Source organism: Oncorhynchus masou, chromosome 20 (genome assembly GCF_036934945.1).
Source record: "Oncorhynchus masou masou isolate Uvic2021 chromosome 20, UVic_Omas_1.1, whole genome shotgun sequence".
Classification (NCBI taxonomy): Eukaryota; Metazoa; Chordata; class Actinopteri; order Salmoniformes; family Salmonidae; genus Oncorhynchus; species Oncorhynchus masou.
Genome location: NC_088231.1, coordinates 2057763 through 2129851, shown reverse-complemented (window position 1 = coordinate 2129851; position 72089 = coordinate 2057763). Strand labels below are relative to the sequence as shown.

At 42.7% G+C, this 72089-nt stretch overlaps 1 protein-coding gene across 1 annotated transcript; it reads right to left on the bottom strand.

Moving 5' to 3' along the window:
* Window positions 1–29044: 29044 nt before the first annotated feature.
* Window positions 29045–67866, bottom strand: LOC135506688 (neuromedin-K receptor-like). Its single transcript, XM_064926012.1, has 5 exons — window positions 67167–67866; window positions 60600–60788; window positions 57841–57991; window positions 35135–35331; window positions 29045–33540 (listed from the first exon to the last, which is right to left on the bottom strand). Exons 1-5 carry the CDS (start codon window positions 67538–67540, stop codon window positions 33234–33236), a joined length of 1218 nt encoding a protein of 405 aa, XP_064782084.1. The 5' UTR covers window positions 67541–67866; the 3' UTR covers window positions 29045–33233.
* Window positions 67867–72089: the final 4223 nt, after the last annotated feature.

The following is a 72089-nucleotide window of genomic DNA, read 5'->3' as shown; positions in this document are numbered from 1 at the left end:
CGAATGTCCACCGAGTGACTATATCTTTGCGCATGAAAAATATGATGAAAACACTTGGATATCCCTGTATGTCCCCCGACACCACCGCAATGTTTGAAAGAGGTTGGTGTTGTAGACATGTAGTTTTTATAGTGAACAATAACGTTAGGAACTTTAGGAACATCCAGTGTGCAAAACCAGTGCAATTACCACATTTGGACACTTTGGAGTGGTTGTAAAGACACGTGAATGTACCCTGGATACCCCATAACACCACCACTATGTTTGAGTGAGGTTGAAATGGTGTTTTTATACTGAACAAATAGCATTTAGGGATTGCAAATATGTAATAGCACTAGAATGATCTAATTTCAACCTCACTGGAGAGGTTTAAGGACACTTGGAAATGTCTTGTAACCACACCTGACACCACTTACTAAAACAGCTGCCCATTTCTAGTTGTTAGGTCTATCAATCCCATTTTGTTTTCTGATATTGTCACATGTTGTGGAAGCCGTATGATGTGTTTATAGCTCTGGGCATCAATGATTCACGTATAGCTTGTCAATGAAAGATGACTTTCTAAATAAATAAATACATGTGTTTTGTGTGTGCTTGATCTTGTGTGTTCTGAACCTAGTAACTCCTATCTATCTTCTGATCATTTCCTCATAATCTCTCAGATGTCTTTTTTTTTCTCCAAATATACCAAGTTTTAGCATGTCAGAATCATGTAATTACACATGAATAGCAGTTACTTTCGGGTATGTCTACTTAGGCGGAAGTCTACGTTGATGATGAAAACACATGACTAAAGGATTCAGCAGGTGTCAATACATGGGTTATGACAGTGTTATGATCATGTTATGACAAGTTATGAACATTTCATAATGTGTTATGACACTAGGTGTCAAGAAAAGTGTTACTCATGTTTGTACTTTTTTGTAATGTTCCCCCATGGGAATATGAACCCACAACCCTGGCATTGCAAGCGCCATGCTCTACCAACTGAGCCACATGGGACAAAGAACGAAGAGCAAAGAGCTTGTGCTTTTTTCATTTCCTTTGAATGATATCATTATTTTATTCAACCTTTATTTTGACAGGAAAGTCATATTGAGACTAACCCTAGTCTCAATATGACTTTCCTGTCAAAATAAAGGCTCTTTTTTTCAGATGAGCCCTGCAGAAATACATCAAACACATACAATATACAAAATGACAAAACATATGAAGAAAAACAGACACGTTCAACATAGAGGTCTCTGATCATTTCTCTGAACTAACCAAGGGGGACCAGAACATCTCATGTCAGAGATCTCTGTGAGTTGTTCCACGTAAAGGATGCAAAAATAAACTAAAAGCAGCTTAACCAAACTCTGTGGAGACCGACGGGGCCTCCAGTGTTATCCAAGCGTGTGAGCGGGTTTGGTAATTTGTACGTCTAAATTGAATTAATGATGATAGATACATAGGACGTTTCTGCATGAGTGCTTTGTAAATAAACACAAGAGAATGCTGCTCTCTCCTTACATACAGAGAGGCCCATCCTGCTTTTTGGTAGAAAACACAATGGTGAGTTCTATAACCATCACCAGTAATAAACCTAAGGGCACAATGGAAAACAGCATCTAGTGGTTTAAGTGTAGATGATGCTGCATGCATGTAGATAAAAGCACAATAATCTAAAATAGACATTAAAGTGGCCTGGTCAATTTACCTCCTATTAACAAAAGTCAGACATTCTTTGTTTCTTGAAAAGAAACCAACCTTCAAGTTCAATTTCTTCACCAACTCAGCGACAAGTTTTATAAATGGCAGTTTGTCATCATGCCAGATACCAAGATATTTGTAGGAAGGAACTCACCGTTCAAACTAGTCATTACAAATTCATTTAAATTTGGGTTATGGGAGCTATAAAAAAGCATTACTTTTGTTTTGTTTTCATTTAGCATTAACTTTACATCCAATAGTGACCTCTGCCATATTTGAAAAGGCTTGGCTAACCGATGGAGCAATGGAATACGACACTGCATGCATTTGCATACAAATGAATAAAAAACATTTTTACAGCGTTACCACTATTATTTATATAGATTGTTAACAGTAGTGGGCTGAGTATCAAATCTTGGGGTTTCTCTTTATGTAGTTCAAGGAACTCAGATTTGACCACATCTGCCTTGATGGCCCGAGTTCTGTCATTAACATAATTATGAAACCATCGGCAAGCATCACTACCCAACCCTATCGAGGGCCGCTTATTCAACAAAATAACATGGTCTACAGTATCAGAAGCTTTTGACAAGTTTACACACAATTCTTTCTATTATCTAAGGGTTATCTAAGGGTTTGCAATATCATGTACAACAAGCATGGTAGCCGTAGTGGTACTATGTTTAGGTCTGAATCCGGATTGATTAACATTAAGAACACCGTGTACAGATAGAAAAGAACATAGCTGTTTGTTGACCAATGATTCTAGGATTTCCGCAAGACAAGGGAGCCTGGAAAGGTGTCCATAATTATCGAGATCACTTACTATCCCCGCCTTTATGAAGTGGCAGCACAAAACTGCTTTCCACACTTTTGGAATATTTTCTGACAATGAAGTTTAATTTAAAAAAAATGTGTATCACTGAGCCAGTAACGAGAGGCGCTGCATACTTAAGCAAAGATGGGTCCCAATTGTCTTCTTGGTGTCAGTAGCTAATAAGGCTAATAAGAACTTCTGTTTCTGTGAGTTGCCGAAAAGGAAAACCCTGACTACCGTTTCCTGAGTCAGGTGAGATTGACCGATCATCCATCGAGGCAACTGGAGGCTGTAAGTGGGAAGAACAGTCAACTGACTGGCCCAGACCAGTATGACCACCATTTCTTTCAAGTAGGAAACCAGCTGAGATAAAACGCTGATTAAAAGCATCACAAATCTGAACTTTTTTCAGTAATGATGCAGGAGTCTAAAACTACTTGCTTAGGCAGGGAAGTAGAGGGATTAACCCGCTTCAGTGAATTAACGGTTTTCCAGAATTTAGACGGGTCCCTAACAGAGTTTTCAGCTCAGCCCAGTCCATGCTCTTCTCTGTCCTGACACTCCAATGGTGGAACCAGCTTCCCCATGAAGCTAGGACAGCAGAGTCCCTGCCCATCTTCCCCATGTCAATCTTGGTGGGGCAAACAACCAAGTTTTTTTAGATGCATGCCAGTGAAGCCACTGAACAATACATTACATTCACTATAACGGTGACAAACGGTGCCCACAAACTGTTAGGGTCTACATAAAGCTGTCCCAACTGGGGATTTATGGCTGACTTGATTCAATAAATATGGTTTCTATTGACTCCTTGTGGATTTGTGTAATGTCGATATGAGTTTTGACTTTTGAACCATACACAAACATTATTACATGTATGTTCAGTAAATTCACATGTTTGTTGTACTACAAGTATAAGCAAGATCAAGCAAACGAGCTTGTGGTAGGCCTATTCGTTCAGCAATTTTGAAATGGACAGCGACAGAAATTCCGAAAGACATTAGTTCATGTAAATTCAGCAAGATGTTGAGCCCTTAACTTTACTCTTCTTTAAGTCACCACAAAGTCACCCAGACTCAGCGGTGAGCCTACCAACTGAAGTAGTAGCTGGTCTAAAAAGGAAGGACAATACAATCACGAGGATCCACTTTTGTGGACAATATACAGACGCGCTGACAGAGCATTGAACAAACAAAACAGCCCTCGTAATATGAACTGGAATTACGTGGGTCTATTACTGAACTTTTTGTTTAACAAAAATACTTGAATGGGAAGAGACTGTCGCTGACCAACATGGTTACGAGGAGGGGATACTATACTATCATGTTGTTGGATGTGTAAGTTATAGGCATAGTGTCCCCATGAGTGACAGAATACTGAGCCAATCATGGCGCAACTAGAGAACATTACCAACCCTTACGGTCTGTATTTTCCACTGGCTGCCCGACCCCCACAGAAAGCCCTGAGCTAGCCTGAAACACCTGCATTTTGGAGCGTCATTTCCCCTTCCCCACTTTAAATTCATGTTTAAATTGATGTTGTTTTCAACTATAGTAGGTAGTCCATTAGTTGGCTGCACCGTATGAGTTATCACCCATTTATCCATTTTCGATTGTCATGATGTACTTTATAGAGGCACTCTTGTAGTCATACAAAATTAAACATTCTACACACAAACACATAGAATATTTGTCTAATGGTAGTCACACATACAAAAATAACCATTAATCAGTCATGAACAGTGCAATTGGCCCTGCAATCATACAAAGCACTTATCATTGGCCTTCTACAGGCACGGAGTTGCGCTCTGTCAAACTGCGATAAGGACCTATAGAACTTTCCGGCTCCTTCACTGGGATGAAATGGGCATTCCCGCTGGCTGCAGTGATCCACGGACATTCCACTTGATTCAAAGCGGTGCATTGGAGAAATAACCGGCACAACTCAACTGAGCCTTAGACACAGCACACGGTTGCTGCTAAACTGCATTCCAATTTTCCAGACTAAGCTCAGGAGTTTTTTCTCAGCTTCCTCTTGGGAGTTTTTAAAAGCAATGAACAATAGATTTAAAAAACAATTGTATTAATTTGAGAAGATTTCCTCTGCATTCAATATCTAAACTATTGCTCCAGGGGCAATAACCAAGCGCCTCAGAATCAATTCAAGTACTATCTTATCGTCTCGTTGTTGCCTATGTCTTATTTTGCTCCGGTCTTTTGAGATGAGCCGGTCCTTGAAAACAATGCTCAAAGCAATGCTGCTCCTACTCAAGGTCCTGATGGACCCCCAGGCCCCAAATTAAAGAGTGAGGCCTGCCAGGCACTCACAAAGCAATCACACCCCTATCTGTGCTGCCCCTCTGGCTCAGCAAGGCTAGATTGCTCAGAGAAAGAACATTGGGTCGGGGGAGGGGGATTTAACTTCTCTATGCTATCTTGGAGTGGAGTGGCTCTTTAACAGAACAGCACATGGGGCGAATGCAGCAGTGCACAATTTCGACCCATGAGGGCCATCGTCAACGTCTGCTTGTTTTCGTTCTCTTCTGTTGATCATCAGCTACTGAGTTTCGACCAGGCCAAAAAAAATAGGTGTTTGATCTCCACGGGTGATCATGGAATGTTTTTTAAAAAGCAAGGAACGAAAACCAGCAGGAGTGTGGAGCTTCGAAGATTGCTGTGGTGCATCCTTGGCTCTATGTGATGTAGGGTGATGCGGTGCTGTCGTCCCCACCTCATGAGTCAGAGGATACCTGACGTAATACATCATACATCCTCTTGTCCCCTTTGATTCCATCTCTGATATCAGCAGCCATCCATGCTTTTGTGGGTTTTATTTTTTTTTTCAAAACCTCAGTGTCAATAATCAGATTCGCTTTCCCAATTCATGTTAAATTTGATGTTGTTTTCAGAGGACACTGAGGAAGAGATCACTTTTTGAAGATGTCGGTGTTAGTTATCAGTCTTGGGCTGGTGTGCCCAGTCAGTGAGGAAGCAAACCATGTTGATTTCTGAAGAAGAACAATACTTCATGACATATCAATATGTCTATCCTCATTGATTGATCTTATTTGCACTGTTGGTTAGAGCCTGTAAGTAAGCATTTCACTGTAAGGTCTACTACACCTGTTGTATTCAGCGCACGTGACAAATAAACTTTGATTTGATTTGATATCCTGACTAACCATCCCCAAAAGTATTTGGCTAGTGTTGTTTTTACAAATGATATCAGTGACCACTGTCCTATTGCTTGCATTAGAGATATCAAATTGAAAAACTCTGACCCTCGTATTATTGTGAGGAGAAATGTTAAGAAATTCTCACCACAGGTGTTCCTTTATGATCTATATTTTTCAGATCTTTTTTTCTACTAGCAGCATACCAAACCCTGTTTTGGCACTTATGCTTCTCTCATCCATTTGTACCTCTCTGGATAATAAACATGCCCCTTTCAAACAACTCAGAGTCAAAAACTGAACTAATCCATGGTACCCTCCTGCACTCTCAGACCTCCTCTTTATAAGAAATCAAGTCTTTTTTATTTATTTATTTATTTTATTTCACCTTTATTTAACCAGGTAGGCTAGTTGAGAACAAGTTCTCATTTGCAACTGCGACCTGGCCAAGATAAAGCATAGCAGTGTGAACAGACAACACAGAGTTACACATGGAGTAAACAATTAACAAGTCAATAACACAGTAGAAAAAAAGGGGAGTCTATATACATTGTGTGCAAAAGGCATGAGGAGGTAGGTGTATAATTACAATTTTGCAGATTAGCACTGGAGTGATAAATGATCAGATGGTCATGTACAGGTAGAGATACTGGTGTGCAAAAGAGCAGAAAAGTAAATAAATAAAAACAGTGTGGGGATGAGGTAGGTGAAAATGGGTGGGCTATTTACCAATAGGCTATGTACAGCTGCAGCGATCGGTTAGCTGCTCAGATAGCACATGTTTGAAGTTGGTGAGGAGATAAAAGTCTCCAACTTCAGGGATTTTTGCAATTTGTTCCAGTCACAGGCAGCAGAGTACTGGAAGGAAAGGCGGCCAAATGAGGTGTTGGCTTTAGGGATGATCAGTGAGATACACCTGCTGGAGCGCATGCTACGGATGGGTGTTGCCATCATGACCAGTGAACTGAGATAAGGCGGAGCTTTACCTAGCATGGACTTGTAGATGACCTGGAGCCAGTGGGTCTGGCGACGAATATGTAGCGAGGGCCAGCCGACTAGAGCATACAAGTCGCAGTGGTGGGTGGTATAAGGTGCTTTAGTGACAAAACGGATGGCACTGTGATAAACTGCATCCAGTTTGCTGAGTAGAGTGTTGGAAGCAATTTTGTAGATGACATCGCCGAAGTCGAGGATCGGTAGGATAGTCAGTTTTACTAGGGTAAGTTTGGCGGCGTGAGTGAAGGAGGCTTTGTTGCGGAATAGAAAGCCGACTCTTGATTTGATTTTCGATTGGAGATGTTTGATATGAGTCTGGAAGGAGAGTTTACAGTCTAGCCAGACACATAGGTACTTATAGGTGTCCACATATTCAAGGTCGGAACCATCCAGGGTGGTGATGCTCGTCGGGCAGGCAGCGATCGGTTGAAAAGCATGCATTTGGTTTTACTAGCGTTTAAGAGCAGTTGGAGGCCACGGAAGGAGTGTTGTATGGCATTGAAGCTCGTTTGGAGGTTAGATAGCACAGTGTCCAAGGACGGGCCGGAAGTATATAGAATGGTGTCGTCTGCGTAGAGCAAGAGCAACATCATTGATATATACAGAGAAAAGAGTCGGCCCTAGAATTGAACCCTGTGGCACCCCCATAATGACTGCCAGAGGACCGGACAGCATGCCCTCCGATTTGACACACTGAACTCTGTCTGCAAAGTAATTGGTGAACCAAGTCTGGGCCAAGGCTTGTCAGACTGTTAGCTAATTGGCAGCTATTTAGGAGATTGAGAGATAGGTGCACTGCCTCGGTTAAACAGGCCAATCAAACTACTTTCTTAGCATTATGGCACTCTCTGTTAATGAGCAATCTAAATTCTGGAAAACTGTTAATTGTACAATATGTTGGCCTTTGTGCGTATCTAACTCGTCCGGAAATAGTTGACTCGAGTTGAACTTTTGTCGGACAAAAACGGACAATGATGAATGTGTATCCGTGAATGTGTATCCTGTTAGGCCACAGCCTAACAAAGGCTCGATATTCTTGGCAACAGACAGCACTAAATGTAGCTAATCTCTTTCTAAAGGTTATCATACAGTGTGTAGACTGTATCATAGTAAGGTGCTGTTTGTGATATCGACAGGATGTTGTCCAGGGTGACGCCAAGGTTCTTTGTACTCCGGGAGGGCAACACTGTGATGGAGAGGTCTTTGTTCATTGCTTTGAAAGATTCCCAAGAGGAAGCTGAGAAAAAAAACTCCTGAGATCAGTCTGGAAAAATCTCTCAATGTGATTGACCATTGTTTTGGGAGGCAGCAACCATTTTCACTGTCTAAGGCTCAGTCAGGCGGCACAGGTTATTGCTCCAATGCTCCGCTTCGACTTGAGTGGAACGTCCGTCGGTCACTAAAGCCAGCGGGAAAACCTATTTCATCCCAGTGAAGGAGCCAGAACGTTCTATAGGTCCTAATCACAGTTTGACAGAGCACCACTCTGTGTCTGTGGCAGGCCAATGAGAAGTGCTTGTATGATTGCAAAGCCCGCTGCACTGTTCATGACTGAGTAATCTGCTTGTGGAGAACATGATAGTCTGTCTCACTGACATCTTCCTGAGGAGGAGAGTGTGTGTGTGTGTTCTTGCATGCGTGTTTGTGTACTGTGTGTTCACGCTTGTGTGTAAGCCACTGCCATTCAGGGATAAATTGCGCTTTGAGGTGAGGTTGATGTAAGCAAAAGAAAAGAAGAGTTCATTAAAACACAACAACAACCCAATGGGAATAGTGTTCTGTGTGACTATGTCGGTAGAGCATGGCACTTGCAACGTCATGGGTTCGATTCTCACTGGGGCCACCCACACGGAAAATGTATGCACGCATGAATGTATGGAGCTTTAGATAAATTACATTGGATATATTGTAAGGCTGCAGGAATACAGAAATGTTGTCTCTGAAAATGACGTATTGAGCCTAAATCAACGATGTAATCTCCGTGCTTAAAGATTTAAAAAAATGCCATTAGAGCCAATATTGATGTTGCTTTGTGATGACTTGGACAGTGCAGTTGGCAGGAACCACAGCTGCTAAGAAAAATTATTGCACAAAGGTGAATTCCACTTCAATAGTTACCATTGCAACAATGGTTGCTCACATTTAAGGAAATGTGTTGCTCCACAGGGCCAAAGTGTCCACTCTGGACATATAACAAAAAGCCAACAGTGGACATTTATGAACTCTTAACCAATGGGCATTTACATCCATTAATGTACACTACTGTTCAAAAGTTTGGGGTCAGATGTTTTAGGGAATATCTACATAGGCCTACAGAGACCCATTATCAGCAACCATCACTCCTGTGTTCCAATGGTACGTTGTGTTAGCTAATCCAAGTTTATAATTTTAAAAGGCTAATTGATCATTAGAAAACCTTTTTTAGACTGGTTGAGTATCTGGAGCATCAGCATTTGTGGGTTCAATTACAGGCTCAAAATGGCCAGAAACAAATAACTTTCTTCTGAAACTCGTCAGTCTATTCTTGTTCTGGGAAATGAAGGCTATTCCATGCGAGAAATTGCCAAGAAACTGAAGATCTCGTACAACACCGTGTACTACTCCTTTCACAGAACAGCGCTAACTGGCTATAAACAAGAATAGATCGAGGAGTGGGAGGCCCCGGTGCACAACTGAGCAAGAGGACAATTACATTAGAGTGTCTCGTTTGAGAAACAGACGCCTCACAGGTCCTCAACTGGCAGCTTCAATAAATAGTACCCGCAAAACACCAGTCTCAACCTCAATAGTGAAGAAGCGACTCTGGGATGCTGGTCTTCTAGGCAGAGTTGCAAAGAAAAAGCTATATCTCAGACTGGGCAATAAAAATAAAATAGATGGGCAAAAGAACACAGACACTGGACAGAGGAACTCTGCCTAAAAGGCCAGCATCCCAGAGTCGCCTCTTCACTGTTGAAGTTGAGATTGGTGTTTTGCGGGTACTATTTAATGATGCTGCCAGTTGAGGACTTGTGAGGCGTCTGTTTCTGAAACTACAGTAGACACTCTAATGTACTTGTCCTCTTGCACAGTTGTGCACCGGGGCCTCCCACTCCTCTTTCTATTCTGGTTAGAGGCAGGTTGCGCTGTTCTGTGAAGGGAGTAGTACACAGCGTTGTACAATATCTTCAGTTTATTGGCAATTTCTAGCATGGAATAGCCTTCATTTCTCAGAACATGAATAGACTGACGAGTTTCAGAAGGAAGTCTTTTTTCCTAGCCATATTGAACATGTAATCGAACCCACAAATGCTGATGCTCCAGATACTCAACTAGTCTAAAAGTAGGCCAGTTTTATTGCTTCTTCAATCAGAACAACAGTTTTCAGCTGTACTAACATAATTTTAAAAGATTTTTCAATTAGCCTTTTAAAATGATAAACTTGGATTAGCTAACCCAACGTACTATTGGAACACATGAGTGGGTGATGGTTGCTGATAATGGGCTTCTGTACACCTATGTAGATATTCCATTAAAAATCAGCCGTTTCCAGCTACAATAGTCATTTACAACATTAACAATGTCTACACTGTATTTCTGATCAATTTTATGTTCTTTCAATGGACAATTAAAAAATATATATTTCAAAAACAAGGACATTTCTAAGTGACTCAAACTTTTGAAGGGTAGTGTATTTAAATCATTTGTAACTATTTTGAATGCTATATGATGTATTGTTCGGTAGATTTACTATGCAATATTAGTTAATTGTTTTATCCTATGATTGATTTTATATACTATCTGATTGCCAGCGGGGTGGGGGGAGCCTTTAAAAATATATGTATGTATTGTATGAATCCTGTGAATTGAAATAATAAACATTTATGTAAAAAAAAAAGTGTTTTCAATGGGAGTCATCCGTTGATGGATGATCACAACGGAGATGATTGTCTGTTAAAAATCACAATAAGTTGGCCCTCCAGCTCATCCAAAAATAGTTGACTTGGGTTGAACTTTTGATGGACAAAAACTAACAATGATGAAAATGTATATGTCTGCCCACAGCCTAACAAAGGCAATATTCTTGGCAACAGACAGCACTAAAATGTAACTTATCTTTGTCTAAAGGTTATCCTACCATATGTAGACTGTATGATAGTAAGGTGCTGTTTGTGGTACCTCTCTGCACTGCTTAACAGAGGTACTGGAGATGATCTATGTTGTATGGATTGTGCGTTCTGTTTGATCAGGCCCCAAAGCCTAGCCTCAGGTTATTCTCCAAATGGCAGCCATGATTCATGTAAGAATGCCAGCTCTCTTTAGGGGCTGGCAACACGCACGGTTTTAAATGGCTGGTGCTGGCAACGGATGTATTTATACTGGTGGCATATCTGACTGACTGTAGACATATGATATGTGTTTGTGCATTGCATGGAATGTTTTATTTTGTATGTGTGACTAGCATTATAATCAAGAGTGGATATGTTCCGTTCCACTTCCCAAGGACCTTAGAGACGCTTTCAATTTGCCACTCAGAAATCTCAAAATGTTGGTCTGAAAGGAAGATGGAAAGTGGTGAAAATAACGGACAGCAATGCAGGAAAAGCTTCCGATTGTTCATTCAACACAGAACCACACTTAACTACCAGCTCTCACAGCTTTATGCTCACCCTTTTAAGTCCAGGAAGCTGCCGGTTCTTGTCTTCCCTGGTGACTCATTTATAAGGTGTGAGTGTGTGTGTAAATAGTTTTCTTGATAAGCTTGACTCTCTTTTGTTTGTGTGTGTTCCTCTCCCCTATGGGAATGTACTATGTGAGTCTAGATACATTAACTGAGTGTCTATAGTTGATTTTTCAACTTGATTGTGAGGTAAAATCTGCTGCAGAAAAATGGGATTCATTTAAGCCTTTAAATGGATTTATCGTGATATCGGGCACTTTGCCAAGTGACACCCCCGTTTTCTGGTGAAAAGTAATTAGTCAATGTAAATGAGGCATTTTGATTTCAAAAGGTAACAACAGAAGGTAACAGATTACTTGATCGTTTTGAACAATTATCTCATAATTACATGTTGAGTTAATACAATACAATACCATAACACCTTGGGAAAGTCTCTGTCGATCACTTCTTTGCCCAAATGCCAGCCAAACCCCTACACTTCACATTCTTACGCCTGACTGGTCATTTCAAAATACATCTGGCTTGTCCTACCAAAACACAAATCCCTTTTTCCAATTTCATTGACCTTTCAAAAAAAATATTGTTGGCCAATAGGCATTTGTTCACGGATAATTAAAACAGAAAAGTTCAACAGGCATTATGCGACATGCATATTCACATCATTGCATATTCATAGATACAGGCTCTTATCAAGCTTACCAAAAAGTGATAGAGGGCGAGGGTGAACCCACTGGGTACACACTGGTTGAATCAACGTTGTTTCCACTTCATTTCAATGAAATAACATTGAACCAACATCCGTGCACACTGGGGAATGGAGAGATGGAATAAACCAATGTCTCCCTTCAACTTCTACATTGTGATCGACCTCATTGCTATCATTTATCAAACTAGAAAAAATACATTTCCTGAAGAAAATGTGTGTGCTTGCTTCAACTTTTAGTTGTCTTAGATGTATAGTCTAGTTGGAAGTGTAGTTAATCTAATTGGTTTAGATTGACAAGTCTAGTTGGTCTACATTGTCTCCATTAAAAGTAGTTACAAGCACTATACCAAACTGGCTGACATGGTCTGAGAGATCTTGTATATCCGTTGACACGTAACCCTGCATCTAATCCTACCAGCACCACCATACCCGTATCGCTATGCCTCTCAAACATGCTCTCCCAAGGGCTCCTTTCAAGAGATCCTCCACCTACGTCAGGAAGTCCAACTGTGGGAGTAGTGGAGCACAAAGCACAGTGGGGAAGCTGCTATCTGTCCCCAAACAGCACACACACACACACACACACACACACACACACTGACACACACACACACACACTCACACTGACACACACACACTGACACACACACACACACACACACTGACACACACACACACACACACACTCACACTGACACACACACACTGACACACACACACACACACACATGCACACGCACACAAACACAAATGCAGGAAGTGCAGCTTAAGGGCATCTTCTACTAGGGACACTCCTGTTGGGGCTAGAGGCACTCGTACTCATGTAGGAACATGCTGTGAACACATGGTGAGGCTTGTGGGGGAATGTGAATGTCCCCAAGCATTTCATGCAGTAGACCAACATAAAGAGCATCACTCTCCCACCACTTCACGCCAAGACTATATGGATTCAGTACTTAATACTTTAGGATTTAGTCGTTGTTTTCACTTTGTTTTATATCATGTGGTACAACAGCTGATGAAACAAAAACATAAAAATGTGAAGAAACTGGATCCGTGTTATTTCCTGATAGTTGCTGATTGAAAATACAATCGACACAGGACCCTCTAATCAGTAGGTTTTCATGGGGTCCTGGGAGTTTCGGCATTCTATGGTGACATCACCATGCGGTAAATTGGTTAATAGACCAAAAACAAAGAGAGTTCCAATAACAGCTAGTTTTCAGTTTTCCTCTCCCACTCAGACCACTCCCAGACAGTTCTAGCCAAATTATTGCTTGAGAAATATTATTTTGTTAAAAAGCCATTTTTGCCTATTTTAATGGAAATCTGTTACAGTAAGGTTAGCCAGAAGTGATTTGATACTGACATAAAAACTACTGCATTAAAGTAATACTCCCACCTGTGTATCAGCTATTCAGTGGTAAACAGACATGGGCTTCATTCTCTGTAATTTTGGGATAAGCACTGCTGTTCCAAAACAGCACCAAAGAAAAAGACACAAAATCTACGCAAATCACAACAGCCAATCAGACTCCAAAGAGAGAGTGATACGATTGAGCTACATTGCCAGAACTCAAATTTATGAAAATGAAGGCATAAATGCATATATAAACGTACATAAATCGCTGGGTAACCTTTCGATCAAAAAAAAAGGAGAAATGACAGCCTAAATAATATATCTTTATCAAAGCCCATCAATACATCCTGTGACACAGACACACACCAGTGTAGGTTGAAATATATGCAAATTAGAATAGATAGTTGGATAGCAGGCGAGGAAGATGAATGCAAATGATAGAAGTGCTGTTGTTGTATTGATGATCAAGGATACGTTCTCAACGAAAAAAATACATCTAAGAAATCTGTGTGTGTGTGTGTTGCGTGTGTATGTGTGGGGCGATCATTTCCATGGGCCCGTGAAAGTAAATGGTGGGAATTCTGTGTTATAGACTCCTCAATAATTCATAGGAAATATCATCATAAAGTCATCAAGCACTTTCACCATTTATTTTTATTTGAAAAAGAGAGTTTGTCACTTTATTGAGGTATTGAGTCTCTGCCTTGATAAAAGTCAACAGAATGCATCTTACATAATCAAAATCCTTAGAGAAGAGGCTTGGCTCAATATCAATGTACACAAACTAGATATTGTGTCTCACACTCTATATTTCACGAGGTACATACTTTCAGGGGCCCAGAATGTTTAATCCACATCTTAAGGATTGTGGGTTGTGTTGAATTCTATTCCTCCCTTCAGATGTGGTCCCTCATTGCTTTCGGATGAAATTGGGGGGGGGGGGAAGGAACAAAATCATCATTAAACCGCATATACTGTGTTTATTCCCTTTGTTTCTTTTAAGAATGAACACAGGGGATTGGAATTAAGACAAAACAGGATCTTCTTCCAGATAAACATTCTGAAAAACGGCCCCCTGAATATAGGATAAACAGGATAGTTGAGAGACTCAGGGAACTGCCTTTGAAAAGACAGGAAAGTGTTCATTCTGGGGGAAGATTCTAAAGAGTGAGGAGACTCCAGTGGTGAATGAAAGTGGATATATCCAATACATCTCTGCCAGCACAACCCTTTCAAAGCGAAGAATCTCGCCTGAGAAGAAGAAAAACACATTTTCTTACTTAAAGGGACTTTAATTTCCACACCAGTGCTCCCCTCTGATTCTTGTTGCATGTCTCACGAAAATGGGTCTAATTTCAAAAAGGAAATTAGTTCCCTTTTGAATTTAAAATGAAAAAATAAATAAATGTCCAAGAAAGGCTGTTCATTATGAGTCAAACACGTGTACAGGCATTATTATCAAGCTATGCTGCCTTGCTAGCTGCCATGGAACTGAATTGACAGGTATGTGAAATTTTCCACAACTGCCTATGGCAGTAAGGCCTGTCTCTATACCTTAATACTTAACCTGACAAGAGCACAGACACAGAGCAGCCACAAGCTGCCACGCGCACATGCACATGCTGCTCTGCCATGTAGTGCGTAGGTGGTAGGATATATTGCTAGGCTGTTACAGTAACAGTACCCTCCAAAGAGCCTATGCATGCCAATTGCCTTATTTAGTGGTGTGATTCCAACCATGACTTGTGTGAGTTTGAAAGAACACTTCCATGGAATCACAGTAGCTGCTATCCAAGATGACATCAGAGCCCGTATCCACAAAGCTGCTCAGTGTAGGCATGCTGATCTAGGATCAGTTCTGCCTTTTAGATCAAAATGAATCATTTTATAAAGATCCTATATGGATAATCAAATCAAAGTTTATTTGTCACGTGAGCCAAATATAACCTTACAGTGAAATGCTTACTTACAGGCTCTAACCAACAGTGCAAAAAAGGTATTAGGTGAACAATAGGTAAGTAAAGAAATAAAAATAACTGTAAAAAAAAGTGAAAAATAACAGTAGCAAGGCTATATACAGTAGTGAGGCTATGTACAGTAGTGAGGCTATATACAGGCACCGGTTCATCGGGCTGATTGAGGTAGTATGTACATGTAGATATGGTTAAAGTGACTATGCATATATGATGAACAGAGAGTAGCAGTAGCGTAAAAGAGGGGTTGGCGGGTGGCGGGACACAATGCAGATAGCCCTGTGAGCCAACTTGCGGGAGCACTGGTTGTGTCATTAAAGTGACTATGCATATATGATTAACAGAGAGTAGCAGCAGCGTAAAAGAGGGTTTGGGGGAGCCACACAATGGAAATAGTCCAGGTAGCCATTTGATTACCTGTTCAGGAGTCTTATGGCTTGGAGGTAAAATCTGTTGAAGCCATTTTGTCCTATACTTGGCACTCCAGTACCGCTTGCCATGCGGTAGTAGAGAGAACAGTCTATGACTGGGGTGGCTGGGGTCTTTGACCATTTTTAGGGCCTTCATCTGACACCGCCTGGTGGATGGCAGGCAGCTTAGCCCCAGTGATGTACTGGGCCGTACGCACTACCCTCTGTAGTGTCATGCGGTCGGAGGCCGAGCATTTGCTGTACCAGGCAGTGATGCAACCAGTCAGGATGCTCTCAATGTTGCAGCTGTAGAACCTTTTGAGTATCTGAGGACCCATGCCAAATCTTTTTAGTTTCCCGAGGGGGAAGGCTTTGTCGTGCCCTCTTCACGACTGTTGTGTGTTTGAACCATTCTAGTTTGTTGGTGATGTGGACACCAAGGAACTTGAAGCTCTCAACCTGCTCCACTCTGGGATACGATCCCAGATCTCTGAATTATGCATTCAATCAGTGGTGGAAAAGTACCCAAACCTCATACTTGAGTAAAGGTACCTTAATAGAAAATGACTCAAGTAAAAGTGAGTCACCCAGTAAAATACTACTTGAGTAAAAGTCTAAAGGTATTTGGATTTAAATATTCTTAATTATCAAAAGTATATGTAATTGCTAAAATATACTTAAGTATCAAAAGTAAAAGTATAAATAATCTCAAATTTCTTATATAAAGCAAACCAGATGGCATCATTTTATTGTTTTTTAAATTTACAGATAGCCAACACTCATACATAATTTACAAACAAAGCATGTGTTTAGTGATATCTCAAAAAACTACTTATGTAGTACTTTCAAGTATTTTATTTCAGTACACCACTGCATTCAATTTAGAAGAAAATGTGTTTCTTATTTTTTCTTTTTATCTCGCTAACCAAGAAGACATCTAACCTTTGAAATATACAAAACATTTTCATTTTTTTGTCTCTTTTTTTTTAAAGAGTCTGTCTAATATAATATTATGGAGTAAGTTTAGTGGCAAAAAAATACTTAGCAAATTCCACGTTGTAAAACAAGAAAATGGGGAAAAGTCCAGGGGGGGGGGGGCAATAATTCCTGGAGACACTGTTATGCAAAGGGCTCAAATGAAACATTCATATGACCAAAAACATATTCAAGCTAGAGCAAATGCTGGGGGGTGAAGTGTGGGAAGATGAGAGCGAACAGAAGGACATAGAAATAGCTTTATTGTGCTTCATTACTTCTGCAATAACAACAACAGCTTCAATGACAGCAAGAGATAAACATGATGGCCATAGTACAATAAGTCTCTTCGCTACATTAGTAACCGTGTCACTTTAGACTGTGGTGATGATGAACCATGTCACTTTAGACTAATGTAATGAGTAACGCCATCAACCCTGCATCATCCCGTGGCCTCCTTCTACCCTCTTCAGGGAATCACCACACAGAGAAATATTGAAATGACAATTATACTGTCAATGCTAAGCATATAGAACTGAGAGAAAAGGAGAGGCAAAGGAACACTAAAACATCTGACCGCAACCAAATCTTTTTCAAAATGTAATAATGTTGAGGGAAATTGTATGTAAGTCGGAAAAGTAAGTAGAACAACCATAGAGTATATCTTGTTCCAACCTTTTTCTGTGTAGTTATCTTTCTTTCAAAAAAGATTTCAACACCAACGTTTCCACCTCAGCTCATGGGGCGGCAGGGTAGCCTAGTGGTTAGAGCGTTGGAATCCCCGAGCTGACAAGGTATAAATCTGTCGTTCTGCCGCTGAACAGGCAGTTAACCCACTGTTCCTAGGCCGTCATTGAAAATAAGAATTTGTTCTTAACTGACTTGCCTAGTTAAATAAAGGTTAAAAAAAAAATTCAATAAAATAAAAAAAATGGTCATGAACAGTGAACACCCAGTTGATACCAAGTGAGGCATGCCTAAAAATTCAGTCTGTCAATTTACCTACTACGATGTACTAAAAGGAAAGGATGTAATAGCTTTACAGGGAGGTAATAGTACATGTCGATGCAAATATGTGGACAATTAGCTTAAAGTCATGTCCGTCGGTTGAAGATCTTGAAAGTAGCTCTATAAGTAAAGACAATTGAATAAGGAAGCTCATATGAGGAAGAGGCTGAGTCTGAAATGGCATCCTATTCCCTATATAATGCATTACCTTTGACCAGAGCCCTATGGGTCCTGGTCATGAGTAGGGCACTTAATAGGTAATAGGGTGCCATTTGAGATACAAGACAGGGTTTGAAGTGAGTGGCGATTACGACTGAGTTAGTTTTGGTTTCATTTGGAGTGCAGTCAAGTGGAATTATCCGATTGTCGTGTGAGGGTTTCGAGGCAAGGCAAGTCATGGTGTTGGCTCTGCTTCTTGAATATCAGTACACATTCACAAGTCTCTGAACTAAGGGGTAGACAGTAACAGCACAACAGTTGTCACGCCCTGGTCGTATTATATTGTGTTTGTCTTCATTTATTTGGTCAGGCCAGGGTGTGACATGAGTTTATTGTGGTGTGTTTTGTCTTGGGGTTTTGTGGGGTGTTGGGTGTGTGGCTTAGTGGGGTTATCTAGCAAAGTCTATGGCTGTCTGGAGTGGTTCTCAATCAGAGGCAGGTGTTTATCGTTGTCTCTGATTGGGAACCATATTTAGGCAGCCATATTCTTTGAGTATTTCGTGGGTGATTGTTCCTGTCTCTGTGTTTGTTGTCACTAGATAGGCTGTATAGGTTTTCACGTTCCGTTTGTTGTTTTTGTATTGTTCGTGTTTTTTCATCGTCATTAAACATGTCTCAAAAATTCCCACGCTGCATTTTGGTCCGCTTCTCCTTCACCAGACGAGAACCGTTACAGAATCACCCACCACAACGGGACCAAGCGGCGTGGTAACAGGCAACAGCAATAGCAGGAGCAACAAAGAGAGGAATGGACATGGGAGGACGAATTGTTCGGAGAAGGACTCTGGGATCAGCCTGGAGAATATCGCCGCCCCAAAGAAGAACTGGAGGCGGTGAAAGCTGAGAGGTGCTGGTATGAGGAGGCAGCACGGCGACGCGGATGGAAGCCTGAGAGTCAGCCCCAAACATTTCTTGGGGGGAGGCTCACAGGGAGTATGGCGACGCCAGGTAGGAGACCTACGCCAACTTCCTGTGGTTACCGGGGGCTAGAGAGACCGGGCAGGCACTGTGTTATGCTGTGGTGCGCACGGTGTCTCCAGTGCGGGTGCATAGCCCGGTGCGGTATATTCCAGCTCCGCGTATCGGCCGGGCTAGATTGAGCGTCGAGCCAAATGCCATGAAGCCGGCTCTACGCATCTGGTACCCAGTGCATCTCCTTGGGCCGGCTTACATGGCACCAGCCTTGCGCACGGTGTCCCCGGTTCGCCTACATAGCCCAGTGCGGGCTATTCCACCTCGCCGCACTGGCAGAGCGAAGTGCTCCTGCACGGTCCGGTCTACCCAGTACCACCTCCACACACCAGCCCTCCGGTGGCAGCTTCCCGCACCAGGCTTCCTGTGTGTCTCCTCGGCCCAGTACCACCAGTGCCAGCACCACGCATCAGGCCTACAGTGCGCCTCGCCTCTCCAGCGCTGCCGGAGCCTTCCTCCTCTCCTGCGCTGCCGGAGTCTCCCGCCTGTTCAGCGCTGCCCGAGCCTTCCCCCTCTCCTGCGCTGCTGGAGTCTCCCACCTGTTCAGCGCTGCCAGAGCCTTCCTCCTCTACAGTGCTGCTGGAGTCTCCTGCCTGTTCAGCGCTGCCAGCCTGCATGGAGCAGCCAGAGCTGCCAGCCTGCATGGAGCAGCCAGAGCTGCCAGTCTGCATGGAGCAGCCAGAGCTGCCAGTCTGCATGGAGCAGCCAGAGCTGCCAGTCTGCATGGAGCAGCCAGAGCTGTCAGTCTGCATGGAGCAGCCAGAGATGCCAGTCTGCATGGAGCAGCCAGAGCTGTCAGTCTGCATGGAGCAGCCAGAGCTGTCAGTCTGCATGGAGCAGCCAGAGCTGCCAGTCTGCATGGAGCAGCCAGAGCTGTCAGTCTGCAAGGAGCTGCCAGTCTGCAAGGAGCTGCCAGTCTGCAAGGAGCCGCCAGAGCTGCCAGTCTGCAAGAAGCCGCCAGAGCTGTCAGTCTACATGGAGCAGCCAGAGCCGCCAGTCAGCATGGAGCAGTCAGAGCCGCCAGTCAGCATGGAGCAGCCAGATCCGTCAGTCTGCCAGGATCCGCCAGTCAGCCAGACTCTTCCAGATCTGCCAGTCAGCCAGACTCTTCCAGATCCGCTAGTCAGCCAGACTCTTCCAGATCTGCCAGTCAGCCAGACTCTTCCAGATCTGCCAGTCAGCCAGACTCTTCCAGATCCGCCAGTCAGCCAGACTTTTCCAGATCTGCCAGTCAGCCAGACTCTTCCAGATCTGCCAGTCAACCAGACTCTTCCAGATCTGCCAGTCAACCAGACTCTTCCAGATCCGCCAGTCAACCAGACTCTTCCAGATCCGCCAGTCAGCCAGGATCTGCCAGAACCGCCAGCCAGCCAGGATCTGTTGGATCCAACTACCTTCATGAGCTTCCTCTCAGTGCTGAGCTTCCTCCCAGTGCTGGGCTTCCTCTCAGTGCTGAGCTTCCTCTCAGTGCTGAGCTTCCTCTCAGTGCTGAGCTTTCCCTCAGTCCCGAGCTTTCCCTCAGTCCCGAGCTTTCCCTCAGTCCCGAGCTGCCCCTCAGTCCCGAGCTGCCTCTCAGTCCCGAGCTGCCCCTCAGTTCATTGGGGTTCTGGGTGAGGACTACTAGGCCATGGTCGGCGGCGAGGGTGGACTATCATAGGACGCGAGGAGGAGGGAATAAGACATTAATAGAGTGGGGTCCACGTCCCGCACCGGAGCCGCCACCATGGACAGAAGCCCATCCGGACCCTCCCCTATTGTTTTGATGTGCGTCCGGTAGTCCGCACCTTAAGGGGGGGGGGTTCTGTCACGCCCTGGTCATATTATATTGTGTTTGTCTTCATTTATTTGGTCAGGCCAGTGTGTGACATGAGTTTATTGTGGTGCGTTTTGTCTTGGGGTTTTGTGGGGTGTTGGGTGTGTGGCTTAGTGGGGTTATCTAGCAAAGTCTATGACTGTCTGGAGTGGTTCTCAATCAGAGGCAGGTGTATATCGTTGTCTCTGATTGGGAACCATATTTAGGCAGCCATATTCTTTGAGTATTTCGTGGGTGATTGTTCCTGTCTCTGTGTTTTGCACCAGATAGGCTCGGTCACTTTGGATTTTCTTTTTACTTGTTTTGGAAGAGAAGAGAAAGAGCGCCATTCTCCTTGCGGAGATGGTGCTAAATACATCAACACGGTCGGTCCCTGGGATTGGGCTGGCCAACACGATTCGTTTTGCTTGAAAGGAAAAGGAGTTGGAGCCTTTAGGACGGGAATATTTTGGAAGGATAATATTGATGGGGATTCTAAAGCTGACGGTGAAGGACGTGTTTTGTTTCCAAGGCAACTCGTTGGAGGGAGCGTACGACGTGGCACTATATACAGAGGAGAACACGATGATATCCTGAGAAGGGCAAGAGCAGTGGGAGGTGAGAGACCGATGAGCCACTATGAAATAACAAGCCTGGCGAAGAATAACTTTAGGGTTGTAACTGTCAACATTTACAACCCTTACGTTAAGGACGAAGAGGTGAGGGCTTTTCTGGGGAGATACATGGATAACGTCTCCTCAGCTAGGCACCTCAATGACTCCCTTGGGTTTTGGAATGGGAGGAGAGGCTTCCAGGCCCTCCTCAGGGAGGACCCAAAGGGACATGGTGGCTACCTCCATCCTCCTGCTATGTTCTCCCTTGGGGCTGACAGGGGGACGTTGTTTTATGCACGTCAGCCCCCATTTTGCAGGCGCTGTATGGCCTATGGACACATTTTCGCCTCGTGCAGCATGAGAAAATGCAGATTTTGTGGATCTGAGGATCACGAGGCGAGGGATTGTGACAAGCCTAAGACGTGCCATGGGTGTGGCTCGTCAGCACACCTGTGGCGGGGGTACCCGGCCCGTCAGAGGTCATATGCGTCTGCGGCTGGGGGGGAGCAGGAGCGGGGGATGGGGATGAAGAGGAGGGGAAGGAAGCACGCCTCATGACAAGAGTATAAGTCCAGAGGGGAAGGCCACAAGGAAGGAAGAGGAGCAAGAAGCAGCGGATGGAAGAGAGAAGGAAATGGAAGGCACGGGAGTAGGAGAACCAGGAAAAGCGGCGGAAGAAGGCAACCGAGTGGAGGAACATGAGAGAGAAGAAAGCGAGGGAGGAGTGGTGGAGACGGTGGAAGAGCAAGTGGACTGGGGGGAAAGTGCCCTGGTGGAAGAGATGAGGGATATGGTGGAGGAGCTGGCAGGGGGGGAGGGTGGTATCTCTCCACTGCCACCATCACCAAAGAAGAGAATGAAGAGGAGGGTGTGATTGGCCGACAGTGAGGGGGAGGGGATGGCCAAGAGAGTGATGGGGGTGGGAGAAACCTCTGGGTTTCTGCTGGTTTCCCCAGGCTCTCAACTTCGTTTGGGTGGGAACACACCTAACAAGACTCAGGACTGGGTACAGGAGGAGGTGGGGAGTTTTTTGTTTGGGGACTCAGCCTCCCCAATTTTTTTCCAAACCAGCTGCAACACTGGGGAGGATTGTGGGTGTAGACCCAGGGTGCAGGGCACCCTGGAGCCAAACACTATTCCTGCATCCTGGGATGGTGTGATGGAGGAAGAGGGGGGGATGTCGGGATTACGGATGGTTTTCTCACCGGTAGATATGGAGCAGGGGAGCATCGGGTGAGTCTCCTGTTTTTGTTTTTTTTCTGTCTGGGTTTAGAATTTGAGTGTATTACATGTTTTTATTTTTTCATGGAGTCTAATTTTACTTTTGTTAGTTTAAATGTAAGGGGTTTAAGGGATATTGTTAAGAGGAGGGCAGTTTTTAGTTATTTGGAGGGTGTGGGGTTTGATTTTTGTTTTTTACAGGAGGTTCACCTGAGGGATGGAGGGGATGTTAGTAGGTTTAAGAGGGAGTGGGACAAGGGGGAGTCGGTTTGGGGTGTTGGGGGGTGCACTCATCGGGGGTAGGGATTTTGTGTGGGCACAGGGAGGTAAAAGTGGAGGATTCTTTTGTGGTAATGCAGGGGAGGGTTATAGGGGTGGATGTCACGATAAGGGATTGTAAATTTAGATTAGTGGTGGTGTATGGGCCACAAGTGGTGGCAGACAGGAGGGAGATGGTGGACTGTCTGACGCCCCTGTGTGTCACAAATAGGAAATTAGTGATAGGGGGGATTGTAATACAGATTTAGGAAGAGGGGGGATAGCAGTGCAGGCGCCATTGCCAGGCTAATGGCTTGCCATGGTCTGGTAGATGGTGGTCTGCACACTACTCCGAAAATGGACGGTCCTACATGGCGTAACTCCAGGGGGGTTGAGCGGGAGGCTCAATTATATTTTTGTACCCAGGTCTTTGGGTAAGTTGTCTGGGCGGCTGTTGCCTGTTTTCTTTTCGGATCACGACGGGGTGCTCCTGCAGGTGGGGTCGCCAGTCTGCCTCTTTGGTAGGGGGTACTGGAAGCTAGATCGGGATGTGCTGGAGGAGCAGGCTTTTGTTGACGGGTTTTATGGTTTCTTTAGGAGGCTTGAGGGCCTCCGGTCCATGTGCGAGGGGTGTTAGAGTGGTGGGAATTAGTTAAGGTGAGGATTAGGGCTTTTATAATAGGGTATTGCAAGAGGGAAAAAAGGGAGGAGAGGAGGGAGGTGGATCGTATCCAAAGGTTAATTGAACTCGAATACGAGGCAGGCAACCTCGGCGGGTCTTTTGACTGGGAGAGATCCGCAACCCTAAAGGCGCAGCTCAGGGAGTTGCAGGAGCGGAAGGCTCGAGCTTTCCTGGAGCGTGCGCATAGTGGCTTTCTAGAACATAATGAGACTTGTTCTGCTATGTTCTTTAAGTCGGTTAGGGCCAGACAGAGTAGGAAGGTAATGCATGGCGTTAGGGAAGAAAATGGTAGTATAGTTAGAGAACCAGATGATATGGTCAGGGTGACAACTGATCATTTCCAAGGTTTATTTAAGGAAAGGGCAATAGATGTAGAGCAGGGAAATGTGTTTTTAGAACACTTGTCCAGGCGGTTGCCGGAGGACATTAGAGAAGTGATGGAGGCCCAGATCTCTCTAGAAGAGGTTGAGAGCGCTCTTAGGAGGATGGGAAAAGGGAAGGTGCCTGGGATGGATGGGTTGCCGGCTGAGTTTTATCTCAAGTTTTGGGGTATACTTGGACCAGTGGTCCTCAAAGTCTTGAAGGCCATCCTTGAGACGGGGGTCCCGGGGGGATCAATGGCTGTTGGTGTGGTGTCACTTTTATATAAGAAGGGGGAAGTAACAGACCTTGGCAACTGGCGGCCGTTGACCATGCTGTGTGTAGATTACAAGCTACTTGCAAAGCTTTTAGCAGACCAGTTGTGCACAGCCCTTCCCTACATCGTTCATGAGGATCAGACGTGCGGGGTAGAGGGCCGCTCTATTAGATGGAACCTACAGTTAATCAGGGACTCCATAGCTTTGGTTGATAGAGGACTATAGATAGAGGACTGCCTTTTATGGTAGCAGCGCTAGATCAGGCGAAAGCCTTCGATCGCGTGAATAGATCCTTTTTATTCAGAGTGTTAGGTCGATTAGGATTTGGGGAGAAGTTTATAGGATGGATTCGTACATTATATGTCGGAGCGGGGTGCCGAGTTAGTGTAAATAGTCACTTGGGTGACGTTTTTGACCTCTCGTCTGGGGTCAGGCAGGGGTGCCCACTCTCGGCTCTCCTCTTTGTTCTGGACATGGAGCCTCTGGGGGCTGCCATTAGGGCAGACACAGGGGTGGAAGGTTTGCTGATCCCTGGAAGTGGTGGGCTGCGTGTTAAGATGACGCAGTACGCCAACGACACTTCCTTGCTGTTGTGCAAGGACTCGTGCCTGACAAGGTCCCTTGCCATCTTTGGGGATTTCACCCGAGCGTCGGGAGCAGTTCTGAACCATGCAAAGTCTTCCGTCAAGTTTTTCGGAAGATGGCGCGGTAGAACGGATGTGCCTGGGGGGTTATCTCTCTGTGGGGGGGCCCTGAGGATTCTCGGGGTCCATTTTGACACCTCCGGCTCAGCAACACTAAACTGGAACATGCGTATCGCAGTGGTACAGAGGAAGCTAGCAATGTGGAAGGCTAGGTATTTGTCTTTTATGGGCAAAGTCCTGGTCCTAAAGGTGGATGTGTTGCCGTCTCTTTTGTATTTGGCATACATCTACCCATTGCCGGCTTGTCTGAGGAGGCCTCTAGTGAGGCTTGTGTTTCAGTTTATGTGGAGTGGCAGGTGCGAGTGGGTCGCCAGGGCACGCATGATCTGTCCCATCGGGGAGGGAGGTAGGGGGGTACCACATTTCCCCCTCAAGCTGGACACAATTTTTGTTTTTTTCTTGTTAACGGAGCTTGCTCAGCCAGTGATACACCCGTCCGGTTACCTCCTGCAGGTATTTTTCTCGTATCAGGCGAGAAGCATAATGGTGTGGTCTAACACGGGTCCTCGGGCGGAACAGCTGCCGTGGCACTTTGGTCATGCGGCCAAGTGGCTGCGTGCGCACCCTGAGGTTGAAGTTGCCCGAGTAGGTTTAGATCATAGGCACCTGTATGAGGAGGTCAGAAAGGCAGGGAGTCCGGCGCCTGTAGTGGGCATCTCAGAAGTGGTCTGGGAGGGAGTGCTGGCGCGGGGTCTGGACAACATGCTCAAGGACCTGAATTGGTTGAGCCTTCATAAGTGTTTGCCGGTACGTTCCATCTTGTACCGGTATAGTTTGGTGCAATCCCCCACCTGTCCAAGATCCTCTTGTGGCAGGGAGGAGACTGTGCGCCATGTCTTTTGGGACTGTGCCTTTGCCGGAGTAGTATGGGCTAGGGCACGGGTGTTGTTAGGTTTGGTAAAGGGGGGATTTTGTATTGACGTGGGCCAGGTTAGAGAGGGGTGTAGGGAGAGCGAGAGGGACGGATAGGGACAGGTTTCTGCTCTGGCTTCTCATGAGTCTCTTTAAACGGGGGCTGTGGGAAGCAAGGCAGAACATGGTGAAGACAGGGAAAGATTGGGGGTGGAAGGGATAGTGAGGAGAGTGGAAGGAGATTTGAGGAGCAGGAAGAAGAGGGAGGAGAGGAAGTGGGGGCAGCATGCTGCTCGGGAGAGGTGGAAGGGGGGTTTAGGGCTGGGTGTCATTTAGATTTGTAAGAGGATAGATTAGGGACGGGGAGATAGGGAAAGGTAGTTTGTAGGGTGATGGGGAGGGAAGATGCTCCCCTGAGGTTTTGTTTGGGGTTTATGTTTAGTTTAATTAGTTTCATTAAAATACCATTATTTGAGTATGTATGTAAATTATGAGGCCGTCATTGTAAATAAGGATTTGTTCTTAACTGACTTGTATATTTTAGCAATTACATTTACATTTGATACTTTAGTATATTTAAAAACCAAATACTTTTAGACTTTTACTGAAGTAGTATTTTAGTGGGTGACTTGGACACTTTTGCTTGACATGTTTTTGATGAAGATATTTGTACTTTTACTCAAGTATGACAATTGGGTACTTTTTCCACAACTGCATAATGATCATGTAAATACTACAGAATGTTGACACAGCATCAACAAGAAGAATTAGTAGGGACACCTAATAAAGAACATAAAACTATTTTATTTACAGGATCACTTTCCATTGACAATGACAAAGTCCATGTTGTGACGAAAGTCAACCAAAACACCACCAGTTGGTCATAAACAACTAACACAAAACTGTTCACAATGTACAGTATTGATTTATGATCACACGTCTTACATTTGAAGGGCCTGTGCTACTGTTATCACTGTGAAACACTGCAAGTTATACATATGCCGCTTGTAAATGTACATGTAACTCATAAACACTTTTCAATCCAAGCAAACAGGATTTTCCAAGTGTATGTTTCTTCAATTTGGAATGCATTACCTTTGTTGTAAATTTGATATTTTTGGTTGTGTAGATGGAAACCTTCACGATAAGACCATAGACAGACCCTTGACATTAAGCTAAGACAGAATTTTGTACATTGATAGCAGAACAATACTATTTAGTGCAGGCTGGGTTCACATACCTAGATTAAGACAATTCAAAGCACATTTTGAGTCCATTAATAAACTTAATCTGGGTACACGAAACTGGCCCCTATAAAACTATCTTTAGAAGAGGTTGTGCAGAAATACTTTGTACCACATGCATAAGCATCACATTACAACTTTATAAGCACTACATGAACATTCATAATATGCCAATGTTAAGTCACTACGCAGCATTGGCCAATTGGGAGTTTGTTGCATACTGTCTGCTGCCATTAGCACTGTGAAGATGTGATGACTGATTACCCTGTGGTATATCCTTATTCAGGGCCCTTTACATTTAAGTGTTATCAAATCAGTTCAATCTGGACAACTGCAAAGCAAAAAGACCTACCATTTGATAGAGGCACCATGAGTTATACATTAAACCTAAAACATTGTCTTCAGCAACACAAATATACAAAGGACGACTGACATCACAACATCCCCCCCCCGTTGTTTCTGTATTTTGCTTCTTGTTGTACCAAACCATATCTTAATGAATACCAACACTGTATCAAAACAATTGGAGTATCGATGAAAAGCTTGATTTGCCATAAATACTGTAGCTCAAACACACTATGACAACACGTAATGAAATACACGACGCAAATACAGTATTTCTTTACATTCTTGAATCATAACGTCTCTAACGTTTCTTTACATTCTTTCATAAAGGCTTAGAACATTCTGTTGGCATTCGCCAGCAACACTACACCAGACACACCTCATTAGAAATATGTCAGAATGTTGACGTTATAGAACATTAGGACAATCTGTCCCTAATCTTAGACAATGCGTCTTTACAATGACATTAGAACAATAAGTGACCCACAAGCAATACATCAGATTAGGTAAGTCATGTCATTGTAAGTGATATTACAACTAATACAAAAGCTTAAGTGGCATATAACTACAATGGTTTAACGTCACTATCTTCACATATTCTGGTAAGACCGTGTTAACTTCAGGTCTAGGGAAACATTGGAAGGAATCCTCGCAGAGAAGATGAATGGCGATATTAAACTGAATCTAGCCTGATCTCACTGTAATATATGCATTCACATCCCTATCAAATCGAATGGTCACATTAGCTCATATCAAAACAAGCACATGAAAGTGCGTGTCACGAAAAGAACATCTAGAAAATATCTTTGATCAAAGTTATAATGCTCTTAATATCGTTCGATTAACCTGCTCACTGCCATTACAACATCGTGCCAAATTCCTGCCTCTATATCACCATAGCATTTTCTATAATGACTCCAATCCTCACATTTTATTGCATAAATGCACTGCTTTAAAATGAGGTATCATGCTCAAGTATTAAACTAAATAACTACATTCCATCACTTGTGAAGCAGCCTGTCACAGCGATGCAACCCCACTGATATTTGATAACGCTATTGGATGTGACTCGTTGTGCGTACAGTTTGTTCCCTTTACTACCGGCTGTTTTTTTCTTCTTCATCCACACAGCTGTTATTTTCATGTTATCTTTAAGTCAAGCTGAGGGCCACAGGTGGGTAGTCTGTCATCTGGAGAAAAAAAACCATTACATTTCAATTCAAACTGTGACAAAATACAACACTTCACCGGCTACAAGGGCCTTGGGGGGCCAAGGTAAGACCGGTGCATCAGGCTTTGAATCATCTTTGCCCCATGAGGGAGTTGGCAGAAGACCCCCTAGAGACCCCCTATCAGACAGCCGTGGAACCTGAGCTATGGTATGTAATGTCTTTATACTGCGCTGGGCTATTGGGTAGAACACGGCTCGTTGGTCAGGGGAAGAAATACCCTAAACCAAATAGTGGTTATTCTCTTGTTGGAGTGTCGAGCCAAACAAGACAAAGGCTAAAGAGACGCCTGGTGCTAGTGCCAGCACTTGATTTAAACCCAGAAGGATTACACACACACACATATATATAGTACATGCACGCAAGCACACACACACACAGGGGAGAAATACCACCCCTCTAATTGATGGTCCAAGGGTTTACCTGACATCTAGATTCTAAACACTGTGGTTATATATAACCACTGTACTGTGGACGCACACACACACACACACACACACACACACACACACACACACACACACACACACACACACACACACTGTGATCATGAAAACTCTGCTCCGTGGGCACATGCACGCACGCGCAAGCACACACACACACACACGCGCACACACACACACACACACACACACACACACACACACACACACACACACACACACACACACACACACACACACACACACACACACACACACACACACACACACACACACACACACACACATCTAAACACTGTGATCGTATAAAAACCTCATTGTGGCCATTTCTTTCAAAGCTACAGTACTATATGTACGTACAATGCAGGTGGTGATGTTATTCTCAATGGGAATATGAAGGCAAAATAAAAGGAGGTGGGCAGCTACAAAACAAAGACGAGCATCGTCATCTGCTACTTTCATTCCACATCACTTTTCCCTGCACGTGTTTTCCTATTTGAAAGCGTGTATCAAACACAAAGCTACCCAAACATAGAAAAACATGGACACTGCTTTAAAACATTAGCAGTAACAAATAGGCATCTACTTACGCTGTTCTAAGCATTCGGATTCAGATCAATGACGCCGCTTTAAATAAACAATTAGCTAGTTATTTATGTGCACATTTGTGTGGTCGTTAGTTTGCTTTGTTGCCAATGGTGGCCTAATGTTGACCATGTAGGACTATGGAGGAAAAACAATGTGCATACACACTAACACCTAACACGCACACACACACAAACGTGCACTCTCACATGCACTCACACACAAGGACACGCACTTGCACACGCACGGGACTATGGGAAAAAAAGTTGAGGGACCATTTGGTAATCAAACCAGATTCACTGCAGCGATGGCATGCCATCAAAACTCAATGAACAAAGATATTTCTTACTGGCGCGTTTAGTCAACAGTTTTTTCCATTGGAAATCACTAAGTGGCTAAAGAGGTTACAACTGGGGCATAATGGAGGGATAGACGGATACTTTGGTCATTCTATACAGGATGTAACTACATGACATAAGACTTGACAGTCTGTGCCGTGCCGTAGAATCTGTGCCGTACTTACAAAGACCGTATGTATGCCATATGAAGCCTTCATAAAAGTTGCAGTTTGTTTAAACTGGGACCAGTCATTCTATGCATGACGTAAGACTACAGCTAAAAGCCACTGCCACAAATGGTAACTACGGACACACTACTGTAAGGATATCGGTTGCTCCAGAAAATGTTCTCTCTCTGGTATCTAGCAAGCCTATATCTTAAACACAGGTCAATCAAATGTGCTGATGTTAGAGCGGCACATGAGGATCTGGCACACGGTAGTCTAGCCTATACAGTTTACAGTAGCATGACCCAGAAACTAACACGGCAAGCCCAGTGTTTCAATCATAGCTCCGTAAGCAAAAGATCAAAGGAGGGAATGTGTAGGTGTACCCCGAGGTGTCCGTGTGTATTTTATGGGCCCCTCCATGGCATGTTAATTGTAAATCTCCCATCGTGCTGAGTGTGTGTGTGTGTGTGTGTGTGTGTGTGTGTGTGTGTGTGTGTGTGTGTGTGTGTGTGTGTGTGTGTGTGTGTGTGTGTGTGTGTATGTGTGTGTGTGTGTGTATGTGTGTATGTGTGTGTGTGTGTGTGTGTGTGTGTGTGTGTGTGTGTGTGTGTGTGTGTGTGTGTGTGTGTGTGTGTGTGTGTGTGTGTGTGTGTGTGTGTGTGTGTGTGTGTGTGTGTGTGTGTGTGTGTGTGTGTGTGTGTGTGTGTATATGTGATGAGAAAGGATCATTCAGCTCAATGCGGAACCTGCATACAGAAGAACCGTCGTCAGTGAGCCATGTATTCTGCCTGTTTCCCCCCAGCACATCATTGTAAAATGGAATACTGGCCAACATTATTGCGTAAACAATACGTTGATGACGTAGCATGCTGTCGCTCTTCACATGAACTCTGTACATTGTTTCAAATCTATACAGTATTTTATAATATACAATATGTTATATACAGTGAGCTCTAAAAGTATTGGGACAGGGACACATTTTTTGCTGTTTTGGCTGTGTACGCCAGCACTTTGGATTTGAAATGATACAATGACAATGTCGTTAAAATTCAGTCTGTCAGCTTTAATTTGGGGGTATGTGCATCTATATCAGGTGAATTGTTTAGGAATTACAGCACTTCTTGTACAGTACATACTCCTCCCATTTTAGGGGACCAAAAGCAGTGGGAAAAATGTACTTACAAGTTTAGTATTTGTAGTGCTGAGCAATTAACTGAAATGTAGATTATTTTTCAGTTTCTAAAACCACTAATTGACCAAAGTCAGTTCAATTATTTGAATTCCATTTATTTCTGAGGTTTTCTGTGAGCTCAATGTGCACATTGAGTAGGGAGTTGTAGTTTCCAACATGCCAATATTCAACATAGTTTAGTGCATAAAAGGTGGTGATTAACTACAATGACCATAAGCCATTGCTCATCTACTTGTCCACTGTGTTTCTTTTAAGCCTGCTACTGAAGACAGAGAAGAATGTGCAATCATGAGGGGATATAGAGAGTAGCTGTTGCTTCGGAGGTATCTACCTGAAAATAGATGATCTAAGTGATTGATAGTTGGTATTCAGCAGTCATAAAAGTATGCCTCATTTACGTTGAAGAACTACAAAATAGTGATTTTGTCAGACGGCATAGGCAGCAGCTCTATAGAGATGAGGCTGTTTCGGTGGTATTTCAGATTGTTTTGTGCCCAATGTAATAATATCGTGTCCATTTGGAGTCCCTTTTATCGTCAATAAGAACACGTTTCTAAACACTTCACCGTGAATCTGGATGCTACCATTGATTATGGATAATCCTGAATGAATCGTGAATAACGAGGAGTGACAAAGTTAAGAGAAGCATAAATATCATATTCCCAAGACATGCTAACCTCTCACCATTACAATAACAGGGAAGGTTAGCATACCTCCAAGACATGCTAACCTCTCACCATTACAATAACAGGGGAGGTTAGCATTTTATATCATACCCCCAAGACATGCTAACATCTCACTATTACAATAACCGGGGAGGTTAGCATTTTTGAGGGGTTATGGAATTCGTGCATAATCAAACAGTGCTGTCATTTCTAAACAGTTCACCCAATATGGATGGAAATACCCTCAAATTAAAGCTGACAGTCTGCACTTTAGTATGCTATATGAAGGCTTTGTAAGTTGTAGTTTGTTTAAAATGGGACCAGTCATTCTATACATCACATAAGACTACAGCTAAAACCCACTGCTACAAATGGTAGCTATGGACACACTACCTAATGATATAGGTTGCTCCAGAAAATGTTTTCTCTCTGGTATCTACTGTAGCAGAGAGAATCTAAAAGTGCTGTAATGTCTCAATGGTTCACTCGATATGAATGAAAATACCCAACAAATTAAAGTTGACAATCTGCACGTTAACCTCATATCATTTAAAATCCAAAGTGCTGGTGTACAGAGCCAAAACAGCAAACACATTTTCACTGGCCAAATACTTTTGGAGCTGAGTGTACAAAACATCAAGAACACCTTCCTAATATTGAATTGCCTCAATTCATCAGGGCATGGAATCTAGGTGTCGAACGCATTCTACAGGGATGGTGGCCCATGTTGACTCCAATGCTTCCCACGGTTGTGTCAAGTTGGCTGGATGTCCTTTGGGTGGTGGACCATTCTTGATACACACAGGAAACGTTGAGAAAACCCCAGCAAAATCCTTCTTTGACCTTTCTCCTCCCCTTCATCTACACTGATTGAAGTAGATCAGTAAGGGATTCTCCTGGTCAGTCTGTCATGGAAAGAGCAGGTGTTCATCATGTTTTAAACACTCAGTAGCCATTGCATTCAGGATGTTACTTGGCCAGGCATTTTTTGTAAATCTTTTTTTCTTATGGATGTTTTTATATACAGTACACTTCAGTGATTTTCATAGTATTACAGACCGAACAACAATATGCTATCTGATGGTTATATTTGACAATTAATTCCTGCTTCTCATCTAAAATGTGTTTTCAGCGATATTCTCTGAACTCTTTGAATAGTGTGTGTTTGCATGTGTGTGTATTGACAGGGACAGCGTGTATGTATGTTTGCAATGTCTACCCGTCTTTGCATGTACTGTACACACATGCCTGTGTGTTTGCTCATGCCTGACAGTGTGTGTCTGCATCCAGTATGCCCTCCTTTAGGAGAAGTCCTCAGCCTCAGCATTGGGGGCGCAGCCTGCCTTAGCTTTGGCCCCGTTCCCATTGCAACCAAGCCCATTTTCCATTCTCTGGTTGACGTAGCTCTTCTTCCTGGCCTGGTTCTGGTTGTTTGTTCCGTCTACAGGGTCATACACCACTACCACGGAGGTATCCATGCGGGACAGGGTGTACATGCTGCTCTGGCGGGCCGGATGGAGACGGGTGGCCCTCAGCTCCAGCTCATCATAGCTGGACACCTGGACGAAGGGGCACCAGCGGAACGCCCGCTTGAAGCCAGCCCGGAACCTGGGGGGGGGGAAGGCGAATAGAGAGGGGGGGGGGGGTGAATGAGATTTGATTTTGCGAACGGGATCGTGTTCAAAGGACACGCTGTTTGAAAAATGTTTTCAAACAGAAAAGGAGATTCTGTGTTCTTATTGGACGAGTAGCACAGCACAGCACCTGTGTCACTACGTTTCAGAACGTTTTCTACCTACTGAACACAGTCCAGGTTTCATATAATGATCTGATTTTCATAAGGCAGCAGTAAACAAATGACATACTAATGTGTACAGTGCAGTGAGGTTGAAGAGAGAGTTGTATAATGACATTACACATCAACCGAAAGCACACAGCAACAAATAAACAATTAGGAAACAGGAAACTAAACCTAATCGACTGCAACATACACAGCCCTGTGTTCTCCATCAATTTAAAATCAACTAATGACCCAGATAATAAACAACAAAATACAGTACTTAAATAAATACATAAAATAAAACATTTGTAATATAGAGTTCTGTCCAGGGATATACTTCAAACTCTACCAAAACTGGAGATTTTGGCTCGAACCATATTTACTTATAATAGCCAAGAAATATTTACTTATGTTGTTTTTATATATTCACATCACATCGCTACCACACAAGCAACCACACAGCACATCCTTCCTGAATAGCCTGATTGTGTCGATGGTAAGAGCGCTATGTACTTTAGATAATTGCCTGTATGAACCTAAGTGCACTGGGGAGCTTCATTCACAAACTAGCGTTCATCAACGCTCAGAGTCTGGATTCAGAGCACTGAAGTTTCTTCAAGGTCTTGCTCTGTCTTTAATATGGTTATGAGATTTCCGAGGCCAGGCAAAGGACAGACTAAGGCATAGAGCATGTCAAGATGGATACACAATTTCTATGCTCTTTTCATGCCATTCGGACTAATTGACCATGGAAATACAGATACAGCACGTATGTGTAGGTTTGTGGGAGTGTTTGTGTACACAAGGGTCTTATATGACTACACCCGACGTCATACCTCCAGGTTCTGTACCTGCATAGTTCCTGTTTGCAGAAAGAATGAGTCACACAGGTACCGAACGACCCACCTTAAGCACTGAGTGGCTTAAAAGAACATGTTCTGAAAGCATGCAATGGTAACCAATTGAAATGATGCTTTGATTTCCAGGTCTCTTTCAGCATTTCTCAGTGATGTCCTTGGAGTAGCTTTACTCCCAAGCCTCAGTCCTAAAATAACTAATGTGGTATTTTATTTTTTTGCATTTTCAAGAGGGCATGAACATCACAAAAGGAACTGTTATCAGGGTTGCCATTGCCTGGACCTTTGTTGAAGCACATCTCTCGTGTGCTCTGTTCAGAGGATTACAGGATATTCATATAGGAGATTCTAATGCACCTTAGTTGTTTTTCAAAGATTGTTATGAACCTATACAGAGGCAGGCCAACAGCATAAATATACTTTCCATGCCCTTTTCAACCATCGACCATGAAAATATAGCTATGTGGGTATGTATGTGTGTGTGTATGTGCCTCCGCCCGTGAATGCTCCCATTTCTGCTTGCCTTAGCGGTCTCCCTGTGTGCACATGTGTGTATTCTCCTTACCTGCTGTTGAGGCAGCAGTAGATGATGGGATTGTACATGGTGGAGCTCATGGCCAGCCACATCACTGACAGGTAGACCTGCTGGATGGACTTCCACCTCATCAGAGCCTTGTTGAGGCCCGTCACGATGAAGTAGACGTGGTACGGCAGCCAGCAGAGAGCGAAGGTCACCACCACGATGATCATCATCTTGACCACCTGGGGGTGACGGAGGGAGGTGAGGTGGGGGGGGGTGTAACATTAGTTCAATTCCCGTTCAACCCTGTGAGGCGAGCTGTCTGGACACTGTGTGGCGTCTGCTGATAAAGAGGCAAATTCTCCTGCCACTCGATCAGCCAGACAACTGATGCTAATTAGGTTGTGAAGTGCGCTCTGCAGTTATTATTCAAGGGAGAGCAAAGAGAGCTGTCTCTCCTTCCTTTGGAGAAGATAAATGAAGCTTCAGCCTGCTTCCTTCTTCCACATCACCTAGCTGCATTGGCTTTAATGAGTGTGTGTGCTTTAGTGAGCCTGGTAAGAGCTGTATGTTACTGTATGTTACTGTAGATATACAGTGGCAAGAAAAAGTACGAACCCTTTGTAAATACCTGAATTTCTGCATAAATTCAGCATCAAATTTGATCTGATCTTCATCTAGGTCACAACAATAGACAAACACAGTATGCTTAAACTAATAACACACAAACAATACATTTTCATGTCTTTATTGAACACACTGTGTAAACATTCCCAGTGCAGGGTGGAAAAAGTATGTGAACCCTTGGATTTATTAACTGGTTGACCCTCCTTTGGCAGCAATAACGAAACATGTTCTGTAGTTGCGGATTAGATCTGCACAACGGTCAAGTGGAATATTGGACCATTCTTCTTTACAGAACTGTTTCAGTTCAGCAATATTCTTGGGTTGTCTGTTGTGAATTGCTCTCGAGGTCATGCCACAGCATCTCAAATCGGTTTGAGGTCAGGACTGGGCCAGTACAGAAGGCGTATTTTCTTCTGTTGAAGCCATTCTGTTGTTGATTTACTTCTGTGTTTTGGGTCGTTGTCCTGTTGCGTCACCCAACTTCAATTGGTGGACAGATAGCCTAACATTCTCCTGCAAAATGTCTTGATAAACTTGGGAATTCATTTTTCCATCGATGATAGCAAGCTGTCCAGGCCCTGAGGCAGTAAAGCAGCCCCAAACCATGATGCTCCCTCCACCATACTTTACAGTTGGTATGAGGTTTTGATGTTTGTGTGCTGTGCCTTTTTTTCTCCACACAGTGTTGTGTGTTCCTTCCAAACAACTCAACTGTAGTTTCATCTGTCCACAGAATATTTTGCCAGTAGCGCTGTGGAACATCCAGATGCACTTTTGCAAACTTCAGATGTGCAGCAATGTTTTTTTTGGATAGCAGTGGCTTCTTCCGTGGTGTCCTCCCATGAACACCATTCTTGTTTGATGTTTTACGTATCGTAGACTCGTCAACAGAAATGTTAGCATGTTCCAGAGATTTCTGTATGTCTTAAGCTGACACTAGGATTCTTCTTAACCTCATTGAGCATTCTGCACTGTGCTCTTGCAGTCATCTTTGCAGGACAGCCACTCCTAGGGAGAGTAGCAACAGTGCTGAACTTTCTCCATTTATAGACGATTTGTCTTACCGTGGACTGATGGACATCAAGGCTTTTAGAGATACTTTTGTAACCCTTTCTAGCTTTATGCAAGTCAACAATTCTTAATCTTAGGTCTTCTGCGATCTCTTTTGTTCGAGGCATGATTCACATCAGGCAATGCTTCTTGTGAATAACAAACTCAAATTTGTGTTTTTATAGGGCAAGTCAGCTTTAACCAACATCTCCAATCCTGTCTCATTGATTGGACTCCAGGTTAGCTGACTCCTGTCTCCAATTAGCTTTTGGAGAAGTCATTAGCTTTGGGGTTCACATATACTTTTTCTAACCTACACTGTGAATGTTGAAATTATGTATTCAATATAGACAAGAAAAATACATCAATTTGTGTGTTATTACTTTAAGCAGACTTTGTTTGTCTATTGTTGAGATTTAGATGAAGATCAAATCAAATTTGATGACCAATTTACACAGAAATCCAGATAATTCCAAAGTGTTCACATATACTTTTTCTTGACACTGTATGTCAGTGTTGGTTAGATATCAAAATGCCTTTCTTGCTTAAAAACCCCCACTCCAGATCCAGGTCCTTTGCTCAAAGATGAAGCAAAAACCAACCAATTTTAACGCCACACACATCAGCCATTTAAACCTTAATTTTCCATCAGGGAGAAACTGGTGACGAAAACACCGTTTCTGAAAGACACATCAACATCAGGTTTGAAATGGGAAGAAGTGAACTCCAGCTTTCAGTCTCTTATCACCAGTTGGTGGTATTCTGTAGTCTGCACCACAGTCCCCGAAGTATTTCAGAAACAGAAGACGCTTTTCAGGGTCGATCCTCTTCACAGGAAGGGGTGATCTTTGCTCCAGGTGGGCGGCAGATCCGATAGTCAGGAGAGAATAACAGAGCTTGTGTGTGTCTGTGTGTCCATTGCGGAAAGACTGCTATTTTGATTGCACATATCTCTCTTCCCCTCAAAAGGACCTGTGGCCCCGAAGATTAAAGAAATGGAAGCTGACCATTTGGCCTACCGAGAGACTGGCAGGAAAGCTGAGAAAAGACTTCCGCTCCTTTTGTCTTCTTTGATTTTAGTTACCCCTTGAATCCCCAGGACATGGCTTCGCTTCTGAAGAGAGAGCTTGGATTTGTCCCAAATGTCACCATCTTCTCTATACAGTAGTGCACTACTATATATGGGTTAGGTTAGGCTAACCCTATGAGTTAGGTTAAATAGGGAGCAATTTGGGATTAAGCCCTTAGCTTTGTGTAGGTAGGCTGCACAATGGTGTGGATGCTAGATGGTGGTAGGAGTTATCGCAAAAGCAAATATGGTCATGTTCAAGGTTGAATGGACTTACTCAAAAACGTAATAACAGCAAGGAAAATCTACACCTAAAGACTTACTAGATCAGTGTTAATGCCAAATAGAAGGATGAGCAAATGTATGGTACAAAAGCAACAATGTCACTGTCAAATTAAAAATAATACTGAAAACTGTTGAATATCCAAAGCATCTAGGTTAGGGTGACCAGACGTCCCCGTTTACCGGGGACAGTCCCGGTTTTTGGTGGCCTGTCCCTGGCTGGAGCTGTCCCCGGAAATGTCCCCGTTTTTAACTGTGCGTTAAAAACAGCCTGCAAAGTGAAATAATATTTTACGTGGCAAGAAAGAACAGGCAGCAAAAGCCTACCGGTTGATGTCTCAATCACGTTGTGCTTGTTTTGTCCAGCAGAGGGAGCTGCTAGCTATAGCAGCTTCATTATCTCTTCTACTGACTACTTGCTCGCGCTAGTTTTCGAGAAAACTGCTGTGGAGAACTCAGCCAGAAGCTAGAAAGTGTGAAGTTTAGCCACATCACCACAAACGTCTATTCAAGCCAGGTACAATTGTTTGCGATAGTAGCTAATGATGTTATTATGTCACAATTTATTATATAGATAGATGATCTGCTTTATAAGGTTTTAAATAGGTTTTGCTAGCTAGCATTAGCTATGTTGACTAAGTTAACATTATCTAGCTACTTTCATGGTAGCTAGGTTAAAAAACGGTCACATGGAAACATGCAGTGGACGGGCTATTTTGAAAATATGATTATATTAAATTAATGCATAATTCTGATAATATTTATTTGTAGATTACAAATTTTAATGGTTTGGCATTTTAAGTAGTGTGTGAAAATATATTTCGAAATCTTCATGGATAACATTAGCATAATGTTTTCTGTTAGAGTGGAGAGGGGGAAGACTGGATAGGAAGAAGAGTGAAAGAGAGAGGAGGAAAGGTAAAGATATGATTGCAGAGCCTGACTATTTATTATTCCAAACGATGTTTTCGAGATAAAATACAAAAATGAGGCAAGCAATGGGAATCTGTTCACCAAAGTCTTTGATCTAATAGTGTACTATTTATTATTAAAGATTGGAGAGGAAGGAGAAGGAAAAATATGCATAAAAAGAGGTCCTGTGTGGCTCAGTCGGTAGAGCATGGTGCTTGCAACGCCAAGCGTCGTGGGTTCGATTCCCGCTAGGGCCACCCATATGTAAAAGTAGTGGCCCCAGCCGACTTGTAAGTCGCTTTGGACAAAAGCGTCTGCTAAATGGGATATATTATAAGAGGGAGGCGAGGAGAGTGTGGAAGAGTGAGGTGGAAAGGTAATAAAAGAGAAGGAAAGGAAGAAAGAGCAGGAAGACGAGTGAAGAAAAGAGGAGGAGAAGAAAAAGTGAAGAGAGAGAGTAAAGAAGAGCAGACAGAGGTACAATGGCTCTTTCTGAGAAACGGCAACATGAGAGGATTTCCATTTATATGCTCAGGTCAAGACGATAGAATGGTTCACTGCACCCGTTGTAATTGCTCTTTTTCAATTGGCAGCGGGGGAAGATCGGCAGTGGTGGAACATCAACAGACGAAAAAGCATAAAGCCTGCCTGATTGGCCGTGTTGGTATGCCCTCTGTCACCATATTCTTCAAGAAGGTAGAGCCTTCACAAGAAGAATATGATTTAGCTGTGTAGGAGGGTGTCTCTGCATACCCACACTATGCGACACAATCATAGTTACAGATCTATGGACTGCACGGCACAACTTACCTGGAAGCTTTATGAGCCAAAGTTTACATGTGCTAGGACACAATGTGAAGCCATAGTGAGTAACGTGTTAGCACCATGGGCAACTACTTTGGTACCACAGGACCGAGACCAGGTTGAATTTGTGTCCCTGTCCATTGATGCGTCCAATCATGGACATTGTAAAGCTGCTGCCAATAGTAGTCAGATATTGTAAGATATATGACTGCTTGATTTTGTTGAATTGAAAGGAGAAACAGCAGAGGAAATTGCAGCTGAGGTCCTGGTGGTCATCCAAAAATGTAAGCTGGAAAACAAAGTTGTGGCATTCTCTGCCGACATCACAAATACCAAACTGCTCTACAGCGGGAGGTGATTGGCTTAGGCTGTCCTGCCCACATCATTCATAACACGGCCAGAACAGCTTTGGATATGATTCCCCTTGATGTTGAGTACCTGCTCACAAAGATATTTGGATATTTTCATATTTTCACCATCAGAGTAGAAAGACTGAAGAGCTTTTGCGATATTGTTGGCCAGGAGTACCATAACATTTTAGGACACAGCAATGTTCGCTGGCTGTCCATGCTCCCTGCTCTAGAAAGAGTGCTGAAAATGTATGTGCCATTGAAATCCTTTTTCATTTCTGAAGACAAATGCCCTGTTGTCCTGCGAACAATTTTCGAAGATCCACTGACTGAACTTTGGCAGGCCTTTGTCCATGGAAACTTGACCGTATTCAGTGACACGATCAAGATGCTTGAAGGCCAGGACCGCTGTGTGGTGGAGTCAGCTGCAATTCTGAGAAACATTGAGGCAAAATTGACTGCAAGACGTGATGAGAACTTCATTCCAGTTTTGGTCAGAGGACTTCTGAGGGAGCTAGAGGAAAATGGAGCCATGTCTAAAGAGAGCTTTCTCAAAACATCCCAATCATTCTTCATTACGGCTGTGAACTACTTGCAAGCATGGGAAAAGCACACAGATAACCTAAAAGATTTACATTGTCTCCTTTTAAAAAGGCAACCTCAGCGTAAAGAGATCCAGAAGGCAGCAGGCACACTGCAGGAAAAATGCCCCAATGTGACCATCAAATGAGGATGCATTGTGTGACGAGGATACTGGTCTGCAAGAGTTCCTAAAGGGGGGAATCGCTTGAAGAATGGAAAACATCTGAGACACCGCTTAGTCAGAGATGGAGCACGGTGGTTACCCACTTCAAAGAGAACGACATCCCACACACTAACCTGGCTAGATTTAGCGTCCGTTGTAGGAGTTCATGGAGAAGCTGGCCAAAGACAGAGCAATCCTGAAGGAAATACATTCTTCTGAGAAATATACAGATTAGGTTGGTATCAGTATACAATGTAGGTACCAACCTCATCATCGTCTTATTTCTTTATTATGTTGTTAAGTATTTCACACATACTATTGTCTGTTTTTTCAATTTTGCTCATGTTCTATTCTGCTCTTATTCTACCCAGACTACAGGACCACTGAATGGCTGTTCAGATCGGACAGTTCTGTCTTGTCTGTAGTGTTTCTGTAATATAGTTGTTTTCTCTGCCTATCAGAATGTACCTGTTAGACTAAATACATGAAACCGGAATTGTCCCCCTTTTTTATTTCATAGATAATAACATTGGATATTTTAATGATATATTGACCGCCGAGCTGGAAATGTCCCCGGTTTTCATTTCAAAAATCTGGTCACCTTAATCTAGGTAGAAAGATTTCTTTATTCTGGAAATATCTTCCCTGTCCTGTTGCATTGTGGATTCAGGTAGCCTCTCTCTCTCTCTCGCTCTCTCTCTCAGCAACAAGTGGACCTGTGGACGAGCATGGGAAAAGAGTCGGCTGTCTTCTCACAGTGGGTGATTCAACAGAAGGGATTTTCATAAAAGCTCAGAGGCTCAGAAGAGCAAAGTTCAGAGCACACCATACGACTGAGCCCAGACAGGCAGAGAGCAAAAGAGCAAAAAGAAGTGAAGGAAAACAACCCGGAGAGAAAATGAAAATAAAATGTTCCTCATCTCTATTTCTGGCAGCCAATATGGAGTGACAGAAAAGTTCACGGATGCCTGCGCAATAATTGAAACAAGGCAAGACGATCTTATCTTAAACCTCTTGTCCATGACGTGGATAGTACTTGTTTTCTTTCTGTCCTTGATTGAGCTTGTGTGGCTTGATGTAGCCATTGGAACCAATGGCATAATTCCAAAAGTGCAAACCCTAACCTACTTGGCACTCCTGGCAATGCCCAATCAAGCTCTCAAAGTACTTCAGTGAAAACAAATGCTACTTAAACCCAGGTCTGGCTGGCATATCGAAGGTATTGTACAAAAGGACAGTACATGGAATGTGTTGTTTTCAGTGTTTCTTGGGAGGATAAGGAAGCCATACTAGCATACCTCGTAAAATGCCAGTCATTGCCTGTGGCTACATGAGGTCATGTCCTATAATAACCAATAGAAACAATGGTCAGGTAGTCATCATGTCACAGACAAACTTGGTGTACCAAATGGCACCCTATTCCCTTTAAAGTCGACTACTTCTGTCCAGTTGAGGACAGCTGTAACGAGTGCACTGAGGGAGTGAGCATTTTAATAAATAAAAAAGTAACAATCCAAAACAAGAAACCACAAACAACGCACAGCAATGACACAAAAACAATAACGCCTGGGGAAGGAACCAAAGGCAGTGACATATATAGGGAAGGTAATCTGGGAAGTGATGGGTCCAGGTGAGTCTGATGACACGCAGGTGTGCGTAACGATGGTGACAGGTGTGCGCCATAACGAGCAGGCTGGTGACCTAGAGGCCGGAGAGGGAGCACACGTGACAACAGCAGATGATAAGTCAGGGTTTTTAAGTTTTAGTAAGATAAGCGGACAACTGCTATTTTCAATCACTTATCTCAGATTGTTCCAGGACAATCTGCAATTTGTAATCTGAAAGAAATGTATTAACATTAAGAAATGTTACTCCTAGCAAATAACAGCAACACATGCCTTAAAGAAGCATTTACACTTTAAATATCAGGAAATATAGATAAAAACAGACTAAATTATTTTCTCCTTTTCCATGTCAGTAAGTGAAGATAAAAATGGAGGGTGGTTGTTCTCTGACAAGGAGCAAAGACATGTCCTTGCTAGAGGACACTTGTTGCTAAAATGAATGGACAGCTCAACAAAACAAAAGCCTGTGGGTGGGAGAAAACTAGAGAGGTCGCAGAATGTGTTAGTAACACTACTGCTGGCCTGGACAGCTAAGGCCATATGGATTCTGTTTTAGCATTAATTGGGAGGGGGAGGGGACTAGAGATGTCACACAATGTGTTAGTAACACTACTGCTGGCCTGGACAGCTAAGGCCATATGGATTCTGTTTTAGAATTAATTGGGAGGGGGGAGGGGACTAGAGATGTGACACAATGTGTTAGTAACACTACTGCTGGCCTGGACAGCTAAGGCCATATGGATTCTGTTTTAGCATTAATTGGGAGGGGGAGGGGACTACAGAGGTCACACAATGTGTTAGTAACACTACTGCTGGCCTGGTCAGCTAAGGCCATATGGATTCTGTTTTAGCATTAATTGGGAGGGGGGAGGGGACTAGAGATGTCACACAATGTGTTAGTAACACTACTGCTGGCCTGGACAGCTAAGGCCATATGGATTCTGTTTTAGCATTAATTGGGAGGGGGAGGGGACTAGAGAGGTCACACAATGTGTTAGTAACACTACTGCTGGCCTGGTCAGCTAAGGCCATATGGATTCTGTTTTAGCATTAATTGGGAGGGGGGGAGGGGACTAGAGCGGTCACACAATGTGTTAGTAACACTACTGCTGGCCTGGTCAGCTAAGGCCATATGGATTCTGTTTTAGCATTAATTGGGAGGGGGGAGGGGACTAGAGAGGTCACACAATGTGTTAGTAACACTACTGCTGGCCTGGACAGCTAAGGCCATATGGATTCTGTCGGTCTGCGTTAAGTGGGTTGGTTCCCTGTTATTGATCTGTACGCCATGAAAATAAAGAGCTAGGGGATCTATTGACCACTGGGTAAAAGAGACACAGTCACAGCGACAAACACATGCGAGTGCACACACACACATGAGAATGCATACAAATGTGCACGCACGCACGCAGACACACACACACACACAGCAGCTCAAAACTAAATGGCAAGGACAGTATAACCCCGAACCAGCTGAATGAACCACAAATTAACCATCATTCATCCCAATGACTACCCTAGTAAAAAGCAAATGAACTGGCATCTCGCTCAACACTCGAGCACACACATTGAAGAGCAGGGGAGGTAGAGACTCAAAAACAAGCAAGAATAAATACAACCTAAAAGCCTGCGGAGCTATCAAGAATGGATCAGGTATGCATTCATTCATAGGGAGAGCAGTGGGATGTATTTACTCATAAGTGTCACTCGCCGTAGGGTGGCAGGGAAGGAGCGATGTGTTCCGCAGAAAGAGTAACTGTCTGATTAGGTAGGTGATGAGGTGGGTTGATTACGCCCAATTTGCCATTTTTTTTGCCCTCCCCATTTACGCAATCTGAAGCAACCGCCTGCTGTCAGCAATCATTCGTGTTGGTGGTGACTCAGTTATCTGGACCGTATGACCCCTTGCAGGCAGGCAGGCACACACACCCCATACAGGGTTTTCACGACCTGGCGGTTCTGTTTCTTCTCCCTGCTAGACCTGGGTTCAAATAGTATGTGTTAACTTTCAAATAGAGAACTTCAGGTGCACTTGTTTGAGCTTGAGACTTGTAGAATGGAACAGTCCCAAACACCGCCCATCTCATGGCACTCCAACTATGATTCAACCAGTGTTTGCCCAGTGGGTTTCTTCTAATGGCCTCTATCGATGCCTCCGGAACTCTGATGGAAATGTTCGGAAATAAGTGTTTTCCACGCAATCCTCTCTGAAAGGAAGAGACTTTGTGGTTATAGGGTTCACTGATTGCGCGGTAAAACACAACACCAACCTCATCACTCTAAGCTGGGTAAGTTAAAGGGTGTTTTCAAACCTCAAAATGAGTCTTCTGTTGAGATAAGCACTTTCCAGGCCATCTGTTTTGTAGAGTTTAGAAAACTCTTAAGAGAGGAATGTTCAATGCAGTCCATTTTCATGTTTTTCTTTCCTTCTCACATAAGAGAACTAAGAGAATGGTTATTAAATTAAACTACGAAAATAAATAGCCAACTCTCATTCCCTGAGGCCTTCAATAGCAAGTGACCAATTTTGTAATTTTGGTTTCAAAGGCTCATTTGTTCAAAGAAAAAAAATGTACTGAGAAATGCTCTTTCAAAAACATCAATGCAACTGATGTGAAAGACTGTACAGTACTTTCTGCTCGTTGAGTGACATTGTGACAGACATTTATGAACGTGACATGCTGATTACAGGTTCAAGAAAATAGACCAAAAAAAGAGTTTAAAAATACTGTACGTCAACCAAATGTACTGTTTAATGTGGGATCAATTCATTACCAAGACAAGTCCTGGTAAGGACATGAAATCCTTTAAAAGCCCAAAACAAATACAGCATATTTAATTCACCCTGGCTCAACCCAAAGAAGCTACAAATCCTTTGAATTCAGTCCTACAGAACACCTACTGATTTGAATATACAGTCTACTCAAATAACCAGAGAATATATATTTACACACCCAGAAGCTACAATAAATAAACTGTCTATCCTTTCTTTCATATTATTGTCACTATTACCATATTATGCCCTCAAGACCTCACAATAACCACTTGGAAGCAAATAGAAAACGAACATCAGTTGATTTAAACTAACACCGGGGGAGAAACCTTGTGTTATAAATACTGAATGTTAATGATCATTTCAATTTGGATAATGGATCTTGAATTATTCAGTAGGAGAGCTGAACGGTCTTGGGGCATGTCGTCCCTGACATAAGATTGATATTGCATGGTAATGTTGGTAAGTGACTAACAATAAGTTACACTAGAGGAAAACCAGAGGATGCTACTAACAATGAGAGAGAGAAATAGTGAGAGAAAAAGAGAGAGATACAGAAAGAGCATTGTAAAGTTTTGTGGTAGAAGTATCATGTTATGAGTATGCTTGTCACCGGCAAAGCGAGTTTCAGGATCAAAAGAAAAATGAAAGGAGCAAAGCCCAGGTAAAAAGGTAGAAGAAACCCTGCCTCAGTTTTCTGAATACCTAACCCTGGGATAGTTTGATTTTTCAGCGGAACAATTACATACATTTAATGCCAAAGGCTTTCCAAGAGGTGTTGAGTGTTCCTAAATGATCCAGCCTCAGTCCTGACTTAAATCTGAGACAAGGCTCGCATATTGCTGTCCGACAATGATTCCCAACCAAATATACTAAGCAATGTTGACAAAAAAACAATGGATAGATGTTGTCTTAAGAGTTGTGCCAAGCTGATAGAAAGGCAGCAACATATGAAGACTATGCAACGGATTGTAGACTTTCGCTGGGCACATTATATAGGGAATAGGGTGCCATTTGGAATGTATGAACAGTCAGACTGGGAGGATTACTCCTGCCCTCCTATCTGCCCAGCTCCAAAGGAGCCCGTGTATCACATGTGTGTGTACCGTGGGGATTACCAAACAGTCTTATTGGATTTTTTAAAAGGCAAAAATTCAGGTCTCCCCAGGTAATCCATCTATCCACCACCCACACGTCAACAGCAAAATGCATCCAACTGCTTTCAAATCCTGCTTCGCTGCCAGACACTCTGAATCGATGATTCTTTGAGCGACTTCACTCTTTACCCAGATGGGATAATGGATTCTCAGGTGTCATTACAAGGCATTGGTCAAAAGCCTTATGTCATTTTTCCCCAGAGATAGAGCTTTTGTGTACGCCAACAGACTGGGACCAAATATGACCTGGACTACCAGGCCTCCTCCGACATCATTTCAGTTGAATGGAGATGACGGTATGTAATAATGATGGGAATTATGGCTTTTATAGCTAGTCAATGCTTCCTAAAACACTTCCAACCTGACCTGTGCTCATGTTAATAATAACATGTCCATCTCACCTGGCTGAGAAAGCGAGAAAGATCAATTAGGCTGCTGGTGACCAGAGATTAGTATTTAATTCACTGTATATACTGTTCACCTTTCTCATGGCCTCGCGATGGAATGCCGCTAAAAATACATCAGAAGAAATTATCTAACTTCAAAGCCTTTCAAACAAAGGCCCACAACAAAATGGTAGCCCTGACACTTGGTTTGCTATGTAACTGAGGGATGATAAACAAAAATATGACAGAGTGGGCAAGTCAAAAGATTCAGGGACCCTATTGGAAGATCTTAAACTCTTGCGCCCATTATCTGTACTATATGTATTATATGTACCACTCCACTTCAATGGTAGAACGCAAACAGCCTTTGGTGTCTGCTGAGGTAAAAGTAGGCTTCCACTTTTAACAAAACATAATGGAGGATATTGCTTTTTCTCTGTTCTAATTATTGACAGCTGCTGCTAACCGTTTAAAAATTAGAGGACATACTATGGAGAGAAAAAGTAATGGCTTCTTTTTGTAAGCACTAACTCCGCCATGGACAAAGCAAATGTGGAAATGAATGGCGATTTGGGGCGTTATTTGGATAACAGCAAAGCTAATTTAAGAATGTATGTACACGGAACAAAAATATAAATGCAACATGCAACAATTTCAAAGATTTTACTGAGTTACAGTTCATATGAGGAAATCAGTCAATTGAAACATTCATTAGGCCCTAATCTATGGATTTTACATGACTGGGAATACAGATATGCTTCTGGTGTCACGTTCTGACCTTAGTTCTTTTGTTATGTCTTTGTTTTAGTATGGTCAGGGAGTGTGTTGGGTGGGTTGTCTATGTTAGTTTTTATATGATTTGCTATTTCTGTGTTTGGCCTGGTATGGTTCTCAATCAGAGGCAGCTGTCAATCGTTGTCCCTGATTGAGAACCATATTTAGGGAGCCTGTTTTCTATTGTGTTTCGTGGGTGATTGTTTTCAGTTTTGTGTCTACACCAGACATGACTGTTTCGTTTCGTTCATGCTTCGTTGTTATTTTGTTTAGTGTTCTTATGATAATAAATGATCAATATGGACACTTACCATGCTGCATTTTGGTCCTCCTCTTCTCCTTCATACGACGACCGTTACAATCTGTTGGTAACAGATACATTTAAAAAATAAGGTAGGGGCGTGGATCAGTCAGCATCTGGTGTGACCAACATTTTCCTCACGCAGCGCAACGCATCTACTTTGCATAGAGGTGCTCAGGCTGTTGATTGTGGCCTGTGGAATGTTGACCCACTACTCTCCAATGGCTGTGCGAAGTTGCTGGACATTGGAACACGCTGTCGTACACGTTGATCCAGAGCATCCCAAACGTGCTCAATGGGTGACATGTCTGGTGAGTATGCAGGCCATGGAAGAACTGGGACATTTTCAGCTTTTAGGAATTGTGTACAGATCCTTGCAACATGGGGCTGTGTATTATCATGCTGATAATCATGCGGTCATGGCGGTGGATGAATGGCACAACAATGGGCCTCTGGCTCTCGTCACAGTATCTCTGTGCATTGAAATTGACATCGATAAAATGCAATTGTGTTTATTGTCTGTGGCTTATACCTGCCCATATCATAACCCCACCACCACGAGGAACTCTGTTCACAATGTTGACATCAGCAAACTGCTCGTCCACATGATGCCATATACATCGTCTGCCATCTGCCCCGGTACAGTTGAAACCAGGATTCATCCGTGAAGAGCACACATCTCCAGCATGCCAGTCGCCATCGAAGGTGAGCATTTGCCCACTGAAGTCAGTTATGGCGACAAACTGCAGACCGGTCAAGACCCTGGTGAATACGATGAGCACACAGATGAGCTTCCCAGTGATGGTTTCTGACAGTTTGTGCAGAAATTCTTCGGTTATGCAAACCCACAGTTTCATCAGCTGTCCAGGTGGCTGGTCTCAGACGATCCCACAGGTGAAGAAGCCAGATGTGGAGGACTTGAGCTAGCTTGGTTACACGTGTTCTGCGGTTGTGAAGCCGGTTGGACGTACTGCCAAATTCTCTAAAACGACATTGGAGGCGGTTCACAGTAGAGAAATTAACATTTTATTGTCCCCAGCACAAGGTGCACCTGTGTAATGATCATGCTGTTTTATCAGCTTCTTCATATGCCAGACCTGTCAGGTGGCTGGATTATCTTGGCAAAGGAGAAATGTTCACTAACAGGGATATAATCTAACATTTGAGAAAAAAACAAGCTTTTTGTGCATATGAACAATTTCTGGGATATTTTATTTCAGCTCATGAAACATGGGACCATCACTTTACATGTTGTGTTTATATTTTTGTTCATAATAATAAAATAAAACAATGCACATGAAGCCTTCATAATTCATAAAGGTGATGTTAACTGACTGATATTACCTCAAAGAAGAAAATGTATAAAATCTCCTCAAAGAAGAAAATGTATAAGATCTCCTAAGCTTGTGTTAACCTCAGACCTTATTTTGGCGTTTATCCCAAATTCCTATTCTTACCCCCTTAATTTTCACTATAGGATTGGCTGAACGACTCAGAGGTAAGTCATTTCCGAGTTTTAAGACTACAAGCTGGCGAACTAGAGAAAGTGGTATTTGTTCAGCTAAAGGTTTATGATTGAGCTCTTTCTAGCCTGTATAAAACCACAGAGCAATGACATGATATTGGTGTAGCCTACTCCTACTTTTCTGTTATTCGATTGCAATTGATGTAATCCATTACATACAACCGTTTTTAACTGAAAATAATTCTGGTATGGTAATTTCATATCAAGATTGGTGGTAAAATATCCCTTGACTGTCCATATTTGAAATGTGTAACTAAATCATGTCAACCATGATTGAGTTATACAGCCTTTACTTTATCAAATGAAAATGTAAGCTAACAAAGTTATTTCAAATGGCATATATTATTTTACCATTTAAGATGAAACGTTTGACTGAAATATAGGCCTATTATAATCCAATAAGTGTTGTTACATTTAGCATCCTTACAGTTTCTGATGCTCCTAATAGGTCGACATTTCTTCGGGGGCGGGAGTAGAGAACCTAGATGCAGCTGTCTGGTATCATAATCATTTGACACGGTAACAACGAGAGATCAACTTTTATTCCTGGCTTATTCTTGTGGGTTTTTGGTTGCAAGAAAGTTTGCTTTAACACACCGGTGCATGTAATCTCCCGTTTCGTAGCATTTTAAGAAACGCAGGGCCAGTGGTATTGCTTAGCACAGTTCTGCATACTGCCTGTTGGCTGCAATGCACCCCCCTGGTTTAGATGTTTCTGCTTGAATAAAAAGTAGTGTTGGAGCTTGATTGATAGCTTCAGCACTGCTGAAGTAAATGTGCATAATATTAAGCTGGAATACTTTGTATAAACATAGGGTATGTGGATCGGGGTGAAGTGCTGTGGGATTATTTAAATTACTCTTTGAAGAGGTAGGGTTTCAGATGTTTTTGGAAGATGGGCAGGGACTCTGCTGTCCTAGCTTCAGGGGGAAGCTGGTTCCACTATTGGGGTGACAGGACAGAGAAGGGCTTGGACTGGGCTGAGCAGGAACTGCCCTCCCGTGGGTTGGGGGGGTCAAGAGACCAGAGGTGGCAGAATGGAGTGCTCGGGTTGAGGTGTTGGGTTTGAGCATAGACTGACGGTAGGAAGGTGCAGTTCCTCTTGCTGCTTCATAGGCAAGTACAATGGTCTTGTAGTGGATGCGAGTTTCGACTGGAAGCCAGTGGAGAGTGCTTTGGGAGTAGGGCGAAATGGGAGAACTTCGGAAGGTTGAACACCAGGCGGGCTGCAGTGTTCTGGATACGTTGCAGGTGTTTGATGGCACAAGCGGGAGCCCAGACAACAGCTCGTCGCAGTAGTCCAGACGGGAGATGAGAAGCACCTGGATTAGGACCGTGGAGTTGTCGACCGTGATGGAGAAGTGTTGGAGTGGACAGGCCTTCCCCGGGAGGAAGAGCAGCTTCACCTTGTCGAGGTTGAACTTGAGGTGGTGGGCCAACATCCAAGCTGATTTACAGTGCATTTGGAACGTTTTTAGGCCCCTTGACTTTTCCCGCATTTTGTTACATTACAGCCTTGTTCTAAAATGTGTGTAGATTGATGAAGTCATTTTTTTATTTAACCCAACACCCAATTATGACAAAGAGAAAAAAAGTTGAAACATTGTTGTTGAAATAACAGAAATACCTTAGTTACATAAGAATTCAGACCCTTTGCTATGAGACTAGAAATTGAGCTCAGGTTTATCCTGTTTCCATTTTTATTCCTTGATGTTTCTACAACTTGATTTTTTAAGAACAAATTTTTATTTTCAATGACTGACTCGGAACAGTGGGTTAACTGCCTGTTCAGGGGCAGAACGACATATTTGTACCTTTTCAGCTCTGGGGTTTGAACTTCCGGTTACTAGTCCAATGCTCTAACCACTAGGCTACCCTGCCGCCCCTGTTAAATTCAATTGATTGGACATTATTTGGAAAGGCACACACCTGTATACGTAAGGTCCCACAGCTGACAGTGCATGTCAGAGCAAAAAACCAAGCCATGAGGTCAAAGGAATTGTCCGTAGAGCTCCGAGACAGGGTTGTGTCGAGGCATAGATCTGTGAAAGGGTACCAAAAAATGTCAGCAGCATTGAAAGTCCCCAAGAATACAGTGGCCTCCATCATTCTTAAAATGCAAGAAGTTTGGAACCACCAAGACTCTTCCTAGAGCTGAGTAATCGGGTGAGAAGGGCCTTGATCAGGGAGGTGACCAAGTAGATTGTAAATAGTTTCCTAGGGTTAGGGGCAGAAGCTTGACATTTGGAGTGATATAATGTGGCTTTAGCAGTGGATACAGAGGAAAAGGTAGAGAGGAGGGAGTGAAAGGTTGATAGGTCCTCTGGAAGTTTTGTTTTTCCTCCATTTTCGCTCAGCTGCCCGCAGACTTGTTCTGTAAGCTCACAATTAGTCACTCAGCCACGAAGCAGGAAGGAAGGGCCGAACAGCCTCTAGTAAAGATGAGGTCAAGCGTATTAACTGCCTTGTGATTGGGAGGGGACTAGGAAAGGGTGAGGTCAGAATAGGCAAGGAGGGTAAAGAAAGAGTAAGAAATAAATGAATTGAAGGCAGACGTCGGGAGGTTGAAGTTGCCAAGTACAAAGAGCTGTGAGCCATTGTCAGGAAATTATTTTATCAAGGTGTCAAGCTCATTGATGATGTAAGATGGCAAAATTGTCAATCTTGAGTGCACAAGTTAGTGACAGCATGGCATTCAAATGAGTAGATGGACAGATGAGCGAGGGAGAAAAGAAAAAACCTCCACTTACGAGAAATGAGTAGCCCTGTGCCACCACCAGAAGCTCTGACTATGAGAGAAAATGTAGTCAGATGAAGAGAGCAGCTGGAGTAGCACTATTCTCTGTGGGGATCCATGTCTCTGTCAGGGCCAAAAAGTCAAGGGACTGAAGGGTACAATAGGCTGAGATGAACTCCGCGTTTTTTACAGCAGATCGGCAGAGACCAGGAATCCCACATGGGTTGTGCACACAGGGTACACTAAATTAGAAGGGTTGCAGCCAAGGGGTGGGGAGGATCTGGACAGCTTTCAGTGAGATGAGTGAACAGGTATAAAACACACACATCTGAAAATATCTAGGTAAGATACTCAAGTGAGAGAGTGGTGTGGAGCCTTCCTCTCTTTCCTACCTCAAACAACTCTGCAGAACCGTCTTTGTTTCAGTGACGGTCTTAGTTTTGCAACGAGATCATCGGTTTCAGCTGCCGCTGAGAAAACAGGGGAGTCTAAAGAACTAATACGAATTGCTAATTGCCTTGCAAAGGTGAAGAGCATACCTCCTGGTCGGTATGAATTGCCTAGGAGAGGAGAAACCACTCCCCCTCTAATACATCCACTGATTACCAAAACAACAACAGTCACAAATTGCCCTGCCCCTTAATCCTGGTTGATGTGTCAACAATAATCTGCATGTTAACCACCAAGTACGCTGCTGGGAACACAGGCAGCACTTAAAGCAGAAAGACATTTTAAAAAAGACAGTACCAGACAACAAAATATAAAGACAATAATTATACTTATCAATCCTGGAGATATCAGGAGTCCTCTAGCTAGAGAATGACCCAGAATAGAGGAATAGAGGAAACCTTTAGACTGCGCCAGTTCAATTCAAGATATGTTTAATGCCAAAAAACATCCACCGTCCCTATTGATCAGCACTTGATCAGCACCATGGGTGCACAATTTTCCATTATTCAGGCATTTGTCTAACAGTACCTTAAGCTTGTAAAGATAATACAGTCTGTACGCATCAAATGGATCCAGATTAAGACAATACAGTGCTCTCTACTCCTCAAGCAAATTTTGATTTCATTTTTGGAAAACAGGATAATAAGAAACTTAGAGGAAAACAGCTAGGCTCAGTGTGGCCTGACAGAGCAGAACAGTACCTGAGGCCACTAACGCCCTACTCAGACTGTCTCTGTGAACCTAACCTTATCTGAACCCCATTCACCTGGGCCCATATTTATAAAGCGCTTCAGAGTAGGAGTGCTGATCTTGTACTTTTTAAATAAACAAAATATATTTTATACGTTTTAACCTTTTCACACGTACCAAGAAACAGGTGTGGTCATTCTACAGTGGTCCCTGCAGCGTACGCTCAAACCAGTGTGATTAGAATGCTTAGTTAGAAGTGGTCTGTAGATTTGGTCAGTAGTTGTGTGGTCTGTAGTTTTGGTCAGTAGTTGTGGTGTTCTGTGGTTGTGGTCAGCAGTTGATGTTGTGGTCCATAGTTGTGGTCAGAGGTGGGGTGTTATGTTCAGTAGTTATGGTCAGTTGTTTTGTGGTTGTGGTCATTAGTTGTTTAGTGTTTTTCGATTGATGCAACAGTCAGCATTTGAGCTGGCCACTGTTTTTTCACAGAAACATTTTGCACAAACACAGTCCTTACAAAGTTATGTCCTGAATGTGAACAGTTTATTTTTGGATGTAATGTTCAGACATTCAGAGAAGTACAATCCTCCAAACCGCAAAATGTAGGCTACATTTGTCCTAGCGCTAACTGAGAAAAGATTAACATAACACAAGCAGTCATATTTAGATAACTCTCGGCTGACAGAAACTACAATATGAATTAGCTAATAGCAGTTACTATTTATAATTCATCACATCACGGGTGAGCTCACCATTGATCGAAATAATTGAGTAAAACACTTTCTAGTAATCTAAAGTTATCCGACGATGGGTATTTTGTGCACGCCGCCATGTTTGTTTTTTACTTGAAAGATGAGAGAACCAATTCCTTTAACTCAATTTAACATCTTTGGTCTGACAGACGTTTACGTGACACCCACTTTCCCAACAAGTTCGACAAAAAGTTAGAGCATATGAAATTGTACACTACTTCTCTACTATTCAAATCGGAACGAAAATATCTGCTAACAATCAAAAGTTACAGCAGTTTTGTCGGAGTTTAAATTGATGTAAAGTAGCTAGCTAACATCTCTCTCATGTCTCCTCACTGAGGTCCCAAACAGAACCGTTGCTATTAATAATCACACACACAGAGGAGCCCATGGGACTGCGAAGGCAAAAACCATGAGGAGGGTGATTGAATTTAGAACAATAGTGTAATGATGATGAAGAATTGTGAACACCAAGAAAGAAGCTACAAGAGGAGGCAGCCAAGCCAAGAGCGCGTCGTCTTCCTTCTCAGTATCGTACACCATGCTCTAAATAACTCAACTGGCTAGTTTTCCTGTCTGTAAAGAGAAGAGTGCGACCCTGATAGGATAGATGGAAGCCGTCTCCGTTCACTCGGTTCATATTTCACCTAATCACTTCTGAGCGCATGTTTCGGTCTAATCAGCCTGCTACTATGATAAATCAATAGGCGAGGACGTTTGCTAGCAGCTATCAATGTGAATTATATCTAACAAGCGAAGTGAAAGTAGGGAAAGACTGACTGAGTGACAGCAAACTTGTCTGCCAGCTTGCCCTCCAAGTTTGGAGGACAAGACACACAGACACAGTCACACACATCCGCATGCTGTTCCTAATCTGCAGCTGTTTTGTTCTATAAACCTGCAGATAGATATTTTTCCAACATATATTTAGGCATAATAAAACACTTTTCCGTTCACGAATATCAACTGTCAATTTATGGATACGAATACGAGTATAGCCAGCTTGCCACACCCCTAATAACAACACACTAGAATCTGATACGTAGGCGAACGGGGAAAACTTTTTCCCGTTGTTTTTTATTGCGTTATGAAAACTTCTTTCAATTTTTACACGAGTCAACATAGACATTTTAATATGAAGGAGAGTTGTGTAGTCTATTCGGTTCAGTCAGTCAGCATCAGTCATTTGTATTTTCCTGTAGCTTTCTGAAACAGCACAGGAACGTCCCTGTCTGTGTGTGTGTGTGTGTGTGTGTGTGTGTGTGTGTGTGTGTCTCCACTTTGTGTAGCCAATAGTGATGATGCTAATGATAAACTACTTATTTGTGGAAATTAACAACCTTCTCAATTAAATGTCAACTACGAAGTGGCCTATGCATACTGTACCTGGTAGAATGATATCAATCTAAAGGCCATTTGTTTTGCAAACTCTTGCAAAACACACCCAAAATCTAAATGTATATTTTTTCCAGACCTCAAAAACAGCCCTTGATGTGGTTTATGCATTGTTATGGACTTAGAACATCCAATGGTGTTGTTTTTCTATTTACAAAGTGTGATTTTGAGAACAAAAACTTTTTTTAAATGGGGAGGTAAATGAAACATGAAAAAACGAATTGGAGAAAACGGAATATGGGAAGAAACAAGACGAAACAGGCAAAAAATAAAATAGATTTCATAGGGCCCTATGTATACTATGCTCAGTTAACATGTGTGTCCCCTTTGGGTTTAAAGGTGCTCAGAGGGAAGGGGTTCCCCTTTTCTGGCCAGTGGGTCCCTCTTCCCACTGATCTCCCTCCAGTCCAGAGAGGACTCTCATCCAAATACATAGTGATGTTTTGGGGGGTTTATTTGTATAAAACTTAAGCAATGCCTCATTGTCTTCTGTGTTCTATTATTTCAGTTTGCATATAGTGTCGTGTTCTAGTAGCAGAGTGTATACAAGTGTAGTAGTCCTAGTATAGTTATTTCTGATTAAATGTGTGATCTAACTGCCGAAACAGTCCAAAGTAATACGATTGATATTTAGTAGTATATCAAAGTAATCAGACCAATTATTTTTCTACATTTAACTTTGACTATATGTAAAGTAACTGCTTTGCTTTAAATAGTCAAGTAAAACTTCTTCCACTACCACAAAAATACTTTTAAAGAGCTAAATCAAGCCCAACTACTTTACTTACTTACTTTACTTATGTAAAGTTACCATCTAGTTCATTGTGATCTTACAGGCAAAACTTATACGAGATCAGCACTCCAACTCCGAGATGCTTTATGAATATGGGCCTGGGGGTGGAGGTGACCTTCTCACGGTTGAAAGTCTATGGTTTATCCAGAGGTATTGTTCGGATACATAGAAAGGTCTCTTCACATACAATAGCCTCGCCTGGTCCGTTCGTGTTTTAGCCAACTTCACACTCCATCTCTCTTGTCTCTGTGGTCTGTAGAGTGTGGACACTCTAGTGCCTCCAGTCCAATCCTTATCACTCATATTAATTCCCAGTGGAGGTGCATCTCCCATATTTCCTGTCGGCCTAAGGCCATTTGCCCAGCAGGGCTCCCAGTTTAAAGGGACAATGTGGAATTAGTACAAACATGTTTTAACTCAAATGGATGGCCAGTTCTTGCATCCATATCTTCATCTATGAATTTGAGAGTGGTTACATTTATCCAGCCCCATACCTTAGCTGTTTAGCAAAAAAGTGGTAGTGTGACAGCTTTATTGTTGTTTGAATCCCAGATTGCCCCTTTTAAGGAGCCTCTTAGTCTTACTGCCAGGATGTACAGGGCCTGACCCACCCACTGTGGTCAATACTGAATCCCATTGACACAAATTTCTAAGAGACAAAATGGGTCAAAATCCCAAACAAAATGTAATATGTTTATTGGAGTGTGTACCAAAAATCTGGGACAGTTTCTGTTTAACACAACCACTTTCTTAGGAAGCACATTTTATTCTCAAAACCAGAAAACAACACTGACAAGTCAACTGTTCTCACTGTCTGAGTTTGCCTGTGACTCACAGAGTAGACAGTCCGGAGAGTATATCCAAGTGTTGACTTTTGACATCAGTACGAGATGGAGGGCCAAGCTCACAGTGCCTCAGGAGTCCATTAGCATTCAAAGCTAGCGCTGCATGTCAAAAAGCAACTACGTCAAAAAAACAAGGTCGATGGAGGAACGGTGACCACGAGTCAGAAAAAACTAACGTCTCAAATTTGTTTTTCATAGACTTAAAGGTCTGTGCTGTGTTGCAGCGATCAGGTTGTGTTGCTAGGTTTTCGTCTGCGGAGATTGACCAATGTGATGGATTTGGTGACCCAGACTGTAACGTAATAGTTATTGTGAATGAAGAAACACATAAAGATACAGTAAATACTCCATTATCTTGTTATAAACCCACTTTGTCCCCCTAGTACAGTATGTGTGTAGTATGTGTGTTTTGATGTATTGTATGTCGCCCTAGTACACTAACCCTAGTACACTAACCCACTAGAGTGATTTTTTTGGCACTTTGAAGATACAGTCTCAAAACTCATTACACAACAATTAATCTCTCTGTCTGTGAAAATCCTTGTGGATGGTGTATATAGCATTGCTACTGCCTTAAAGTTCCTGAGACCTGAAGCGCTGTCACCCCAGAACCAGAGATGCCTTTTCTGGGTCAGTGGTACTGACAGAGCATCGTAAATACATTGTGTTTGTTGTGTCGGGTGTTATTATCCCGGGTCTGTTCTGGATTTACCTTCCTCTTGGCCCGGAGCTGGCCGTGGTAGTTGTCAGATGAATCCCCCGGGATCTCTCCCCCCCACAGTGTCACCCCGACGATGGTGTAGGTGATGCCCATTACCATTAGGGGCAGTAGGTAGACCAGTAGCATCACAAGGATATGAAACCTGGGCACGACAGGGAGGAGAAGAAAAACAGAATGTAAACAAAGACGATTGATTAGAAACAACAACGAGCAAAATGGCCCTGGTCCATTTTTAAAGAGGATATGCGGGCAGAGAAGTAAGGGATGAGAGGAGGGAGGAAAATATGGGTAATGTAAACTAGACATGATAAAAAGAGCAGTTCAAATCTGAGAGAGAGAGAGAGAGAGAGAGAGGACCAGTGTGTACTTCCAGAGAGGAGAAAAGCAAAAGGTGAGAGAGAGAGAGAGAGAGAGAAGCCAACTGTAGGTGCTAATAGGATGAGGCGTTTATACTGTAACACAGCAAAATGGATGAGGTGAGACAACACATTGACATGTAGAGAGAAGATTGAAAAGAAGGGCTATGCTATGCTAGCCTACAGAGGGCATGCTAATCATCTCTATCTCAACTGGTACAGTCACGTCTTTCCATTGTCACAGCCAATGTGTGATGAGCGCTCCGGCACAATATGGCTGTCATAATGCACCATAATGCTGCCATCATGCAACCATGAAGAAGGCCACGAGGTGAAATAACAATAAATACGCTTTTCTATCAACTTCCACTGTCCTGCAAGAGTTGCTGAATATCCTCCTCACTTCAGTTTGATCCTCAATTCATGAACCTTGGTTGGAGAGCGAGGTAGCAGCATAAGCTAGCATAATGTGTAACCATGTAAAACTGAGTGAAATGAAGACACTTCTGATGATGAAAGAGAGTGTTAAACGCATCTCATATGAAGTAGTAGAATGAGGTATAGACGTCTAGAATGAGGTATAGACGTCTAGAATGAGGTATAGACATCTAGAATGAGGTGGCCTGGTACGATGTACCGCGGCCAGCATGAGTTCAAATCTGACCTGCGTTTTCAGCACTCTCTCTCCTACCTTTCACCTCTATCTCTCTCTATCCAATAAACAAAGAAACTTTAAAGATACAGTTGAAGTCGGAAGTTTACATACACTTAGGTTGGAGTCATGAAAACTCATTTTTCAACCACTCCACAAATTTCTTGTTAATAAACTATAGTTTTGGCAAGTCGGTTAGACATCTACTTTGTGCATGACACAAGTAATTTTTCCAACAATTGTTTACAGACAGATTATTTCACATATAATTCACTGCATCACAATTCCAGTGGGTCAGAAATGTACATACACTAAGTTGACTGTGCCTTTAAACAGCTTGGAAAATTCCAGAAAAGTATGTCATGGCTTTAGAAGCTTCTGATGAGCTAATTGACATAATTTGAGTCAATTTGGAGGTGTACCTGTGGATGTATTTCAAGGCCTACCTTCAAACTCGGTGCCTCTTTGCTTGACATCATTGGAAAATCAAAAGAATTCAGACCTCCACAAGTCTGGTTCATCCTTGGGAACAATTTCCAAATGCCTGAAGGTACCATGTTCATCTGTACAAACAATAGTACGCAAGTATAAACACTATGGGACCACGCAGCCGTCATACCACTCAAGAAGTCTCCTAGAGATGAACATACTTTGGTGCGAAAAGTGCAATTAAATCCCAGAACAACAGCAAAGGACCTTGTGAAGATGCTGGAGGAAACAGGTACAAAAGTATTTATATCCACAGTAAAACAAGTCTTACTTCGACATAACCTGAGAGGCCGCTCAGCAAGGAAGAAGCCACTGCTCCACAACCGGCATAAAAAAGCCAGACTACGGTTTGCAACTGCACATTGGGACAAAGATCGTACTTTTTGGAGAAATGTCCTCTGGTCTGATGAAACAAAAATATAACTGTTTGGCCATAATGACCATCGTTACGTTTGGAGGAATAAGGGGGAGGCTTGCAAGCCAAAGAACACCATCGCAACCTTGAAGCATGGGCGTGGCAGCATCGTGTTTGGAGGTGCTTTGCTGCAGGAGGGAACGTGCACTTATGCAATTATGTGGATATATTGAAGCAACATCTCAAGACATCAGTCAGGAAGTTAAAGATTGGTCTCAAATGGGTCTTCCACATGGACAATGACCCAAAGCATACTTCCAAAGTTGTGGCAAAATGGCTTAAGGACAACAAAGTGAAGGTATTGGAGTGGCCATCACAAAGCCCTGACCTAAACCCTATAGAAAATTTGTGGGAAGAACTGAAAAAGTGTGTGTGCGCATGGAGGCCTACAAACCTGACTCAATTACACCAGCTCTGTCAGGAGGAATGGGACAAAATGCACCCAATTTATTGTGGGAAGCTTGTGGAAGGCTCCCGGAAACGTTTGACCCAAGTTAAACAATTTAGAGGCAATGCTACCAAATACTAATTGAGTGTATGTAAACTTCTGACCCACTGGGAATGTGATGAAAGAAATAAAAGCTTAAATAAATCATTCTCTCTACTATTATTCTGACATTTTACATTCTTAAAATAAAGTGGTGATCCTAACTGACCTAAAACAGGGTATTCTTACTAGGATTAAATGTCAGGAATTGTGAAAAACTGAGTTTAAATGTACTTGGCTAAGGTGTATGTAAACTTCCGACCTCAACTGTATATACTGTATATTTTTTATAAGGCTTGAAGGAGGCTAGTCTACAAAGTAGGCTACTGGGCTGAAGGTGCCGTTACTCACATGAAGGGGTCGTCCTCCTTGCGGGGCCAGGCCACATAGCAGATGGTCCGGCGGGGCAGGATGCGGATGGTGGAGTAGAAGCAGAGGGGGAAAGCCAGCACCACGGCCAGCGCCCAGATACACATGATCACCACCTTGGTGGCTGTTGCCGACAGCCGTGGCTTCAGAGGGTGGATGATGGCCATGTACCTGCAGGGGTCAAGATGTCGAAATGGGGTTGAAGGGCAAGCATAAGGAAAGAGAAAGGGAAAGGGGGATACCTAGTCAGTTGTACCCAACCCCTCTGAATCAGAGGATGTTCGCTAATGAATTTGATTTAATTTAATCTATTGAAGATAGTGGGATATTGGTCATGTTGCACTTCCAAAGGCTTCCACTAGATGTCAACCGTCTTTAGAAAGTTATTTGAGGCTTCTACTGTAAAGGAGGGGCTCATAAGGGCTGTTTGAGTCAGTGGTCTGGCAGAGTGCCACAGGCTCGTGACGCGCGGTCATGAGAGAGTTAGCTCTCGTTCCATTGCTTTTCTACAGACAAAGGAATTCTCCGGTTGGAACAATATTGAAGATTTATGTTAAAAACATCCTAAAGATTGATTCTATACATCGTTTGACATGTTTCTATGGACTGTAACAGAACTTTTTGACATTTTGTCTGGTCCTAGTGAACGCGGTTCGTGAGTTTCAATTTGTTTAGCAAACGCGCTAACAAAAGTATCTATTTGGACAGAAATGATGGACATTTACTGTGGAATTGGGATTCCTGGGAGTGCATTCTGATGAAGATCATCAAAGGTAAGTGAATATTTATAATGCTATTTCTGACTCATGTTGACTACCCAACATGGCGGATATTTCTCTGGCCGGTTTGGGCTCTGAGCGCCGTACTCAGATTATTGCATGGTATGCTTTTTCTGTAAAGATTAAAAAGAAATCTGACACAGTGGTTACATTAACGAGAAGTTTATCTAAAGTTCCATGAACAAAACATACATCTTTTGTGTAACATGAAGTCCTATGAGTGTGATCTGATGAAGATCATCAAAGGTTAGTGATTAATTTGATCTATATACTTCTGCTTATTGCGACACCACTCTTTGGCTGGAAAAAAGACTGTGACTTGGTGGTGACCTAACATAATCGTTTGTGGTGCTTTCGCCGTAAAGCCTTTTTGAAATCGGACACTGTGGCTGGATTAACGAGAATTGTATCTTTTAAATGGTGTAAAATAGTTGTATGCTTGAGAAATTTTAATTCTGAGATTTTTGTTGTTTTGAATTTGGCGCCCTGCACTTTCACTGGCTGTTGGCGGGGTGGGACGCTACCGTCCCGAGTATCCCAGAGAGGTTAATTTAGTTTTTTGTAGTGGCAAATTACTTAAATGAATGGGTGAAGATTATATAACATGCTTGACATGCAATTTGAATTATTTAATTCAATTCCTGTACTGAATTGAGAAGGAATTGACTGCAACCTTGCTCCTGTCTTGGTCTCCTGTGTTTCCAAAACACAAAGATGTTCCACTTGAGGTCTGGCGGTCTCTATTGTTACATGGATTCATTCATATCAAACCAGAGGCTTTAGAACAAAGCCACGGACAAAGAGGAAACAATGGATCGCCCAAATTAGTGGGAGATTACTCTAAACACGCTGTAAGCCTGGGGACACACTTTATTATGCTGCTGTGTCCTCTGATTTGCCTCAATTTATGACTGTCCATTACTGAGAGCCACGGCTCATTGATGCTAATGCTAATTATCATCTCCTTTCCTTGAATGAAGCACCTCGCTAACAGACAAGTTCCCTTCCGGACACTGTTTCTGATAACTTTCAGAGCCTTGGCTGCCACCTCAATGACAGTCGGAAATCCCCCAAAGGGCCGTCACTAGAGAGCAGTCCGTGCAGTCCCTTAACTCGTCTGTAATCACTTGGCATTTAGTCTGAGTGGCACTTGGGCCCTGGTATTGAGATGAGAGGAATTAGTCAATTTAACTTCAGTAGCAGTCCAGGTGAATGAAGTGTGTGTGTGTGTGTGTGTGTGTGTGTGTGTGTGTGTGTGTGTGTGTGTGTGTGTGTGTGTGTGTGTGTGTGTGTGTTTTGTGTGTGTGTGTGTGTGTGTGTGTGTGTGTGTGTTTTGTGTGTGTGTGTGTGTGTGTGTGTGTGTGTGTGTGTGTGTGTGTGTGTGTGTGTGTGTGTGCGTGCGTGCGTGCGTTTGTGAGTTGTGTGCGTGCGTGCGTAGAGTACTACTGGTTGATTAAAAGAGCCAAACCACGCAGGGTGCTGCTCTTTCAGGGCTTCATTGTATTTCATCACAGAAATCTCAATATGGTGTTTTCCTGACGTCTTTTTCTTATTCGAAAGCAAAACCCAAAGGGAGCCTCCACCAAAATTGATACGTTTAATGAAGCATTTTGTCATTTCTTTAGGCATAAAAGGGATAAAGGGTGGAAGTAATGCATGAAAAGGGTAGCGGGTGAAAATCCTGCAGTAGCCTACACATCAGTCTTCTAAAATGTCTTACTCTCCCTTTGCATCACAAAATTAGCAATGAAAGAATTTGAGCATTTCATTCATTAAAGGTCCAGTGCAGTCAAAAACTGGATTTATCTGTGTTCTATATATATTGCCACACTATGAGGTTGGAATAATACTGTAAAATTCGGAATATTATGATAATGACCTTTTAAGTGTAAGAGCTGTTTGAAAAGACCACCTAAATTCAGCCTATTTTGTTGGGATGGAGTTTTATCCTGCCTGGTGACACCACCTCCGCCAATAACAGCTAACTTACTTGAGAAATTGCTTTCTGCTAAGACGCTATTCTTGTTTCTTTTTGACTATTTTAATTGAAAACAATCACCGTAAGGTACTATTATTTGATATTGAGATAAAAACATCTGCATTGGATCTTTAATGAGTCTGTAACTTGTATAGTCTCAGCCGGTAACATCAGTTATGGGCTGCTGTGCCTAACATGACCGTCTAAGAACAACGAAGAATAATGAAGTGAGGAACTTGCTTGAAGAGTGTCAACTACCAACAATGGTACATCTAATCAGTCCCATCTCAAAGAATACACTTGCTGACAGACTGGCACCTCGTCACACTCTTCCCGCTAAACGTGAGTGTGTGTGGGAGGATGTCTTGCCGTTTTTCTTATAATAGGTGTGTGTAGGAGTCTTATCTGAAGTGCTGTTCACACAGGAAATGAGTTTTACTTCCACAGGAAATAGGGATGGAGGGGTGGAATGGGGGCACATTCTGCCCTTAATAGAATGGGGGGCACATTTGCGGTTGGCCACCACATTGCAACCCTGTGCCATTTCCAATGCGACAGACTATCTGGATTGCGCTGCACATCAGTTCAGCCATGCAACAAGTAGGACTGGAGGTTATGTGTTTCAATCTGGGTCAAATCTATGTTCTCTTGTCCTCTTGTTCTCCTCATCTCTGGCATGGGGTGATCAAATTGAAGGGACACTTAAAAAGATGGAATTTGTCTGCCTCGGCTGCAGGAAGGTCATGTAGAGCAGAGCTAAAGGGTGCTCCTTTTGTGTTGTCACAGCGTTGCAGGAGATACCAGTGGCTCACACTCACTACTTCTCCTCCATTATCACACCATAACTCTACAGTATATGATGTAACATGGGGATATTGATCAATATCAAATCAGCCAGAGTCCCATTTGAAATGATAATCTCATTAAGTGACAAGAGAGTCATTGGGGGATGTGTGTGTGTGTGTGTGTGTGTGTGTGTGTGTGTGTGTGTGTGTGTGTGTGTGTGTGTGTGTGTGTGTGTGTGTGTGTGTGTGTGTGTGTGTGTGTGTGTGTGTGTGTGTGTGTGTGTGTGTGTGTGTGTGTGTGTGTGTTTTGTGTGTGTTTTGTGTGTGCCAAGCCACTTGTGTTTGATGCAAGGGTGTGTGTGTGTACATGCATGCCTTTTATGGAAGTGAGTGTGTGCATGTGTGCGTGCGTGCGTTATTTTTACAAACCAAGTCTGGCATCTGGCTTTGGCTAGGGTATAAACAACCCTTCAGGCCTGTTGTGTCGGGAAACAATTCACTTTGAGGTCAAAACAACAAGTCCTGTCTTCTCTGTCTCATCTCTTTAGCAGACTATTGGAGAATGGTGTCAACAGTAGGACAGCAACTCATAATGTTTGACTGACACCCCGTTGAGTGAATACTACTCAGCTAAAACGCCAATTCTAATCAATCTGCTGTCAAATGAGTGAATCATTTAAATTCACTGCAACCAATCAACCAATCAATTTCTTATGCATACACTGTATATCAATGCACTTCATAGTTAACACCAGATCCGTTTGTGCTATAGCCAGCTCCTATGATCATAATCAAGCCATGTTTTGGCATGACAAGGCATAATAATGACCATAGGAGTTGGCAAGGCAGCGCAGATCCAAGCATACTATCAATATTTAACTACACATTTATCTAAGGGGTAGGTTTTCTCAGAATGGTCAACTGATGTGAAGTGGCGCACACTAACACAACCCTCAGAGGCACCTCCATCACTGGAATGAATGTGTGTAGGCTTCCCCAGTGACACCCCCTGAAGACGCCATTAATAAGATATTCGCGTCTGACAATGTCCAATAACAGTGCAGGCTTGTGCCAATTTGTCAAACGATTGTAATTAGGGGCGTTGTCCAAACGTAGGTTTTGGTTTCCTCGAGTGTCAGTAAAGCCCAGTGAAGAGTGGTTACTGGCGTTTCTGTATTTATTTTTGGTCATATGAGTGTATACCTACACACACAAACAGGTGCACGTACTCACACGCTACACTGCCACCCCCTACGCAGATGCAAGCATATGATCGCCCGTGCACGCAGGCATGCACACACACACACACACACAATTCTCTGCCACCCCAAATGCAAGCAGGCCATCAGTCAATGTGACATCGTGTCAATGTGACATTCTACCTGCTACACAGAGCGTGTTGTTTTGAGAACAGAGGAGCAGAGGAGCAGAGGGAAAGAGCGTCCTTATTATATTTTTCCCTACTGTACCATATTCAATGATTATGCATAAGTGCAATAGCTTTAGTCCAGTTTCTCACAAGTACTCATTAAATAGTTGCTAGTGGTTGTACTAAATGATCCTCTGATTACACATGTTGCTTTTGTATACAATGTGGAAATAATCAATGTAGCTAGCTAGAGTTTCTTCTCACCAGTATCTTCTTGGCTTCATAAATCTTGGTAAAATAACCAATGGTGTCTAGTGGAGGCCATATGCAACCAAAATCATCTTTATTTCTGATTATTTAAATTCACAAGATGGAATTAACACGTGTGTCAGCCACTGAGAACTGAACCTCAGAGATTCTTGAGCTCGCAACGCTGCCATTGGACGTGACACAACGAAAGCACAACATGGACAGTATAGCAGCTTTCAGTGATTTCAAAGGAAGCATTCCCCCAATGGACTGATGACTGACGGCAATACCAGATGCCCGACAGCTATAGCGTAGCAGGGCCATCATGATGACAAACCTGCAGTTACTGATATGCCAGAACACACTACAGAAACCTGACACCAGCTCCGTCTAGATTTAGTTTGAATCACAAGGACATTTCCAACATAGAGCCTGTAATACAGCTGTGCTCTGATGGTCTGGACAGATGGCAGTAGTCTGGATAATCCATGTCTCTTGATATGACTGCCAAGGTAAGTTAAGAAATATTTTTCACCTGCCCTGACCTCCAGCAAGAAGATGAAAAGCATTGCTACTTTTACAGTTACTAATCTTAAAAAAAAAAAAAATCATTATCCTCTGTGGTCGGTGCTGCTTTGAACCTCTCCACTGACTCCAAAGGCATGAATGTACACACATGCTTGTACACAGGCATCCACATACACAGACACACAGGCACGCATCATGCACGCTGGCAAACTCATGATTACACATGCAATAGACTGCCCTCCCCAGCATAAACACACGTAGGCAGGAACACACACACAAATTAACATTCATTCATGCATGCACAGACACACGCTCACACACAATATATACCCTACACACATACACAGGCATACACACACACAGGCATGCACACACACACAGGCATGCACACACACACACAACACACTGTCATCACATGCAGGTATGCACACACACACACACACACACACACACACACACACACACACACACACACACACACACACACACACACACACACACACACACACACATACACATACACACACAGCCTACTGCCTAGATAGAATAAACAATGAAACATACATTTCCTTAAACAGAAAAAAATGCAGCCCTGGTGTGTGATCTCCATTCAATAATAACTTGAGGGAGATGGGGGAGGGGGGGGGGATACCAGTCCCCTACAACCTCATCAGCATCACCATGAGGAGTGAATCCTATGTTTTTTTTACTGGTGGAAAATGCTTGTAAAGAATCATGAGAAGTGCTGAATAATAAAGTGTATAGATCACCATCATGATCGTAATAATTCATAGTTAATCATAATACATAAATACCATTATTGATTTAAAAAAGTAGGCATGATCAGCATCAGTTGCCTACCTATCAACGGCAATTGCAGTCATCGAATAGATGCTTGCGAACACGGAGGTGACGGGGAAAAAGTTGTGAAACCTGCAATAAGCCTCTCCGAAGTACCAGTCTCCGTGGGCAGCATATATGAAATTAATTAATGTGTTGAAGGCGGCCATGGATGCGTCCGAAAATGCCAAGTTCAAAAGGAAATAGTTGGTGACTGTCCGCATTCGTTTGTGGGCGAGAATTATCCATATGACGATGAGGTTTCCGAACACAGCCACCGCCAAAACGGAGCTGTAGGCGACCGACCACAGGGCAACTTGCCAAGGCGGCTGAACAAACTGATTTGTAAAGTTCCCCGTTGTTATGTTCGATCCATTGAGTGCCACAGCTGCCATTGTGACTTCAATTGTCACTTCCTACGGTAGAATAAGTATTTTTTTTTCAGGCTGTGTTCTTTGAAATCTTTAGAGAAACAGAGTAGTTAGCTGCACCACGGCGCGCAACGCACCTATCCGCAATACGCCAGTAAAAATTATCTCAATTTTGAATAAAAAAACCTGTCAGCTTCGACTCCACCGCAGTCGCCTGAACGTATCCCATTTAGAATTTTAGCTTTGAGTGCATTCCTCTACTTTGGTGAAGATGGCAAATACGAAGTATAAGGTTCCATCCGCATCCACCACTTGCCTCCTGTTGAATGTGAGCGCGATGGCACCGCGGGGCCCCCAAGCATATGCAGTATAAACTGTGCGCGCAGATAATGACGTACCACCAGTAGAAGCTGGCACAGGCACAAATAGGCTAGAAAACTCGATTGATTCTGGCACTCCTCATTTTAAACTCTGTGCGGGACAAATCGGTCGGATCAGGCGTCTGCCAACACGCAGTAAACTTTAAAAACACAATCCCTAGTGACAACATGATGTTTGAATATTTGGGAATCCCCAGCATGCATTTAAATATCAGACATCATATTCATATTTTTCATATTTTATCTTCTTACCACATTTGATCAATTCTGTCAAACAATTAGGGCTTTGATTTGTTACTGATATCTATGCAAATATTTACTTTTGGGAGATATGTTTCATGTTTAGTCATATACCTTAAATGTTTCCACCATGGCATGATGGCATGCGTCTCATGTTAGGTTGATGCAGCCCCAAGCCTTACAAAAATAGAGTCAACAAAATCACCTGCATAAAAAGACATGTGGTTTTCAGATACAAGTATGAAGACATATGTTTGAATAAATCACGTGAAAAATGTCACCAATCAGACACACGGTTTTTGGACACCTGTGATGTTTCACATGACTCAGCGGTTGTTTCCCAACACTTCACATGTGATATTCTACATTTGACATACTGTATGTCTTTTGTCAATGGCAGGATTATAGCACCCAGGTCTCCCACTGGAGTAGCCAATGTCTTGACAATTAGACCAAGAGGGCCAACAATGGGTTTCTCTCCCAGTGTACTGTTAATTCCAAATTCAGAATTTGCTCGAATGGAGCTGTAATTTACAAGAATTTAAAAGCATTACAAGAATATGTTTTGACTTTGTGTAAAGTATCTGTTAGCAAATTCTGGTAAATTGATAAAGCACACTTTCTTTAGTCATTTTCTTTCCATTGCATCATTGTTTTTTGCTGTATAGATTATGTATTTTGGACGTTTTCAGTGTATTTTAAATGCTTTCAGACCATGCAATTAATTACGATTAAAAAAAAGAGTGCACTAAAATTGAGTGCTGAGCAATTACCCAAAATGTTGGCTATTTTTTGTTTTTTAAACAACTAATGGACCGATGTCGGTTCTATTATTTTAATTCCATATCGCTCTTTTTTTTTGTGACGCAGTACGCAGTTACTCAAGAGAGAAATCAGATCAAGCCAGAACTTTGCCGATGTAGTAGGGAGTTGTGGTTTCCAAAAGGCCAATATTCTACATAGTTTAGCCCTGAAAACATGGTAAGTAATTACAATGACCATAATCCATTGCGCCCCTACTTGTCCAGTCTGAAGCAGAGCGAAGAAGCCGAAGAATGCTCTATCGAGAGGGGTAGAATAGTTGAATCATGAGGTATCTCTACCTGAAATTACTTGATCTAAAAATGATGGTTGGTATTCAGCAGTCATAAAAGTATGCCTTATTTACTTTAAAGACAGCATAGGAAGCAGCTCTATAGAGATGAGATGATGACTTGGAATGAAATAATAACGTCATCAAACAGGCCTAAATCAAATGTAATTTACACAACTGACATGTTTTATTAAAGTAAAGTCATCTGAATAAATGATGGTTGATAAGCAGACAGTATTGTGCAGTCACTACCATCATGGTGTAACGGTGGGTGAGTGATGGGTGTGGAGTCAGACGCAGAGAGCAAAAGTAAACGGGAAAAAAAGCTTTAATGTCCTCTACAAAGTAACAGGTCCAAACATGGGTGAAGCCCTAAACACAGGTGCAAACAAACCCAAAACCTTAGTTACAAAACCCGGACAGCGAAACCCCAAAAGACAACGATAACCACAAACCTAACAATAACAACAAGCCCACACAAACACCAGCGGGCAAAACAAACTGAAATAACACCCATCCCAAAACCCCAACAAGGAACAGGTAAAAAAACAGTTAGACAAAAACAAACTAAAAGGAAAAAGGGACCGGTTGCAGCTAGTAGACCTGCGACGACGACTGCCGAGCGCCACCCAAACAGGAAGGGAGCCACCTTCGGTGGTATTCGTGACAATGGGACTGTAATAGTTTGATTCTGTGGTGTTGCAGCATTCAACCCACGTAATGCATAGTGCATTTAATGTAAAAAATTAAATAAAATTGCGAATACCGTGTTTATTTTTTTTTATCGAACCGAAACCAGGCCGACTTCAAAAAGCACTTATCGCTTAGCAATAACTAACTTGAATTAACTGATTTAATTCTGACAGCCATAATTCAAAATGATTTATTTGTAGAAAAGTATCTGCTCACATTAATTCCAGTAGCAAACACACATTTTCAAATACATTCAAATCCATTTTATGCCTGAATATTAAATAAAACATAAACCAATGGAAAGCTAACAATAACAGAAGCTAAAAATAGCTAGCTAGGACGAAATGGAAGACTAGCCGTCGCCTATCACAAAGCTAGCTAGCAGTTAGCAATTAGCATGCGACAACTAGATACAAATTTCTTAAAATGTAACCTTCTAAAATACACATCATTAGCGTGGTTCATATGTGCACAAGTAAATACAATCATACAAAAGTGAGCTAGCTACTTAGCGTAGCTACACTCAAGTACAGTGCTTTCAAAAAGCATTCAGACCACTTGACGTTTTCCACATTTAGTTACGTTACAGCCTTATTAAAAAATGTATTAAATACTTTTTTCTCTCAATCTACACACAACACCACATAACGACAAAGTGAAAACAGGTTTTTAGATTACCTAATTTATATATGCTACTGGTCAAAAGTTTTAGAACACCGACTCATTCAAATGTTTTTCTTTATTTGTCCTATTTCCTACATTGTAGAATAATAGTGAAGACATCAAAACTAGAAAATAACACATATGAATCATGTAATAACCAAAAAAGTGTTATTCCACAAATTAACTTTCAAGAAAAATGCATTCCAGGTGACTACCTCATGAAGCTGGTTGAGAGAATGCCAAAAGTGTTCAAAGCTGTCATCAAGGCAAAGGGTGGCTATTTGAGGAATCTCCCATTTAAAATGTATTTTGATTTGTTTAACACTTTTCTGGTTGTGTGTTATTTCATAGTGTTATTTCATAGTTTTGATGTCTTCAATATCATTCTACAATGTAGAAAATAGCAAAAATAAAGAAAAACTTTTGACCGGTAGTGTAAGTATTCACAACCTTTGCAATGAGAATCGAAGTTGAGCTCAGGTGCGTCCTGTTTCCATTGATCATCCTTGAGGCAGTTCAACAACTTGGAGTCCACCTGTGGTAAATTAAATAGATTGGACAGGACTTGGACAGGCACACACCAGTTTATATAAGGTCCCACAGTTGACAGTGCATTTCAGAGCAAAAACCAAGCCATGAGGTCAAAGGAACTGTACGTAGAGCTCCAAGACAGGTGAAGGGTAGCAAAACATTTCTGCAGCATTGAAGGTCCCCAAGAACACAGTGGCCTTCATCATTCTTAAATGGAATAAGTTTTTCAACCACGAGACTCTTCCTAGAGCTGGCCGCTCGTCCAAACTGAGCAATCATGGGAGAAGGGCCTTGGTCATGGAGGTGACCAAGAACCCGATGGTCACTCTGACAGAGCTCCAGTGTTCCTCTGTGGTGATGGAAAAACCTTCCAGAAGGACAACCATCTCTGCAGCATTCCACCAATCAGGGCTTTATGTTAGAGTGGCCAGACGGGAGCCACTCCTCAGTAAAAGGCACGACAGCCCACTTGTAGTTTGCCAAGAGGCACCTAAAGGACTCAGACCATGAGAAACAAGATTCTCTGGTCTGATGAAACCAAGATTGAACTCTTTGTCCTGAATGCCAAGCATCACGTCTGGAGGAAACCAGGCACCATCCCTACGGTGAAGTATGGTGGTGGTAGCATCATGTTGTGGGGATGTTTTTCAGAGGCAGGGACTTGGAGACCTGAAATAGCTGTGAAGCAACGCTCCCCATCCAATCTGACAGAGTTTGAGATGATCTGTGAATGGGAATGGGAGAAACTCCCCAAATACAGGTATGCCAAATTTGTAGCGTCATATCCAAGAAGACTCGAGGCTGTAATCGCTGCCAAAGTTGCTTCAACGAAGTACTAAGTAAAGGATCTGAATATGTAAATGTTATATTTCAGTTTTACATTTTTAATACATTTGCAAAAATGTTTAAAAACGTGTTTTTGCTTTGTTATTATGGGGTATTGTGTGCAGATTGATGAGTAAAAAATACAATT

What these genes read in the sequence shown, in the direction of transcription:
- LOC135506688 (XM_064926012.1), bottom strand. Translation starts at nt 67,540, where the DNA reads ATGGCAGCTGTGGCACTCAATGGATCGAACATAACAACGGGGAACTTT. An exon ending in AGCTCCGGGCCAAGAGGAAG is followed by an intron (nt 35,332 to 57,840) that starts GTAAATCCAGAA and finishes CGTCACCCCCAG; the next exon opens with GTGGTCAAGATGATGATCAT. An exon ending in TACTGCTGCCTCAACAGCAG is followed by an intron (nt 33,541 to 35,134) that starts GTAAGGAGAATA and finishes CCCCCCCCCCAG; the next exon opens with GTTCCGGGCTGGCTTCAAGC.